The 71419-nt window shown below is 30.5% G+C and overlaps 9 protein-coding genes across 13 annotated transcripts; 8 read left to right on the forward strand and 1 right to left on the reverse strand.

The window, feature by feature from the left end:
• Positions 1–315: 315 nt before the first annotated feature.
• Positions 316–6604, forward strand: LOC143264374 (piggyBac transposable element-derived protein 4). The gene is given in 2 exon segments (XM_076531243.1): positions 316–807; positions 851–6604. Coding segments are annotated over 2 exon segments (1401 nt in total). The 3' UTR covers positions 1760–6604.
• A 1022-nt stretch (positions 6605–7626) lies between these two features.
• Positions 7627–13010, forward strand: LOC100883491 (uncharacterized). The gene is made up of 7 exons (XM_076531288.1): positions 7627–7651; positions 7707–7791; positions 8525–8689; positions 9513–9687; positions 10222–10381; positions 10455–10658; positions 11894–13010. The coding sequence occupies exons 6-7, from the start codon at positions 10628–10630 to the stop codon at positions 12874–12876; spliced, it is 1014 nt and encodes a 337-aa protein (XP_076387403.1). The 5' UTR covers positions 7627–7651; positions 7707–7791; positions 8525–8689; positions 9513–9687; positions 10222–10381; positions 10455–10627; the 3' UTR covers positions 12877–13010.
• Positions 12987–16850, reverse strand: LOC100876669 (uncharacterized). Its single transcript, XM_003707194.3, has 8 exons — positions 16364–16850; positions 15283–15442; positions 15095–15207; positions 14876–15007; positions 14594–14801; positions 14366–14510; positions 14172–14286; positions 12987–14100 (listed from the first exon to the last, which is right to left on the reverse strand). The coding sequence occupies exons 1-8, from the start codon at positions 16553–16555 to the stop codon at positions 13945–13947; spliced, it is 1221 nt and encodes a 406-aa protein (XP_003707242.1). The 5' UTR covers positions 16556–16850; the 3' UTR covers positions 12987–13944.
• Positions 16851–18933: 2083 nt separating this feature from the next.
• On the forward strand, positions 18934–25156 carry Etf-QO (electron transfer flavoprotein-ubiquinone oxidoreductase). 4 transcript variants are annotated; one of them, XM_003707195.3, is made up of 8 exons: positions 18934–19136; positions 19916–20023; positions 20127–20475; positions 20543–20849; positions 20918–21159; positions 21230–21624; positions 21689–21910; positions 24180–25156. In XM_003707195.3, exons 1-8 carry the CDS (start codon positions 19103–19105, stop codon positions 24341–24343), a joined length of 1821 nt encoding a protein of 606 aa, XP_003707243.2. In that variant the 5' UTR covers positions 18934–19102; the 3' UTR covers positions 24344–25156. The 4 variants fall into 4 exon arrangements, with proteins under 4 accessions (XP_003707243.2, XP_012149823.2, XP_076387401.1 ...); XM_012294433.2 differs by having other exon boundaries at positions 18935–19136; positions 19921–20023; XM_076531286.1 differs by lacking the exon at positions 18934–19136 and adding an exon at positions 19505–19643 and having other exon boundaries at positions 19921–20023.
• Positions 25157–28916: 3760 nt separating this feature from the next.
• LOC100883604 (Odorant receptor 19a) lies at positions 28917–35234 on the forward strand. Of its 2 annotated transcripts, XM_076530701.1 has the most exons (6): positions 28917–29035; positions 32256–32657; positions 33458–33688; positions 33760–33873; positions 33943–34098; positions 35073–35234. In XM_076530701.1, the coding sequence occupies exons 2-6, from the start codon at positions 32283–32285 to the stop codon at positions 35121–35123; spliced, it is 927 nt and encodes a 308-aa protein (XP_076386816.1). In that variant the 5' UTR covers positions 28917–29035; positions 32256–32282; the 3' UTR covers positions 35124–35234. The 2 variants fall into 2 exon arrangements, with proteins under 2 accessions (XP_076386816.1, XP_012149880.2); XM_012294490.2 differs by lacking the exon at positions 28917–29035 and having other exon boundaries at positions 32038–32657.
• Positions 35235–36099: 865 nt separating this feature from the next.
• On the forward strand, positions 36100–40576 carry LOC100883714 (odorant receptor 82a-like). Its single transcript, XM_076530702.1, has 5 exons — positions 36100–36442; positions 36659–36992; positions 37440–37652; positions 39381–39494; positions 40268–40576. The coding sequence occupies exons 1-5, from the start codon at positions 36186–36188 to the stop codon at positions 40547–40549; spliced, it is 1200 nt and encodes a 399-aa protein (XP_076386817.1). The 5' UTR covers positions 36100–36185; the 3' UTR covers positions 40550–40576.
• A 2716-nt stretch (positions 40577–43292) lies between these two features.
• On the forward strand, positions 43293–47801 carry LOC100883826 (odorant receptor 4-like). The gene is made up of 6 exons (XM_003707174.3): positions 43293–43692; positions 43959–44295; positions 45338–45550; positions 45626–45739; positions 45899–46054; positions 47712–47801. Exons 1-6 carry the CDS (start codon positions 43436–43438, stop codon positions 47760–47762), a joined length of 1128 nt encoding a protein of 375 aa, XP_003707222.3. The 5' UTR covers positions 43293–43435; the 3' UTR covers positions 47763–47801.
• Positions 47802–52226: 4425 nt separating this feature from the next.
• On the forward strand, positions 52227–58959 carry LOC143264272 (odorant receptor 4-like). The gene is made up of 6 exons (XM_076530699.1): positions 52227–52602; positions 54409–54736; positions 56950–57162; positions 57242–57355; positions 57881–58036; positions 58258–58959. Exons 1-6 carry the CDS (start codon positions 52334–52336, stop codon positions 58306–58308), a joined length of 1131 nt encoding a protein of 376 aa, XP_076386814.1. The 5' UTR covers positions 52227–52333; the 3' UTR covers positions 58309–58959.
• A 3875-nt stretch (positions 58960–62834) lies between these two features.
• On the forward strand, positions 62835–67388 carry LOC100884046 (uncharacterized). The gene is made up of 7 exons (XM_076530700.1): positions 62835–63252; positions 63688–64018; positions 65422–65634; positions 65695–65808; positions 66731–66886; positions 67136–67235; positions 67299–67388. Exons 1-6 carry the CDS (start codon positions 62996–62998, stop codon positions 67184–67186), a joined length of 1122 nt encoding a protein of 373 aa, XP_076386815.1. The 5' UTR covers positions 62835–62995; the 3' UTR covers positions 67187–67235; positions 67299–67388.
• The last annotated feature ends 4031 nt before the right edge of the window (positions 67389–71419 follow it).

Genomic DNA, 71419 nt, shown 5'->3' on the forward strand with positions numbered 1-71419 from the left:
TTATAAACAATGAAGATCCCGACATTGATGTCGAATGATTGGAAGAAGTGGGAGAAGAACTTGTTGATTACGACCAGGAACAAAATTCACATACAGAAAAATGTTGGTGTTCCACTCACTGAAACACCAACCAATTTCGAATACAAAAGGAATGCTGTGGAGTATTGGATGAGCGGTAAGGTGAAACGACTAAAATTAGAAACTGTACAATCCAGATACAAATTGATTAAGTCTGTTCGGCAATTGCGTAGATGGGCTGCTTAAGTTGAAGCGGGTGGTACTCGTTTTGACAAATTACTGCGTATCACAGACTATATGTATCAAAATGTAATACGAGCTGTTCAAACAAATATAATTATTCATGATAGTGATATTCGTCGATGGGCAATGCAGGGAAAACTAACAGAAGACTTATTATCATTCACTGCTAGTACATGGTTATTAAAATTTAAAAAAGCTTATGATATCGTATCGCAGAAAGTGACCAAGTTTATTACAAGAACAAATAGTGATAGGGAAACAGAACTTATTTCAAATTCCCATAACTTTTTGGAACGGGTCAAATTGTATATCGAAGAAAACGGTTTTGATAATCTATACAACTCTGATCAAAGTGGATTTAATTTCAAATTACACTCTGGACGAACGTTAGCACTTAAAGGTACGAAAACAGTGGAAGCAGTAGTACAATCAATCCCGTCAACAATACACAGTTATACGATACAGCCTACTGTTTCTGCAAATGGAAAATTATTGTCTCCTCTTTTTGTCGTACTAAAAGAATCTTCTGGAGTATTTGGACCTCGAGTACAGCGGACCATGTTCAGGGCGACGAATATTTTTGTTACAGCATCGACATCCGGCATTATTACGAGAACATGTACTGATAGAGAAACAGAACTTATTTCAAGTTCCCGGCTCAACATCCGAGGTGCAAGCATTTTCTGCAAAATTGGGTAAAACTGGCAATATTATTGTAACATTGATGCAACCTTATTTAGGAAAAGGCCATCAATTATTCGTAGATAACTGATATTCGAGTCCTGCGCTGTTCGAATATTTGCACAGCTTTGCAACAAACGCATGTGGAACAGTGAGAAAGCGACGTGTAGGTATGCCGAAAATGCCAGAAAAATTACAGAGAGGAGAGTGTACTTTTAGATCATCAGGAAATCTGCTCGCACTGAAATGGCAAGACAAATGCGAAGTTTGGATGTTGTCCATTAGCCATTCAGTAAAGTATAAAGATTGTAAAAAGAAAAATTACCAAACGGGTGAACAGATTCAAAAGCCTTCATGTGTTGTAGATTACAGCAACTCAATGGGCACAGTTGACAAAAGCGACGCAATCATTAGTACGATTTCATACACAAGAAAAACGCTGAAATGGTACAAGAAATTCTTTTTTCATTTTCTCGATATTTCAATATGGAATGCGTATTGTTTATATAAATTTAATACGAAAAAGAATATATCAATGTCTAATTATCATTTAACGTTAATAACAGAACTTTTAAAAAAATATTCGGAATCGCGGGAATACAACTCTGGTACTCCGTCAGCATCTCTTATACGTTTCAAGGAAAGACATTTTCCAGCGCTGTACAGTAGTGATAAAACAAAAAGGCAAAATCCAATGAGAAGATGTATTATGTGTTCAATGAATAACAAAAGGCGTAGTACTAGATATTATTGTAAACAATGCAATGTTGGCTTACGTGTAGTCCCATGTTTCGAAATGTATCACACCAAACAATAACATTTATTCTGATATTTAAAAACTTACAATATAAATAAAATAAAACAATACTTTTAAGTTAAATTTTCTAATTTTTCATTTATCAAAATAAAATTGTCAACATTTAGAAATATCGTAATAAAAACATGCGATCTCTTGATTTACATTACATGCTGCCTGTAATGTAAAACAAGCTTTCAGTGTTTCAAAGCTTATCTCGTCACAAATCTGTCGATGAACGAGGCAGCGTGCGGACGGTGAGTGCCGGCTGTGGGCAAAGTTTCGTGGCCGATAGGCGCCGTACCGAAGTGGTTAAGGCATCGACATCCGGAAAACTTACAAAAGAACATTTTAAAACTTCATCATCATCGAGTTATCATGTGCACATTTCTACTTGCACCGAGCAAAATCGAACCCTTCTTGGTCCGGATGATATTTGGGGATAAAAAGTGGATTACTGACAAGGCGTCGATCTGCTTCAAATGCAGTCAAGAAAATCAATAAGGGGGTAAATAAAATTCTTGCCTATAGTGATGTCAGCAGATACTGAAGCATCTATAAAGCACTTTCCCATGCCAGAGTAAAAGTCAGTCTTAATAAGCAAGAAGCACCAAAACTCTCAATGCCTCTATATTCCCCTTCGTGCCAGAAAACAACAAAAACAGAATATGTTCTGCAAACTATCGTAGATATTCAAAGGGATAACAAAATTTAATTTCCGCAAAGGAAGATCAACCAAGGTTATCGTACTTGCCCTCACAAATCTCGTACAAATTAACAGACTTGATCGCTGCACAACTGCTGCAGTATTCATTGACATGGAATCTTCGACAGAGTTTTACTAGACTTACAGTCGGTGTGGAAAGTATTCATACAGCGACCAATTTTAAATAAAATGTTGTGCGTAAACGTCAGTTACAAATTTTAAGGGGAAAAAATGATGAATAAATATTCTTGGGTGTTTGTAGAAAAGATTTCGTGAAAACTAAATTTTATTTTCTTCAGGATTAACAAAAATACAGGTATACAATAAGAACAATTGAATGTAAGAAATCATCGCACAAAAAGTATTCGTACAGTTATGAATAATGAAAAATAAACTAATAATGTAAAACATAACGCGATCTTCGGAATGTGGCGAATAAAAACAAAAGTTATTAGTTTGTACAGAGCATTAATAGAAATAAGTTGGTTTATAATATACTCCAATATGGGTCGTAAAAGTCGCGAAACGACGGAAGAAGAGCGAAAAATTATTATTCGATTACACAATCAATGTAAATCACTTAGTGAAATTTCTTCCATAGTGAATAGAGCAAGATCTACCATTCAAAGCATAATTGATAGATTCGGAGAACGAAAAACTGTATCAAATAAAAGGAGAAATGGGCGTCCGCGTAAGATAAACGAGTATGATCGACGACTAATTTATTCGTAAAGTGAAACAAAACCCACGTATAACTGCCGTACAAATTGCAACGGAACTTAAAAACAACACTGGCATAGATGTGTCAGCTAGTACTGTGCGTGACTATTTGAGAAGTAGTGAATATCATGGTCGAATAGCACGAAAAAAGTATTTTGTAAATGAAACTAACCGTAAGAAAAGATTAGAATTCGCGAAACAACATATGTATTAATACTCCAATCGAATATTGGAATAAAGTAATTTTTACTGACGAAAACAAATTCGAAATATTTAACTCTAAAAAAAGATTTACCGTGTGATGGAAGAAAAATACACAGTTCAAAAAAGAAAATTTGCAACCGACGATAAAACATGGAGGAGGATCTGTATTAGTCTGGGGTTGTATGAGTGCAAATGGAGTGGGATCTCTACATTTTATTGACGGTATTATGAACCACACAGTTTATATTGATATTTTAAAAGAACATCTCCATGCTAGTGCAAATAAAATGGGTCTTAAAAACAATTTTATATTCACACACAACAATGATCCAAAGCATTCTGCATATAATACAAGGCAATGGGTATTATACAACACGCCAAAATATTTACAAACGCCGCCTCAATCGCCAGATATCAATCCCATAGAACATCTATGGGATTACCTCGAAAAAAAAATATGTAATCATAATATTTCGTCAAAAGAAAGTTTAAAAATCGCTTTGTTAGAGAAGTGGAACAAAATAGAACCGGCTGTAACATCCAATTTAGTAAATTCCATGCCAAGAAGACTCAATGCTATTATAAAATCCAAAGGCAATCCTACAAATTATTAAAATATAAAAAATATATTGTTCTTTTATAGTTCATTTTTCATTATTCATAACTGTACAAATACTTTCTGTGCGACGATTTCTTACATTCAATTGTTCTTATTGTATATTTTTGTTAATCCTGAAGAAAATAAAATTTAGTTTTCACGAAATCTTTTCTACAAACACCCAAGAATATTTATTCATCATTTTTTCCCCTTAAAATTTGTAACTGACGTTTACGCACAACATTTTATTTAAAATTGGTCGCTGTACGAATACTTTCCACACCGACTGTATTTATTGCAAAACAAGAATCGCCCAGACTAGACGGTAAGCCATTACACTTCATAGTCAATCTATTCTCTAGTAGAAGTCCTCGTGATATCTTGTCACATATGAATATCAATGTTTCAAAGGAGGTATCCTCGTCTCTCTACTTTTTATCTTATATTTAACCAAAATCGAGAGCAGTACCTCTTGCAACATTCACATCTGCATGAATGCAGACAACATTGTCATATGTGCTACAGACGAAAATATAGACGGTGTCATTGCATCTCTCGAAAATTTAATTAACACAGTTAAAAAGAATTTAGAATCAATAGAACTAGTGTAACGGATCTCCGTCGAAAATTCCAGATGTCTAGACGCGCAAGAACATTCATAACGAAGCGTGATTTTGTCTCCGCGCACGTATTGGTCGGTGTTACTTGGAAGTGAAGATTCCACAGATTCCGAAGCAAACTATACACAACTGTGTCGCAATCAGCTGGCCATCAAATCGGTTACCATACTTTTCGTTTTTTGTCTAATATAGGCTTAGGTTGTCTTGTTTGTAAATTAATACGTAAGAGTAGTTTGAGTATAGTTGTAAGCCGATTTAGAATTAACATAGTTAAATGTAATGCATAATAAACTACAGTATTAATGAAATCGCGTTCGTGATCATTTACTCCACATGCGTTTCACTAGGAATCTCAGCGCACAAAACTAAACTATTAATATTCAATGACAAAAATAACCCTATTGGTACAGCATTAATTAAGGTAGGAGAAACAACATTTCTGAAATGCCATCAGTCTCCTCTTTCAAAATAACGCAACTAACCAGCTCCAAAAACGGGAAAAAGTAAAATTCCTGCAAATTATTCATGACCGAAAAATAACTTTCAACCATTATGTTAATGAACTGTGTGCCTATACTTGCAAAATCCTCAATGTCAAAATATCTTTGTTGGACCTCGTGGGGAACTTACCCCAACACTCTTCTAATCATCTACAAAAGCCTCATCTAGTTTAAAATAGAGTACTGCTCACATATCTTTTTTCTTCAACAACACCGTCTCCTCCAAAAATTGGAAAGAATTCAAACAGCAACAGCTAAACTGTCTATAGACCTGAGAAATTCCACTTGAATCAATGTCACATTTGCTGATGCCAAAATCCCACCGTTAGCTCTTCATGCTGAATATCTAGAGCAAAAGCGCATAATTAAAATACTTGCAAACTCTGATCATTTCCTCAATAGTTACTTTGAAAATTACCTGAACAGCATAAACAATCTGAAGCCATGAATGTAGCACCAAAACAACCTCCTAATCTGTATAATCCAGCAAAACTTTGAGACCTCTCCTTGATAAAAGTAAAGATTGCTGGAATAGATCATACAACTACTCTGTCTCACAATTCTGAGACACAATTTCGCAACTCACACTGAAACCAATAAACAATATCAATTCAAAGTTACAAGAAATCCCAGCCAATAAATACTCTAAATATATACCATTTTTTATGGAGAGATCAAAAATACCCACAGGCACCTTCATTGGAACAGTTTGGATCTATGCCAAGCTTGGTAGGGTAGAAATGTCGAGTATCAACATTCATGCTTCCATTTTTACTTTTTTTTTTATTGGAGAAAACCTTTATAGGCTTTCTCTATCCCTTGAGAAAAGGGCATGCAGGCATGTGAGATTCTATTTTACTAACAACCCTGTAGTAGTCAATCTCTAACATCTTCAGGGAAGGACTAGAACTTATCAGCTATTACTTTTTTGTCCTTCCTTTCCGCTTCAATTTCTATTAGATATGGTGAATAGATATCCAAAAAGAGACCTCATCTCTTCCTCCTAAATCCAAGTTCATCTGAATGCCAGGCCATAAAGGCCTAGCTGATAATGGAGGAGTTGATAAGCTGATCAAAAATGTCATTGAAGTTCATCACCCTTACTAGTAGCTCTCTCCTCAAGACCTGTACACAAATTTAACTAAATAAATTTGGAATAAAACAGACTCAACTTGGAAGAACAAAGGAAAGTACAAGTCATCCCACATCGACTGGTATAAAGTATTTTTAGACGTACTATCACAAAAAAAGAAAACCATGATTCACAGCCAAAAACTTACCAAAGCCATCACATCTTAGATTTGCCGTGTTCGCTCGAACCATAATAATCTAGGCGAGTTCTTTTACATGATTCGTCAAGTGAGCAGTTCTTTATGCTGCTACGGAACTTTGAAAGAAAATTTCAACCATTTACTCTGGCCATGCTGCCTTCTCATCTGCACCGGCACGAACTCAATGGCTTGCAATCCCCTTACCCCCTTTTTCGTGTAAGAGATAATTTTGTAGTGACAAATAAAAGCAGCGAGTCTTAAACGCCATCTTCCGTATCGAAAACTGAACTAAGATAATTTTGTGCTGGCAAAATGAGAGGAAATCCTAGTCAAGCGCCCTCTTTTTTGTAAGAGTACCAATAAAGTAAAGTAAAAGATATTTTTCCTTCAGCAGTACATATCTTGCAAAACATCGAAGAAATAAAAATCATCACTTGTTTCCTGCAGCAAAACATTTCCATCTAATGATAAGTGTACTATTTGAATTTCCTAATTTCTCAGCTTTCGCTTAGCATATTGTCAAATATGTACATTGTTGTATTCAGCTAATGAGCACACACCGAACACACGATCTTTTCTAATGAATTAAAATTCAAAAAGTTTTCAAATGTAAAGCTTCGAACTCGTTGTAAAGGAATCTATTTAACTTAATTGCGCTCATAGAATAATTTGCGATTGTCGACAAAACGTAGAAATGTCTTATTTTAAAAAAAAAAGCAATTTCTTGATTCGATAGTTCTGTATTTAACTTACAAGGCGCATGTTCTGTTTTCCGACAGTGCGCGCGAAAATATAAATTTTCAAATACATGTAAGAGTGAAGCTTCCAAAATATTTTCAATTATTTAAATTAACTAGTTTACAGTAAACTATTGTCCCTAGAGAAGCCAAGCTTTCACTCAAATGTATAACGATACAAAATTTGTAATCCATAAAAATATTTCAAAGAAATGTACATTTAAAACAGTTTCAGATAGTAATAATATTAATAATGGTTCGTAATAATTTATTGAATGATTAATAATGTGTAAAAGCATTGAGACAAGTATGAATTTGTTAGTCTACCTTGTAGAAATTATAATCGATCTAAGTATACTAGGGTGATATTATTTTATTTTGTTTTTGACAAACGTAACTTTCGATCAAATATTTCGCATAAGGTTATGGACACAGGACAAAGTTCCATTAAAAAATAACGATTTCCGGAGCTGGCGAATATCTTCGAAGGATTTCCAAGTTGTAATAAACCACATAACGCGCCGACATTTTTGTCGTTGTATCCGGAAATATCGAAGGTACACAATCGCGAAGAAATCAAACGCCTGAATGGATTGTCCGTGTTTATTGCAGGCATAGAGCAACGTGTACAGAACAAGGAGTATTCACATAAGACTGAGAAATTAAAAAATATAGGCACGTCGTCTCGATGCAATAGGTATAGTAAGATAATAGAAACTAAAATTATCGGAGTAAAATAATACGTATAATGAAATGGCGCTCATAGGCATTGATAGTCAATATTTCAGTATGGAAATTGAAATTTCTAAATTTCCAAGTTTTCGCGATTTTAGGTTTTCAAATTCCAAAATTTAAGAAATCAATAATATACAGTTCCTATATTTCTGAGTTTCTCGATTAGAAAATTTGAAATTTCGGAGGTAGAAAATTTAAAGTTCCTAAATAACTAAATTTAAAAATTTTTAATTCTAACATTTCTAAATTTGAGAATTTGAATATTTGAAGATCTTACATTTATAAAGTTATGTATTTGAAAATTTGAAATTACTGAATCTCTATATTTCTAAACTTTCAAATTTCGAAGTTTCCGAATTCCTAAAATCACAAATTTCGAAGTTGAACAACTCAAAGCTTAATGCTTATATATTTCTGTTTCGTTATACAAAAATTTGAAATTCTAAATGTTAAATATAAAAAATTTGTGATTTCTAAATTTAGAAATTTAAATGCAAGTAACAAAATAATAGAAAATTATAAAAACTGCGAACAACGTGTATGCACATTATATATAATGATTCAAAGTATAAATTACATAGAATAATTCAAAATATAAATTATATAGATAAAATAAAAATTACAAATTACTAAAAGAAATTAGGAAAGATTGCTAAGATAAAAAATGATTCAGACACAATAATATGTTTTAATAGTTACAAAAGTTGGGCCAAATCGATTTGGAGCTCGACCAAAAAAAAGCGCGTACGTTCAGGACCAATTTTTTCTAAGAAAGGAGAAAAGATCGTGTTCGACTTTCAGCATTTCGTAAAACCAGAACAAATCATCAAGGAATACATTCAAGTCAATATTTACAACAAGTAAAATTTAATTTATTCCTTTAACTCGTTAATTCCTTCGCTGCTAGTCAAATTTAGAGGACACCATGATTTTATTTTGAGAATATTTTTCACAAAATATGATAGTATTTGCAGATATAGTTCTAAAATGAATTTAATGTAATAAAAAAAAGATACTACGAAATATCTTGTAATTGGCAGTGAATGGATTAAAATAAGGTGAAGTGTGATATGTGCAGACTGGTTTTTGTAAAGTTGATATTTAAACGTAGGTGTTTTCAGTCTGCTCTATGTAAATACTTAACGCTGTCGATATCAAACGCTTTGCACAATTACTACTATTTAATTAATATTAACTAGGATCTTAATTTTCCTTGTACATTTTGATTTTGATAGGAAATTGTTTAAAATGTCAATTACTCTGGACTTCCCCCGAAAATGGGGTAAGAGCGTAACTTGAAATTAAATACTTTGAAACTTTATTTCATGTGCAATGGCGCAAGAGCAGAATTATTAACAAATCTGCTATAAAATGCTTTTTACTGCATTATGCAAGTACTCTATACTGCAAACAAGTACTCTTAGCTGAGATATAAAAGGAGATATAGTGAAACAAAACAAGGAAACAAACATACTAAATACAGAAATTTCGCTCATATTGTAATAAAAATAACCTGTATACGCACTTGCCCCGTTTACGAACTTACCCCTTATTCACCTTATATGCAAATATTAAAATTGCGAATACACCAAAGGAAAAAAAATTATTCTTTACGTATAAATAATGAAACACAAAGAGTATCAAATACATAACTTCGTAACCTTAAGTTATTGAATTTCGTAGATCAAGGTTGGTTAAAGTCGATAAAAAAGAATCTTCAAAATCTTCGTCGAGTGATAATCAAGCTATTGCGGAGGTGGATCTTCATTGTAAATCAAAAAGTCGTTTAAGACGCGAAAAATCGCAGAAAGACTGGAATATTAGTGAAAAGAAGATTTCCGAATGGAGGTTAAACAAAGTTAGACATTTGATATTAAAACCATATCAAAAAACAAAAATATCATAACTCGCTAAATATTTGTACTGTTATATTATCATCCTGAAAATAATTTTAATTATATTGCTTTCTGTGTGTTTCTATTCTCACATTAAAACTATATTAAGCTCTGTTATTAGAAACAATGTTATTACCAATAAAACCACCGATGCCGATTTATTTGATTAAATATCAGTGACTAAATGAAGAAAAATGATAAGTTTCTATGCTACTATGTTTATAGATACTGAAACAAATTTTAGTTTAATAGGCACTATTATTTATTACGAAATTAGATAAAACGTAAAGAAATACAAAATTAATAATTCCAAAAATCACCACTGTAAAATAAAAATTAAAAGATTATTTTAGCATAGAAACATGCATAGCATAGAATACGTGGAAATATAAGCAAAATAAATAATTTGAATTTATAGCGTTAATTCTCTCTATAACAAGAACTTATTTTTCTTCGAGTAATTTTTCTATTTAAAATTATTTATAAAACATCGATAGTTTACAGAAAGCACGAAGAAAGTCAGCAAAGTCGCAAAAAGAATTTCAGCAACTCATAATTTCGTATACGAGTTTAATCCTCTTGCGAAGTCCACGTCGACGTCCAATGATGCGACCAAAAAAAAGGGGGCGCAATATATTTCTAATATCGGTCAAGGAGGTACAAATGAAAATGTATAACATAATTTAAAAACGCATTCTAACAGAGTATTTATAATTTCATGTGTTTTCAGATTCACCTATAAGATCCACGAGCAATAAAAATGGTAACAATGAATCCCTTGCAGCTGCACTGCCAAAGTTGCATTCTCGCAATGACACTACGTTAGATAATTTAGGAAAGCAAAAAAGTATAACATCTAACAATAAAAACACCAATCTACCTCGTATAAAAGGACCGGAAGGAATGTCCGATCAGCGGTTGGTCAAAGATCGAGGTAAAAAATCTCAACAGTAATTATCCACCTATGTTCTTAATTAAATAAACATTGTAACCGCTCGTACGAGGTTACTCGCGTCGCGAACTGATCGCACGGATTTTTTAACTCCGTGCCACGAGGTCGTAAATCTCGTGACTCGTTTGGCTACGATCCTTCGCGACGCGCTGCTCTGCGGAATTAACTTTCGAGCAGTGATTCAAAGTGAGTCCGAACGATTGACTCCGGAAAATGGTTAAGTCCGTAACGTTGACTTATTGAAAATGATGTTCTCTTCGAATGTGCGAGATGTTCTGTACGAATGTTAGATATGTTCGGTTCGACTGATAGATAGGTTCTGTCGTACGATGCATTCTGTCCTTAGCTCTCGATCGCGCGAGCTAAGGAGCCCTGGCGAAAGTTTTGGAAACACGCTGATTGGTCATCATTCGATTTTTGATTTTCCAATCAACGTGTCCCTTGACTTTCTCCCACCCTTCCGTTACGCCCTTAGCGCGTTTCTTTAGGAGGGTGGGACGGTACCAGAGCGTACGTGAGAAATCTGCAAGTCCGACAACGCCGGGGTTTTTCCTCTGGGTCTCAGGCCCGATGGCCACAAAGTACCGTAACGAATGTACCGTCGAAATGACCCTTAAGAATTACCGAATTTATGACAGGAATTGGCTATCGAGGACGAAACGAAACTAAAAATTTAACGCTATTGTACGAAAAAAGGTAAATGAGTATTGCAGGAAGTAAGGAAAAAGTCTTTCTCAAAAATAGCCTTTGTCGCGGACCTATCATAAACTCTCCAAGCAGAATTCTCACGTACCGTGTTCCAACGGTTGGAACAAACATAGCTACACAAATGTGAACAATAAATTACATTAACAGTACCAGTCACGATCTAAATGTTTAAAGATAAAATCTAAAATCAGATCTAAAGATTTCTGTACTATTATAAATATTTGAAAAAGAATGCAACTCGAATGAAATCAAAAAACTAATATGGCGTCAGAAATAGAAGTATACTGCAAATGTTACACAAGTTGACACGAATTTTGAATTATCAAAACAATTATACTTAATGATAAAAAATATAGTATATTCAATATTGAATATTTATGTTAACAAAATAATTGAAAACTAGTTTTGCAAATAATTTCTTCTTAAATTTGCGATAGAATATCTTAAAGTCTACACAATCATTGTAAGTTCTTGTTCTACATAATCATAATAAGATTTTCATTTTTCAGGAAAACTTAACCCGGTTAGCGAAATCGATCGTGAGGTGGAAAAAGTGAAGTCGGATTGGCAAATATTACGATCCAACAACGAATGGATGCAAAGTAAATATTTGGCGAACCCTCGAACCAGAAAATTATACGATACCTTGGAGAAGATGACACGAGAAATAGATAAGATCCAAACCTCCTATTTAGACCCAAAATCAAATCACTATTTGCAGCGAGGAGCGGCTAAGACATTGGATGCTCCTGAAATATCATTTGAAAAGAAAGCTGGACAAATTAAAGACATGCTATTCCCCAAAGATAATAAGAAAACGATTAACGAAACAAGAAACACCATACAGGGTGAAATGCCATCAAAAGAAATATTTACGAACAAACTATCCAGAAGTAGGTCTCTTCTTTCAAGCAAGCGAAACAGTAGTAATAAATCAAATTTTAGCAAACAAAAGATTAATGCGACTGATCAAAAGAGTTTAAGAAAGATGGGTTCGGATATCCAGCAATATTTGGAGAATTACATTAGTGACACAGAAAAAAATTTTGTGAACCAACAAGAGTCGAATATCAAAGAGTATAATACATCCCAGGATGAAGTAGAGAAGATGTTAAAGAAATTAAATATTCAATCTTTCGATATGTATGATATCGCAGATTCTCATGATGAAGATGAAGATTCTCCTCTTCGAAATATAGAAAGAAAGAAAAATACAGGAACTTCTGCAAGATCGGCCGTGAATGAGAAAATTGAAAAATTGACAGCAAATGAAAACACAGTTGCAAAAAATTCATCATTAAAGGAAGATTCGATGAGATATATGTTAAATGCTAACACTTCGGTTCAAACAAGTAGCAAATCTAATTGTAATAACAATGCTTTCATCGAAATGGGGTTGAGCGCTTTGAACAATAATCTACCCCAAGATGCATTGTCGCGTATACTTCGGTCAGAATATTTGAAAAAAGATATGTCATTGAAACCTATGTAAAATTATGCACAATAAAAATGAATAAAATTCAAATATAAAATTTAAAACTGAATTTTGTACGTGCATTTTGGTACTGAAGGTAAAAGGAAATGTAAAGACTTAAAACGATATAAAAAACATATCTTTCTCATTTATTATAATATATATTGTTTACTTACTTGTAAATAATATTTTTTTATATTGCAGGTGCTTCGAAGACATTTAATCGTAGTACGTGTGTGAAAGTTAAATTTCTTTCTTTCTTTTATATACAGTCTTATGTTATACAGCAGTGATGGGCAGTTTAAGTGCCCGCCGAAAAGCTGACGGGCATCGTCGTGCATGGAAATCCACAAAAGTTTAAAATTTTTAAATTCAGAAATTTGGTAATTTGATAATTTGAAATTTGGTAATTTAAAAATTTAGAAATAAAAAATAATTGAACTTTGAAATGTAAAAATTTGATAGTTTGAAAAATTTAGAAATATAGAAATACCAAATCTTCAAATTTTCAAATTGAGAAATTGACTACCCTCAGCGTTCCACAAGTAGACCTCACTTGCACGGTAATGCACCGCGCTCTCGCGGGCGTAACTGCCCATCGATGTTATACAGAATATACAATTATTCTCTATTAAAAAGAATGAGAATATCTTGTTTACATATTCAAACATATCACAAAGTATTTTTAACAAACTATCATTAAAACATGTACAAACTGAAAGGAAAGCTATATATTACACTCGGTAATAAAACTGTTTAACCAATTCCACTGTACGCACAAAATTATGGCACTATCCACATAACAGGGGATTCATGTTAAGTTGACATAACTATAAACTGAATGATAAGAATGTCAAATTTTTTTCCAGTACATAAGTCCAATATATTTTGATATGTCTTCAACTAACCAATGTGTGACGTATAAATGTGCCATATTGGTGCCTTACAGAGGATTAAAATTTTCTTGAGAAATCGTGTATAATAAACACGATCGAAGGTACATGGTCGTAGCAAGTTTTTATTCATCATGCTACTTCGTTGATTTCGTTGATAATCAGTTGCAAGCTCACTTTCAATCACAACATGTCACAACACTGGAAGCGCAGAACTGTGACTTTGGTATATGATAGCCCCCGTAAAATTAATTGCTGCAGCTAAAACAAAGACAGGCATCCAACGACCATGGGATGCGGTAACTAATTCTGCCGTCAATGGACCACATAAAATGCCCGGTATAGTAGCCTAAAAAAAAAACAATTATTTTATCATCTCCACAATATTAACTTGTTAAAATTCGAAAAATTGAAACATACAATAGTATTAGAAACTGCAAATGTGATTCCTGCATGATTTGGTGCAATATCAGCATGATTGCTGAGATGGCCAGCCGAATTACACGCACAAAGTCCCATAGATATTGAAACAAAGCTGCAAAAAAAAAAAGTATAACATAAATTGAATAATATAAAAATATTCATTTTTTAAAGATTAATTAGTTGATGCTAACATTACTGCAGCAAGTAAATTATCCACGGCACAGAATGCTAATAGAAATGCACCAGGACCCACTAGACCTATGTTTGTCATTAACCTTCTCACAGATAAAACGGACCATCTCCTTTGTATAAGATTGTCAGCACTGTGTCCAGCAACTACAGTAATGATAAACTATTTTATTTACCGTTTTAAGAATCGTTTGATCATATTTTTTGTTAATTAGTTGAATGATATGTACCAATACCAACAAGAGAGTTCACAATATATGGAAGTGCTGTCAAACTAATACTTTCTTTATTAGCAGAAAGATTTCTTGCCAAATAAGTTGGCAACCATTGCATTATTATGTAATTGCTCCAATTCATTGCAAAATGTGCTATGTACAGTGCCCATAAAGGCCAATGCGAAATAAATTCAGTCCAACGCAAACTCCTGTTTTGCGTTACCTATAGAAAAAAAATATTATTTTGTTTCCAAAGACTAAATTTGTGTCTAACAGTAATTTTAAAACAATGAATACCTTAGGTACAAATAATGGAATCTCATCCTGAGAATTAGTTTCATGGTACAGTACTAGCCACAAAAGTGTCCATACGATACCAATTGTTCCAAATAGATAAAATCCTGTTTGCCATAACAAATGTGAGCACAACTGTAAATGTTTTGTACAGTTTAAGAAAAGATGCCGAATAATAGTTTTAAAATGAATATTATATTACTAAACAAATGTAAAGCTTACAATAGATGCAACTACTTGTCCAACAGAGCCAGCAGCTACCAGATATCCAAATGCACGAGAACGTTCCTCAACAGGAACACTATGTGCAAACAGGTGAAAAATAACTGGTAAACCTAAAAGCAACATAATTACAAATCATCTAAGAGCATAGGGCTGCAAAATGATTTGTTTTGTAAGTAATATTTTACCTAGGCCTTCTCCAAGTCCCAAAACCACTCTACAGATTATGAGCAATGGAACAGATTGAGCCAAGATTGGAGTTATAACTGTACTAATAGACCATAACAGAACTGCTAACATTAGTACCGTTTTACATCCAAACCGACTTGCTGTATTTGCACCAATGATCTAATGTAGTAAAAAATTGAATTATGTAAGCAAATATATTGAAAATATCAATTATACTTGTCTATATTATGATTGAATACTATTTAATGTTTACACTTGTATTTAGCATAAATAAAACTTATTTTTATTCCAATGAAGGCTATAAACAAATTATTTACTATTTTTTTCATTTTTAGGCATCAAAGATAGAAAATACATAGTGTTCTAAACGTAGTGGTTATTTTTTTACTACTGGTCAATTTAAATTAGTTGCACTCAATGGGGAAAATAGTAGACAAGTTAAATATAATCCAATCTATTATTTCAGATATCTATTATTTGAATATTCATTAATTTGAGAATATAGGTTCATCATGAATTTACTGAAAGAAATTGAGCAGGCCATATATTAATCTTTATACAACCCGAAAGTTTGGAACTTAATTGCTTAAGTTTATCATATTTACCACATTATTATTCATTACTGTTTCATGTACTACAAAATGAATTGAATGGAACAAATTTATAAATGATAAACATATGCAATAATTTGGTTGCAATACAACTAATTAAGTTTTGTGCGCCAAAGAATTGAAAAATTACCAAATAAGTAGAAAAGGATTGTTTATAATGAGAGTTTAAAGATAAAGGAAATGACCAAAAATATCAGAAAGACATGTTTCATAAAGAAAATGACTGAACCTAATATGTAAGTTGTTCTTTAAATATGTATTTGAAATTTATCTAAATACTACTTATAAATATCTTTATTTAAGTAACTGCTATTTTAAGGGATATTTTATTTACACTATTTTGCATATTATTCGAGTCTGTATTGCAAAGTATTTATTCATAATAGTCCTTCAAACATCTATTTACTTCATTAGCTCTGCATAAATAATAGATAATTAAAATTACAAATATATGAATAATTCATTATACCTGACTAGTAAAATAACCAAAGGCAAAAGCAGAAAGTATCCAACCTTGCCAATGCAAATTCCATTTAAATTCATCAGTCATTCGAACAATTGCTATGGGCATTATAACTCGATCCGCCGCATTTATAAAATTCGCAGCGGAACATAATATTACAATCCGCGAAGTACGCGGAAGCATTCGAAATTTCGGCATGTTTAATTAATTTGAATCAGTTACATGGCACAAGAATTCCAGATGTTTCTAACCTCAATCGACGGGTAAAAATAAAAAATTTAATGCAATCCTACGTCACTTAAAATTGTACCAACGTCGGTAGGGTACATTATGATCGTATGTTTAATTTTTGCACTTTGAAAGAGTTTACTACAGTTAATAAATACAATAAAAATAACCGTAAAAAATATTCACATTGTAACGTACGTATGTACGAAACATACGAAATTTGACGTGTCAAATACCACGATTGCGCGACAACGTGTACAAATTTACTTTCTACTAACATTTATAGATGGTGCTTGAACGTAGTTACATTATTTACCAAATCTGTTACCGAGTTTGATTTTCGCGAAAGTCAACTAATCTTATTTTAAATATTTATTTTTAGTATCAATAAGTCTAAATTTAAAGTCGTTAAATAATGATTACTCAAATAACTTGTCTGTTTTGGGCATCGATAATTTCTTACTCGAGTAACATAAAAATGTATGGATCTGTACGATATATGTATAATATTGTATATAAATAAAATTGGGATGTCACTTTGTTAATTTCAAGTAAATGCATTTTTTCTCAGCTTTTTATTATATCTGTAGATAAAAAGCAGTTTACAAAATTGTTATCTATCTGTATATGTAATATTGAATTTTAATGTAACTTATACTGATTGCGAACAATAAAATGGTCATAAAATGTTTTTTATTACCATCAAATACTTCATGTTTCACAAAAGATGATACCAGGAACTATACCAGAATATAAGCGAACATTTTCTACTATTAAATTCTATATTTATAATGGAAGTACCTCGACGGTTTTATATGTAAAAAAGAAATAAAAAACATTATTGTAAAATAATTAATTAAAAAAATTAAAAGCATTTTGAAAGTCTCATTTTTACATATATTTAAAATTTATATTTTCACGTGAACTGCCTGAAAACGGCAATTATTATAAACTAATGAAACTAAATTTTAAAAATAATTATTCTTCTTATTTATTGTTTCCGACTTTTCTAAGTATGTAAAATATTCTGAAGCCATTTAATATAGCTATTTGAAGCATGTCACTTATTCCAATTATTCATAAGGTAATACATTTCGGCGGGACTTCGGGAAACCGTCGTGCTCTGATATCGACCAAATCTTCCAGATAAACTCTTTTTTGCAAAAGAAGACATCTGTGAAAATGATTTTTGGCGATTCGAAAGAAAATTTTTTCTATTCTTATGTCATTCCCTATATTATCGACGAATATAGTGTGCGAATTGTTCTGAACGTACAATCCGCATTTTGGGACCCACGAAATATATTGAAAACGATATAAAATCAATAAAAATAAATATATAATAAATATATAGCATATTAATCAATAAAATCAGTATTAATTAAATTTTTTACGAAAATGTAGAGTTCTGCTTCAGTAAATAGGAAACTCTACTTTACCGACGTGAGAAAAGGGGTAAATAAGTCCACTGAATTCAAACTGGATAACCATATTTTACAGATATATTTAACAACAACTAATTACAACAAAACTGTGCGGGTTAAATAGTTCGTATATATACTCCGCGCACTACTATGAAAATCGCAAGGTTTACGTAAAACTCAATAATTATAAAACACGTCACGTCGCCTGAGCGTTTCACGAGAGAATGTGACTACGTACGGAAATGCACTCTCCGCTGCGCTTTTACGCCGGAAGTAGATGTCGCCACAAAAATGGAACAAGTGGCGCCATCTCTCTGACAAACAGGATGAACATGTGGTTTTATTGAATACTGTTAACGAAACATACTTTACTTAACTAGAAAAACGCAATTAGGTTGACAGTTCCTCGCTTGGCCGCTAAATGGCGATAGCAGTATTTTTTCAGATAGTACACACGAAATTATAAATTTTAAATTATTAATAAGAGTTCGTCTTACATAATACTTTGAAGTATTTGAATTAATTACTCTGCAGTAAACAATTTGTTTTCTATACATTCTTCACATAGTAAATTGCCGCGGTATTTCTGTTGATAAATATAAATTAAAATATAAAGTTGAATAACAAAGTTTCATTAATTTTAAACAGAAATAAAGTAATTTGCTAATGGACCTCCTAGAATCATTTTCCTGAACGATCATTGTTACTATCATTACAGTTAATTATTATTACTATCATTAATTACGAATCCCGAAAATGTTTACACCTCGAGACACCCAATTTCCATAGTCAAAGAAGATTTATTCGAATGTGCATATTTAATTAATTAATATGTAAGAAAATGTATTCTTTACTCGGTAAAAAATGTTTCTATTACAATACAGTACAGACAATTTTCAGTAGATGGCAATAGCGTATTTAACAGTGAGATAATCCTTTTTTTCTAATTGATAAAAAGAGGACACAGTAATGATCTCAATTTTGACGGATCATTTTGGAATACACTTGCAGCTACAGCTGGTCACTATTGCTATAATATAGATGGATAATATCGAGATCATAGTTCAAACACTGTGATGTGCAAGGTGCAACTATGGCTCGAGTGATATTTAATACGTCAAGCAGTCGTAAGTTCGTTGATAATATTTTACTATGGTTTGTTAAAAATGATTAGAAATCTTTAATATAATAATAAATGGTGGTTAAAGAAATATTAAATAAATAAATAATTTAATAATAATATTGACATTTTCATCGAATGAACTGCAAAATGCTTTTTATAATTTGTAACAGATTAGAATATGTTATGTATTAAAAGTTTATATTGCTTTATTAATTAAATAATTTAAATAAATGTTATGATTTGTGTTTGCTTATTTTTAATCTACATTTTACTTAAAAACTGAGAGTTTATTGAACATTTCCAAAATTAAAAAATACTTTCATAAATTTCGATTTTGTAATGACTATATATTATATTAAGATATCAATTGCAACATCACCTTTGTGCGTAAATGAACTTTACTCTCTCAATACAATACATGCGTGACGTATAGATATAAATAAACTTTATTTGGAAGACTAATTATCGACTTGTGATATGCAACAGATTTTGAAGCAAAACATCTGAAAATGCAAGTAGAATTGTACTGCTTTGGTTAGACAATTTTGTAAGAATTGTGTTGTCAGGTTAGATTCATTTGTTTATTGGTGTCTTTGAATCATTATTCACTGTATGCACACGTCATGTATAAGTTACATTTATATTTACAATTATTTAATATTTATGTGAAATACTATACACTTCAAAATGTTGTTATATATGAGAAGGCTTTATGTTAATTATGAATTGCATGAAATTGTATTTCAAATACTAATATTTTCCTTTAATCATGTTTCTTGATAGTACAGACATTCAAATGGATTTTTCAAAGAGCCTATTCACAAGAAAAGTTCCCAAAAATCACAACACATTACACTGTTGTTCCCAGGGAAACAGATCCACGATGGAAAGGTACGTAATTTGCAAGTATAAAAACTATGTATAAATATATTAACAAATTGAGTTAATATATTCATTAATTTCATTTATATAAAAAATTAAACTTATGTTACAGACGTAAACATGGAAAGATATGTAGATGAAACTGATATTTTAATTGTGGGAGCTGGTCCAGCTGGATTAAGTGCTGCAATTCAGGCGCGTAGATTAGCAGAGAAACATGGAAAAGAGCTTAGAGTTACGGTTGTTGAGAAAGCTGCAACTATTGGAGGACATATTCTTAGTGGAGCTTGTATAGACCCAATCGCTTTAAACGAATTGTTTCCAAATTGGAAAGAATTGGGTGCACCATTAAATACTCCTGTGACAAAAGACAAATTTGCACTTCTCACTGAGAAAGGCAGGATATCAATACCTATTCTTAAAGGAATGCCAATGTATAATCATGGGAACTATATAGTCAGGTAATATATTAGAAGCTAATTAATTGTACACACTTTTGTTTGCATAATTAAATATTCCTTTTTGCAGATTAGGTCATGTCGTAGCTTGGCTTGGGGAACAAGCAGAAGCTGCTGGAGTAGAGTTATATCCTGGTTATGCCGCTTCAGAAATACTTTACCACGAAGATGGATCTGTTAAAGGAATAGCCACAAACGATGTTGGTATTGCTAAAGATGGTTCTCCTAAGGATAACTTTGAACGTGGAATGGAATTGCATGCAAAATGTACAATTTTTGCAGAAGGTTGTCATGGTCACCTTACAAAACAAGTTACAAAGAAGTTAAATCTTAGAAAGGATTGTGAACCTCAAACTTATGGTATAGGATTGAAAGAGGTAATTAATATAAAATTATGCGTATACAATTTGCGTGATAAATATGAGATAAAAAACACTGTTAATAGATCTGGGAAATTAAACCAGAGAAACATGAACCTGGAACTATTGAACATACTGTTGGCTGGCCATTGAAAAAAGATACCTACGGTGGTTCCTTTTTATATCATCTGAATGAGGATACACCTCTTATTGCCATTGGTTTTGTCGTTGGCTTAGATTATACTAATCCTTACTTACATCCGTTTAAAGAATTCCAAAGATTCAAACAGCATCCAAGTATCAGGTCCATACTTGAAGGAGGAAAGAGGTAAATTTTAATATCAGCAATTTTACTTCTCAATAATGGAAGTCAATCATCTCTCTAATTGCTATTTTAGAATTTCATACGGAGCACGAGCTTTAGTGGAAGGAGGTTTCCAATCTATTCCCAAACTCCAGTTTCCTGGTGGTTGCCTTATTGGTTGTACAGCAGGATTTCTTAATGTTCCTAAAATTAAAGGAACACATAACGCTATGAAAAGCGGAATGCTTGCAGCGGAAAGTGTGATCGAAGCTATAATAGACGCAGAAGCTAACCCGTCACCAACAAAGGGTTTAGAACCAAAAACTTACACTGACAAAATAAAAAATAGTTGGATTTATAAGGAATTAAAAGCTGTGAGAAATATGAGACCAAGTTTTCACACGAGTCTTGGTCTTTACGGTGGTTTATTATACTCTGGATTTTCAATGTTAATTGGTGGAAGAGAACCATGGACTTTGTCCCATGGAGGTAAATACAACTTATTAATTAAATATTATGAAAGATTTATTTAATGGCAATGGTAATTTATCAGGCCCTGATTCCAAAAGACTGAAACCAGCTTCTGAATGCACACCAATTGAGTATCCAAAACCGGATAATGAAATATCTTTTGATTTGTTATCTTCCGTGGCTCTTACTGGCACAAATCATGAAGGTAATCAGCCTCCTCATCTTACTTTGGCTGACGATACTATACCAGTGAAGAGAAATTTAGCAGTATTTGCTGGGCCGGAGGGACGATTTTGTCCGGCAGGTATGTTTAATACTTACATATGTCATTAATTAATTAGTTAGTTAAATATGTCTAAAATATATGCAGAATGTTTTAAAATTATGTGTATGATCAATACATACTTTAGAAGTGTAACTTTCGTATTTATTGTGCACAGAAATTGGGGAATTTGGGAATTCGGGGATTTGATGATTTGGATATTGAAAAAATTAGAAATTTTAAATTTCACTTGAAAATTTTGAATATATTTTTTCAGCTACGTAGTTTTGTTTATTTGTTTTCTATGAAAATCAATTCTTTCCAATTCTGCAGTGCAGAATCAATTGTTATGATTCTCAACGTTTTAAACGTGCTTATGCATTTACGTTTTCATAAGAATCTCCTCCCCTCCACGTTTTCTCTCTTCTTTTTCTTCCGTTTCCAATCTTTCATCTCTCTTTCCTCCCACTCTGAGTTTCGTCTGGGTTTATCGAGCGATGTGTCCTTGAACTTGGGCCATCCGAGCACCCCTCACGGCTAGACTACCCTCAACCAAGCTCGCTTCTCGAATTCAAAGTGCTGCGGCCAACAACCCTACCATAGAATACCATTTTGTTCGTGCCTAGAAACGCAGACATTGACTTCGATACGTATATGTTACAGTAAATGTATTCGCAAGCAATGAAACTTGAAACTTTTATTAATAGAAGCGTATTTCCACACCTGCTCAGACGAAAATGCATCGGTTTAAACCAACACTTCCGCTAGCAAGTGTGCATACTAACCAGTCTATTATATGTATTTAATCGTACTATGTGTATATATTGAACATTCTTTTAGAAGGATGAACTTCACTCTTATACTTGCAAATATTTTATTATTATTTTCATGGTTTACTGTTATGCTATTTTGTTATCTTATTAATTCAGTAATCGATCAGACTATAGTTCTACTTTTCCATTTCATTATTAAGCTACTATATCACTGTTTTAATATTTTACTAATTCACTAATTCTACTATACATATGACCATACTAATATACTGCTATTATATGATACTACTGTCGTTTATTATTTCACTTCTACTTTACTCATTGTACTGTTTTATTATCGTACTACCGTTTTACTATTCTGGTTTCTGTCACTTTCCAATATATTGTGTTACCATTTTATTAGTTTACTACTTTACCATCTTACTACTCTACTATTTTATTATTTCACTATGTTATTATTATAATATTATTACCTAATTATATCACTACATTATTATAATATTATACTATTGTTCTCAATCACTTCAGTGCTGTTCAACCACTTTACCATTTTATTATACTATTTAAGCAAATGGACTTTTGAATTTTTAATCTATAAATTTGATACGAATATATTATACAGTAAAGCTTTTATTAATATTCCCGAAAATTGGAAACTATTTTAATACTAAATATGTAAGATTTAGTTAACAGTTTTATTCTAACATTTAAATTTTGGTTTATAATGAGTAACAAATATTTGATGACAGAATAAAGGAAGTGGAATTCAATAATGTCAAACAAAGGAATTTATCATCAAGCACGCGATATTGCTTTTAAATAAAATTATTAGGGTGCTAAAGTAACGGAAATATAAATGTTTCCCTCGTCATTCTCAATATTATTTTTCTTCCGCTATGAAGCGAGCTTTTCGCTCCCTCAGACTCGTCGTCGGGGAAAGAGGGAGGAGTCTGATAGGGAGTTGTATTCCTACAGGATAACTCGACTCGAACGTCTGGATTCTGGTGGGGGACAGTTTATCGACTGTCTGGCTCAGGGTAGGGATTTGACCTTCGAAACGAAACTTAGTGTATTTTTTTTTCAATTCAAATCGATCTAGAATTTTGTTAAAAATGAGACAATAATGTAGCGTACATTCGGGTATAACATTCCTAAGCATTCAATTTTGAGGGATCATATATGTAACTCGAAATCTTTTATATTTTCAAATTTATGATTTAAAAAAATTGTACATACTTAAGTGTCTTATGACCCAATTTTCCAAATTACTGAAAACCCAAACTTCCGAAGTCCTAATACTATGTTCATTAATAATTTTTCAATTTCATTCTTGCAAAAGTTTATTAACCTTGCTATAATATATTGCAAGCTAAAAACATAAATAGTAATCAGTAAAATATTACAAGGTAAGAAACGTAGCCAGGCAGTGGAAAGTTATTTTTAGAGAGATAACGATCAAATACACTATAATGTCTTGCAAGCGTTTGCTTGCATAATAATTCCTTGTTTTCAATCCATATTTACTGCTTCTTTTCCAGGTGTATATGAATTTGTACCACTAGAATCTGGAGATGGCGAGAGACTACAAATCAACGCTCAAAATTGTATTCATTGCAAAACTTGTGACATTAAGGACCCAAGTCAGAACATTAACTGGGTTGTTCCAGAAGGTGGAGGTGGTCCAGCATACAATGGAATGTAAATTACAATCGTATAGTCAATTGTTAAAGTTTGCATGATCTGATAGCAAACTATATTTTTTTACAATAAATAACTGAATTTAAACTAAAATGTGAAAAGTACAGTAACGAAATCTATAACTTGTAAAGTCTATTTTTATACTTTCCAATATACCAGATTATTTAATTAGAATCATGGAACTGAGAAACAAGGTGTTTAGATTTTTTTGTGCTATAATAAAATATTAAAAGTGTAAATTTTTAACAGTATTGAAAATAATTTGAAAATAACTATTTGTTCATAATTTGCTGTGGGTCATCAGTGACCCAGTTTCAAACATAATATTATCGCATAATTAATAAAAAGGAAGGACACAAATTTTAAATAACATGGCTGAAGGTATACATTTGAAAATTACCTGTAAAATTTATTTATTAAATTACCTATTTAATTTAAAATATATAAAAATGATTCTTCCTTAAGCAAATAAACATAGAAAGTGTAAATTATTTTTTTTACGGAAATAAAACACACAACTTAATTATTGATAATAATTAACTGCGTTCACTGCCACAATTTAATTTACATTATTTGTTATCTCATTCATTCAATTGAGTGAGAAATTTAATACGATGAGAAAGTCTATTTTTAAAAACCATGTATTTTTTATACATCTTTACTAAATCGAAAAAGTTTATAAATGTAATATACATGAATTAATAATATAACTTATAAATTTATAAGAATGTGATTTGAAATTTAAGATTTTTGTATGTGCATTATAACTGAAGTTTATGTAACAATACTAAATAATAAATAAATGATATTTCTGTTATTTCTATGATGTTTAATGTTGCACCTTTTCAGTAAATATATTTATTGTTATTTTTAATAAAAATGCTTTGTAGTGGTAATCTCCTGCGTTCGTTTTATCAATAGGAAGCTCTAAATAACTGCAGTCTCAACTATTGATTGGCGATTTATCAATCCTTATCACGTGCCAATAATTTAATACTACATTCATAGTGGTTGCGTCTCACGTACGTTACCTTATTCAATTCGCAAGTTCAACGGATTAGATTTGAAATTTTTCTTAGTTTTTCTGGAACACTTTTCAATATTCATTTTTTTGTTAATATAGAACGGTTATTGCTGCTATTGAGAATTACGATCGTTATAAACATGGTCCATTAACTTTTACTTTCAACGTTGAAAAGCAGGATAAATTGAAAGAGATTTATTAATAATCGTTTACTTATATTATAACTTGTTTTAACTTGTTGCACCCGTTAAATCCGCCATTTTTAAATATTTAATTTCATTTCTTTTTCTTAAGCTTCTTATCACAATTATATGTGATGAATACGTTGCTTTTGAGAAAGCTTTTTATAAATTTTTTACAAAATATTTCTACTTATATATATGTATTTTCTCTAAAAACATCTTTCTTTTGCAAACTATTTTTTTTTCTAAATGGTTTATATTTCGTCTGGTTTATCCCAAACGATTTCTTTTGTCTCTCTATTTCGCTTTGTTTGCCATTTGTCTTACGTCCTCAATATTTTTCCGAACGCTTTTCTTTTCCTTTTGAAATCTCTCAATTCCCAGCTTTTTTCGTATATTTTTTTTTCTTTGAAGTTTCTTTGTTCCCAACTTCCCGTTCTCTTTTCGGCAATATGCTTTTCTTTGCTTTTTTGTATCCATTATTTTCAACCGCTTTAAATGCAGAAACATTTCGAATTCTTTATAAGTATTTATTTTATCTACGTTATTACATTATTTGTTAAAATTTTGTCTAAATCATTTTTTTTAGTTATACTCATATTTTACCAATGTTTATTTATATCTCTTCTTGCTGTTTCCATTTCTATTCAGACCTGGCATTACTTCAAACAATCTCGCGCTTCAAATTTCGAATAAAAAGATATTTATGAAGGAATAAATGTCGCATGAAAATTTATTCGAATAATTAAAATAACGAGCAATTCAAAGTTCTAAAATAACACACGTAATTTCTAGTGCAAATAAAATCTTTTCTCTTCAAAAACTTTTATTATAAAACCTATGAATAAATTTTCATTTAAAGAAGAAATTATTCTTGATGCTCAAGTGTCTTCATTTTATTCGAAACTTTTATTTTAAATTTCCAATTCCGCTGTTGTTATAGTTATATTCACGCTATTGACGTCAGAGTTTAGTTTGTCAGGTTGGTCGTCCACGAAGCACCATATGATAGACGCGTACACGTAGCGTATACTATACCTTTCCTTTTCTTTTGTTACCTCTCTCTCTTTCTCTTTATGTCTCTCACAATTACGTGAACGGACGTCCATTGTTTTGGATGACGCGTGTATGACGCTTCGTGGACGAACAACCTCAGGCTTATCCCTTGGCACCGTTTTACCGATAGAGTTTGCTAAGCTCCGTCGATTGACCTCTCAACTTGTGAGAGGTGGACAGGTAGACAATGAGATGGATCAAGATGGACAAACCACTGTACATTAGTAGCATAAAATTAAATTATATTCAGGCTAAACGATTTACAAGTGATTTTCGATATATGGGGTGTTAAATGAAATGGGGTGTGCTTTTGCGTTATTTCAAGGGTGGACTAGAAGGGTAGGTTAAAAGAAGTTCTAGTAATTAGGACTACACACCTGATAAGCAACTTGAAGATTTAAGAAACATAATTCAAAATTATAAGCAAACTTTTATTTAAGTTACTCAACTTGCTTTTAATTATTCGTGCTGTATAATTAACATGTCTAATTTTAATATTTTCTCAACTGTAATATGAGATTTTCGTACACGTTTCGTAACAAAGAATGATCACACTTTTGTAGAAGAATGTTTCATATGATCAGTAAATATTTAGCACTTGAATCTATATTAAAATTATTATCTTTATTTAAATTAATTCAGATCCATTGTACCTTAATCACACTAGTTTCGAATTATCAACATTCCAAAATTTCGTCGACAGCCACAAAATAAAGTTTCCACTGTACAGACATTAATCACATGACAGAACTCTAATGAAAATTATTCATAGTTTTATAAAGTAAAATTGCAACAACTGTTTCGTGGAAGAATAGAATCATGGTGATCTATATTACTGTTCGAAGGGAAGTCTTGAAATGGAGCAGTATTGCGCCCTTACAATGATGGACGCAAGAAGTTGTGCTAGTTGTTTCCTTAATTATACACAAGACTTCTTGTCAGTTTGAAAAAGCGTCTTTCCGAAGGGAGCAAATGAACGTGCACTTTCGTTGCAACCTACCAATTTGCATTTTTAATGTAAATGGTACGTAATACATTTCTAGGGAAGTCTACAATGTTACCTTCGTTTCTTCTTTTTCGATTTTTTTTTCGTTAGCAATGTAATTGCTAAGATTACCACAGATTGTATGAGCATTAGAATTTTTATGATGCAGTGCAGATAATTGTATTCGATCGATAAGCAATTCGAAAGAACGTTTTAGTTCAGTTTCTATTTCCAGCAAAATGGTGTTCAGTGCGCGGTGGTCGTTCGAGCATGATTCATTACAACTAAAGAGACTTAAGCGTAAGTTGGCTCGTAAATTAACACGTTCATACAGTGAAAACGACCGTTTGTAATCTTAATTAATTGGAATAATATTTCTAATATTTGTTGTGACTTTAAATTGAAAAATGTAACTATGGAGCAATGGTAATAGATCTATTAGAGCTGATGCATAATTTTACCCTGATTAATATATGATTAATACAACGTAGTTTAATAATTATGTTAGGAACAAAAATAAATAATAAATAATATTTATACTGATTTTATATTTATACTAAACAATTTTAATATTTATACTAAATTACAATGGTGTTTAGTACAGATGTTATTATTAGTAATCTATAATAACTCGGTAACTAAGACAATTTATTTATAACCTCAAATATTAATGAAGCATATTCTGATAAATATTAATTATACGGAATAGATTAAAAAAGAAAAAGTTGTATTGATTTTTGTAGCCAATAGTGTGTATATTTTCTAATTTGCCACAATTCTCGAAAAGCAAATGTGATTTAATTTCTTTAACGAAACTGTCTATTTTTTATGTATATCAATTCTTTGAAATATTCTGTGTAAAAAATATTAGAACATTCAAAGTAACAATAAAATCAATTTTTGAAATATTGCACTATTTTGTAATCAATAACTATTGATTGAAATGTCTGTACCTTTGATATTGACATCTACGTTAAATATTTCGTTTAACGCCATTTAATTTTACCTAATTTTTTTTTACAAATTTAGAGTTATATTTTACAATTAGTTTGAATAAAATACAATATATAATAAACGTTATTATTTTTTTTGAATGATTTTATGTGGCCCAATTTTATCTTTTACCATTTTATAAATCAGTCGATTATTATGAAACACTTATATATATAAATAAGATTATTCCTTTTTAATGTGTGTACCTTATATTTATATCTTTTGTAATTCAAAAATATATTAAATTTTATACATTTTTATGAAATTTCATAAATATTAAATTTAACAAAATTTTGCTTCCTATAAGGATTACTAAACCTTTTAAGTGGTCCTGCAGGATTAGAAAGAACCATTAATGACGCCAAAAAGTATCATCAGTCACCCGGTTGAGATCAGCCTACGTCTGATTGGTGCATGGCCAACTTCTTCCTATCGGATTTTGAAATACATCGTTTGGTCAGTAATAATGTCTACGACCCTGATATTTCAATATTGGTACTGCATTAATCATATTAAAACAGATTCCTTACCGGATTTGTTAGACGGCTTATGCATTACTTGTTCGAATACTCTTCTTCTTGTGAAATTTCTTATTATTTGGTCTCGCAGGCGGTAAGATATACACTTTCATTTCTTCTTGAATTACTTTCGTTGAAATTATACCAATTTATATTTATATGTATTAAAATTTTCATCATTATTCACATCATCAGATAAATATTTTCTACATTCTTTACTATTTTTGTTTTGTGCATGTCATTTAATTTTATGTTATTTTATATATAAATTTTGTATGCACTTGATTAACTTGTTTGCTATCAAAAAGATGTAGGGCGTATTTGATCCATATTAATAAATTCGTCGTAATTAATGTATTAAGGTCGTGATACTTCAAATTGCATAATATCCACTTTCATAGACATGGAATTGTTATAAATATTCATTAGTTAATATAATACAATATTCATTAGTAGCAATGAAAACGTAATTAGGATTAAATTTTAATTCTCTAGAAAAACTGACTAAGCTTGTTAAAAGTATCATAAAATATGATATCTGTAATATCTGAGTTTATAAAACATTTTATTGTAGTCGTTATTATAGCATAAGATCACTGTTTATTTTATAGTGTCATAAACGTCACTTCTCTTGAAGTGTTTATTACGTTGTAATAAAAAACGGTTGTTACACTTTAGAATGACTATTCATATGATTCAGTATCTTAATTTATGACGACAATAATGAGAATAAAATGGTATAGTTATATAATTTCTGTACAGATTGTTCATAAAAACGGTATAATGCTTATAGGATACATACGATACACTATAATACGTAGTTAAAAGGTTTTAATTAATGGTAATTAATGGTAAGTTAATTGTTTTCGAGATAAAATTATTTTCGCATAGCATTTTCAATAATTATAAAAGATGTTTCACATGTTATCCTTCCCTTTCCATACAAGGTTTAGTATTTTCTTGCAAATGCCGCAAACTGCCGAAAATTCCATATCTCTATTGAACTGTTTGACAAACACGATTAGCTTATGTAAGTCTTCTAAGCTATTTATTGGCGAAATATATACTTTATTTTTCAAATACTCCCATCAAAAGAAGTCCAAAGGGTTTGAATCGTAGGGTCAAGAGGGCCATTCAACTGGTTCACCACATCCAATTTACCTTTGACCGAACACTGTTTTCAAGTGCTTTATCGCATTACAAATAAAATAAGGTCGGGCCATCTCATGTACCACATCGATAATTCTTCTCCAAAAAGTATGTCGTTTAAATACTGAAATAATGTATTTACCAAGGAAGTGAAATAAGCAGCACCGGAAAGCCGATTTGGGAGTATTACAAAGTCAATGAAATAATCTTCCATAATACCCGTTCAAACATTTAACGAAAAATGGTTTTGGTGATTCGTTTGAATAAATACGCGAGGATCCTCTTCTGTCCATACGAGATCATTATGAAAATTTGTAAATTCTTTCTACATTAATACAGCTTTACCAGTTAACAAAATGCAGGATACGAAATTCGGATTCGAAGCATATTTTACGAGTAGCTATTGTGAAAATTTTATTCTTGCTTGACAATCCGGTGGAGTAAGTGCTCGCATTCGTTGAATATGAATAAAGTAACTGCTCATGAAACATCTCCGAACAAGAATAATACCAATTCTTACGGTATCGGATATTCTTTTTACGTTTGTTCCGGGATTTTCTTCTACAATTATTAAAATGCGATTCTCCCTATTAGCAGTCAATACAGATCTAGGTTTATTAGAGTTTCAATAGCAAGTTTCAGAAGCGCCTGATTCGAAAGGGTGTTGGTAAAGAAATCGAAACAGCGTGTGAGAGAGACCTCTCGATTAGGAAACTTTTCCGTGCAAAGGCGTCGTGCAGCTAAAGCACTCCCATTAGCACGATCACACGTAAAATGCTCTGCCATTTCTTTATTACAGTAATACGCTGACATTTTCAGCACGGTGCTTTGCAACTGTGTAATACTAAATAGATCCACAATCACCGGTTACCGACAACTGACTGATTGCTGATGAAATCTTTTGTCACGAAGTATGTATGGAAATTGAATAAGGACATTCAGAATGCAGTTTATAAACACCGAGGTAACATCGCACGCGATAATAGAAGCTAGTGTGTCAATCGCACTGCGGTTGTACAAGAGTATTTGTATATCAGAAACTGTTAACCTTTTGATCTACATGTTTTACTCAACATTGTTTCTTTTTTTATGCGCAATGTTCTATGTACCACATAAGTGTGAAACAATTTTTGTAATTTCTATGTAATCGCAATATAATTCTTTCAATTTTAAGTTTCTATGCAGAGCAAAGAAATATTAGTTGTATACATTATTAACAATTTTTATGTTTCTCAATTGAATTATATCAAATAATACATTAAATAAATTAAATCGAGTTAAATAGAATCGCGTCAAATATAATCTTGACGAATTGAATCGTGCCAAGTCGAAAGACATCAATTTAAATTACAACAAATCACATCGCGGTGAATCGTGGTGATTTGAGTCGCATTGATTCGGATCAGGTTCTATTAAAATGGACTGAATCGTGTCGATTTGAATTGGGCTAATTCCAGTCGTGTTGAATTGAATCGCGTTCACGTTGATCTCCAATCGTCTTCGCCCTCCTTTGGAGATGTGCGACTGAGAGAATTATTACTGGGCTATTTGTGTCCTTTAGTGTCAGTTTCAACTTCGCGTCAATTTCTGTTAAATGCTTTGGTGTATGCTCTACAATGCCTCTCCACCATTGCTAGAAGAGTAGACTCAAGTTTCGGAAACACCCCGACATCGGAATCCCTCTTTGAGTGATTTTGTGCTCACGCTACAAATTATGTATGTCAGCATCAACTTGATATTCACTTGATCTAGAAAACTAAAATTTAATCTCGATTAGCTTGTCATTATCAATTAAAAATTATCACAAACTCAGAAATACTACTGTAAAATTCAATATTATGCAATTTGTAATGCACAACTTACTAACAAATAGACTTATTTCATTTCTCGAAATAATTAAGGTAAGGTATCGTGGAAATAGAAAAGTATGCAAGATATGATTACTATTAACAATGAAACGATGATAATTGAAAGCAGATACTGATTCGAGTTTAATGTCCTCTTCACAGATTATAAGTGCACGAAAACTATAGCATATGACCGTGGACATTGTTTTACGCAGAGTTGTTTCGGAAATTTTGGCAATAATGGCGGAAGATTGGACTAATTGTAAATCCGAATGGAATCTGGAAGCTATGATAGATAAAGCTACGTTGTCGTATCGTATTACGAGGATTATGCTTGTATCGTTCTTAAGCAGTTCAATTCTATACACATTGGGTGTATTTTTCGGTTCTGATAATGACAATGGAACATCGAATCCCAATGAAAGGAAATTTGTATTGAGAATGGAATTTCCATTCGAAGCGACAATTTCGCCTATTTACGAAGTTATTGTAATTGTTCAAATCATTGCCCAAGCAACATTTGCTGTGATGGCAGGAATGTTAATGACACTTAATGCAACGTTTGTGAGTTAATTTTTATTTTCTGGGATTATGTTAATTTTATGTCGTGAACATTGCAAATTTTTCATGTTAAAAGAAGGCAAAAATGTTGTTATTAGATTGTAATTTACAGTTGTAGGAAAAAAAGTGGTTTGAGATATGCGGCCTTAAGCCGTTGTCATGGTAATTGAATTGCTTTCAAATAGTTAATAAACAGGTGTGTTACATTAGAAAACGCCAAGAAGATGGTTATTCATTTTTAATTTGTAATCTTGAGTAAAGAAACCGGTGTGAGACGTGATATACGGCCTTAAGCCGCTGTTACGTTGATTGATTTGTCTTAAATAAACAGGTGCGCCATATTAGAAAATCTCGAAAGGACATTTATCAGTTTGTAGTTGAATATATAATTCTGGGCAAAAAAACTGATTTGTGACGTAATTTCTCCTTAAATCGTTGCCACTCACATTAATTATTTTGTATAATATTAAAAAGCTAATTCCTCGTACAGATATTGTTGTTTGCGCCATAACATCTCAGTAGATTATTCTAACGTCATTTTTTGAAGCAAAGTGTCATTCACACAGACATTTGTTGCGCACAAGATGGCGTCAGTGAGCGGAAATACTTATAATTGATCAGCTGTTTGTAACAAATGGCGTCCAGAAGTCAGACGCTCAATTATCGTACATACCTTTAAAACAATATTTCAGTTTGCACAACATTCAATTTCTATTTATATGGACAATTTGAAATATTTTAAAGTGTATATCATATCTTTAATCCTATTATTCAATTTTGAAATTATGTTTTGCTGATTTTAGGTACTTCATTTAGTCAGTCAAGTCGACATTATATGCGAAAGATTAACGCAAATATTAAACGACAACAACGAAGAAAAATCACGTGTTGGCATTATAAAAAAAATCATTTTAAAACATCAGAGGATTTTAGATTTGTGTAATAATGTCGATTATGTGTTAACATTCATATCACTGATACAATTTTTCCTTAATACCGTGGTCATTTGTTTTCTGAGCTTCATTCTAGTAACTGTGAGTAATTTAATTTTTGTTTATGTCGTTTAATACCATCAACGATCATATTTGTACATCATTTGTTTTAGTCATTAAACACTGACGAAGCAGCAATAATCATATCAAAATGTTTTCCTTATTTCGTCGTCATTCATTTGGAGGCGCTTATACTCTGTTACACGGGCGAATATCTCACCACGAAAGTAAGATAGAAATTTTATTATTTACAAAAAGAATTTTTTATGTTTATTATTGATTGGTCTTTTTCGTAGAGTAAAAGCATCAGCTGGGCGGCGTACAACTCTAATTGGTATCAATTAAGCATTCGTGAATGCCGCGCTCTTTTGCTGTTAATATTACGTTCTCAAAGGCCTATGACACTAACAATTGGAAAATATATTAACCTTTCATTAGAGACTTTTGCTAACGTAAGAATATCTCCTTTATATAAGATATTAAAAATATCTTTTTAATTTTTATTTTTATTTTTCTTTAGAATTATTTATTAAAATTTAATATATAACAATTCTCAATTGAAGTTAGTATCATTTGACTCAATAACAATTTACTATACTTTGATTATTTTTTTCAAATTTAGGTACCATCTTATTTTAATTGAAACATGAGTATTAATATATTTTATAGAATGATAAAAAGGAAACGTGGAAAATAATATTTAAAAGAATGTTGTGTCGAAAATGCAGGAGTGTCAAGCGTGGAAGCGGCTTAAGGTGGCATGTCACGTGTTTATCTTGATAACTTTGTTTTTATAACATGTTAATTTGGAAGATTACTTCAAAGACTATCGCCATTTTAATCCAAACAAATAACGAATGTAATAACTAACATATAAACAATATATTCAAAAATATAAACAAATATGTTGTTTAGATTACTCAAGCAATACAATGTGATAAATGTTGTATTTACATAGTTCTCTTAATGTTAAAATCTGAGAATTCAACTGTAAATGCATAATATTCAAATGTAAAGATATACAAGATGCAAATTATGTTAAACAATAACGTTTATTGTATCAGCAGCGATAATATAAAAAATCAAGATATTTAAAACTTTTCAAAATAATATAAGAAGATAATAAAAAGGAAAAAGAGGTTACACATACATATATTAATTGCAATCTTACACATTAGAAGTACTAAGTGTGGCAACGGCTTAACGTGGCATGTCACCTTAATTTTTATACATATCACGCTGTAACTTTCATATTTTTAAAAAAAATTTCATTATTTTGAAGGTGAAACACTTTTCTTTTTTAAATGTAGATTTAAAATTTTTCTTTCACACATAATGCCGCATCCACGCTAGTTTTTACGAACATTACAGTGTAGAGGCAGCTTCAGATTTGATCTGTTGTTAAACACTACATTTTGTTTTATAGATGTTAAAAACTTCGGCTTCATACGTTTCGGTACTGTATGCAATGGAGTAAGGTGCGAAGAAGAAACTACTTTTATAGTCGTAACGATGAACGTAACACAAATGTGAATAGACTTGATAATAGTGTAAATAAAATACAACAAGCAGTGATTCACTTTTTAAATTTTCCATCACTTTTCCTAAAAAAATACAAATATTTTTAGAAGCATGCATTTGTTTAATTTCAGAACCTTCCTTTAATATCCTTAAAATAATTATTTTCTTGTAAGATTTTTTTGAGACATCAATTGTTGTTTAATTAATTTATGTGAGTTAGTAATAAACTAACAATCATTTTTATTCTCAAAATTATACTGTTTTTTTAGATATTATTTTTCCACTATTATATTATCTTTTGTTTTAAAATTTGAATGTCGAATGGTGATTGATTTCAGAATTAAAAAATGAAGCGTAAAAATTTACCATAAATATCAATTAAAAAATTCTTTACCTTTTACATAATTAGTCAATTTTTAATTTCACTAGCTACAATTTTAATTTACTCTGATTTTATATTAATCTTGCCACAATGTACAACTACTCGAAATAATTTTTAAGATCCTTAAACCTATTAAAATCACAATGAAACTTTTCAAATATGCAACCAACGTTCTTATAATTTTATTGTACCTTCAGTGCAAATTGTTAGCACTCTGGCTATGTAAGAAATGTACTTTTTTTAACCCAACATTATATTCTCCCTTCACGAACCACACATTTGTGGAACAATTTTTCCTGCACTCTTCAAACTTCGAAATCTTCCCTAACCTATCATTCCAGTAATTTATTATGCATTCGCGTGTCGTACGTGTATCCATATATTTTTAATGCACTTCGTCCATTGATCCTCGAATTTGCAACAGTACTTTCTTCGAGTATTTTTATTCCAAGCAAGCTTACGATTATTGTACAATATTATTTGCCGTATCTGGTCTTGCATTAGGGACAATTGTTCCGCGAAGTTTAGTCTATGACAAGATATTGTACAAATACGTCGTTCTGTGACAGGGGCGAAGGAATCGATAGGATAATTTATATGTAACACAATTTTGTTAAACAAAGTATTTTGTACCAAATGAAATTATCGACCACACTTAGCCCATCAGTTAGGTATGGCCTCCACTTTGTTGGCATTTGGCCAGGAACACCATTACCAGGGTTGCATAAAGTTTGTTGGGTAATAGCTATGGTGTTTTTTCAAACTTATCAGTATAAATACATTATACAACATTTTAAAACTGACAGTCTTTTGGACATGATAGACAATTTGAGTATCGCTATGCCCTTCAGTCTTGTGTGTATTAAATTGATCGTTGTTTGGACAAATCATGGGTGAGTGGCAAATATGTCATATAATATAATACTCCATTTAATTCAATTTAGAAAAAACCTCAATAGATTTTTCTATTTTTTTCTTTTAAAGATAAAATATTCTATTTAATTCAATTCAGAAAAATCTCGTTTTCCTATTACTATATTTTTTACTTTCTTATTGTGACTCGTAAAAAATATTAGGAAAATAATACTTAACTTATTTATTGTTTCAAGTGTACTCCGTGACATTTTATCAACAGTAGAGGAAGATTGCAAGAAGTACGCAGTCATCGATACAAATAATCTGATACCAAAAACTGCAAGTCTTTCTGTGTATTTTACAATCATGGTTATGTCCAGTTACGTAGTGTCGGCAGTTTTCTATCTGACGGGTACATTGACACAGGACACCAATAACAATTCAACAAGGCGGCTTCTTCTTCAGATGGATTTGCCTTTTGATACCAGCGAATCACCCACTTACGAACTCGTCCTATCCGCACAATTTCTTCATTTGGTTACATCCGCTCTTACGTTTGGTGTGTTCAGTGCTCTTCTCGTAATGGTGGTGGGTATGAATATTGTATGGGTCCATTTCCCATCGTGGTTCTTGTTTAAAAAGAAAATGAAAGCTCTTAAAAGAAATATAATCTTGTAGACATATACATGTAATCTTATAGAAATGTAATCTTACAGATATGTAGATATTAGGCTGGCTCATATTCTTTTTTCCTTCTTAACTCCCTAAAAGTACACAAGGTAGCACAAATCCTTACTTATGTCGGTAGTAAACTGCTTTGAGCGACCTCTTTAAATTTTTTAATGACCGCGAACTTTGAGCGATCTCAAATTTTTAGATGATTTTTTTACAACATATGTTAACTTTTCAGAGGGCGACAGCGAACAGAAAAAATTTGTTTCAGCTACTCTAATAGATATAATCTTATATTTATTGTTAATTTTTAATTTCTTATTAATATTGCAATTATTTAAAAATCTAATTGGTTGTTCATAGATCATGCACGTGGGCTGTCATGTTGATGTGATGTGTCAGGCGATAACGGATGATCCTCTCAGAACCAAAGAACAATTAAACTTCTTTATTAATAGGCACAAAGAAATTATTCTGTTCGTAGACAAAATTGAGAAACTTTTTACTTATATGGCTCTTAGTCAACTTGTGTCGAACACTCTGATTACTTGTTGCGTGGGATATCTTATTGTAATGGTAATATCCGTTTATAATTATATTTGTTATGTTTACATGTAGACGGTGTCCCATTTAAGTTGACATTGTCAAAAATCTCGAAGATGTGTGATTTAAAAAACAATTTAACAGGTTTCTTTTAATATTTCAAGTGGGAGTCAAATTGCATTACTAATTTTTTAATGCACGGGTGTCTTCGAGGTTATTTCAAGGTCACCTTGCGTTTTTTCTATCATGAACACATATTTTTTATTCCAGAATCATATGCTACGTGAAAAAGATGTACGATTTTTTCGAACTTTGTTTGATACATTTTATTGTAAGTTCCATATTGAACTAAGTGCTAAGTGTTATTATTTCTTTAATTATACTATTTTATAAACTTGATAGACGTTTCCTATAAATTTGTATGCATTAAAAGATAAAGATTGTTTTTCGCCAATGGATTTAGTTTTTATGCAATATAGTTTACAAAAGGAATAGTAATAGTTATTTGATTGTGCTTTGCGTCAAATTATTCTATGAACTTTACCGAAACAGTAATGTAAATTGATAATATATTATAAACATTTGAATATGTTTAAAGAACGTTTAAATGAAATAGAACACTTTAAACACACGAATTATTGCAGGTGTTTATCAGTTTGTTAACAAATTTGCATGTTTAACAGAAAATCTGATTATGACAAAAATTAATTTGACTTTTAAAATTTTATAAGGAAGACACTTTTATGTACCTTCTTGTTTTATAAAATAACAATCATCGAGTTTATAAAATTTTTAAATTTAAATTGAAAAATTGAGCTTTGCATCGCAATGTGCATTTAAACAGAGAGTATTTTTGAGAAGAAATATGAGAAAGTATAACTTTGTTCGTCTCAAAATTATTGAATAACAAATATTTTTATACTGTCGTAGTTATTATCATTGTCTCTTCTGTACGAAGCAATATAAGAGAGATAAGGATGGTTTATATTTGTGCAAAGTTTCTTAGTTTTCCCACATGAGGTCGCCAAGAGCAATTTGAAATCGCTTCATAACTTCTGTTGTTTTTTACTATTTACAAAATATATTTTAATCACTGCAAAGTTAAAATTCAGCTGACTTCAAAATGAAAAAAATTCTAGAAAATTGTAATTGCTCGAGAACCGAGTTTTTATATAAAACAAAATTATAACTTCTTCAACTTTTTGTACCTTTAACTGAATATGTACATGATTACTTTCATACAAGATGTACACATTATGTGTATAATCGTCGATATATGTATACGTTCACTGACCTAATTAGATTTATTTAATCCAAGGTTAAATATTAAATAGAATATTTAAATGTTTACAACATGTTAATTACAATATTATTTTATTTGGGAGAGGGCATAGAATCATCTTATATAAAATACAATATAAAAATCTATCACTGTTTCAGCACAAGATATTTTAAAATTGAAAATTTGTATTTTTTATCCAAACTCACACTTCTTAAAAAAGAAATTGATAATAAGAAATGTTGTTGAGAATTAAAAACTGTAAGAAAGGTCTATGAGTAATATAAATTCAAAATGTCTGTTAAATAATATAATATCGAAATAACAGAAAAGAAGTATTCACACGAATGTAATTTAAACTGACAAAGAAATGATAATAAAACGTTTGAATTAACCCGTTTAGTGTTTTCAAAATATAATTTACAATATGAAGATAATTACGTTACTTCCCTGTCATAATTTATATAAAATTCATGTTACAGTCGATACACACCGCGAATGGACCTGCTCTACTGATCAAATCCGTTCTGTTCTACATTGCTATTTGCTTAGAAGCATTCATATATTGTTTCGCTGGAGAATATCTCAGTATCAAGGTAATTCACTTATTCGTTCACTCAGCGCTTCTTGTGTTGTTGATTGCCCGCGTTCAATGGCGCACACAAATATAACTCAATCCTTCTCAAACATAATTTGTATACTTGTATTTGTATATTTCATTCTTTTCCAAAATCTGAAAGATTGATAACCATATAATTACGAATAATTTAATTATTCTCGTTGGTCAAAGTTTTACATATAAACAATTCGTGGATATTTAGGTACAGATACATCTTCTGCACCTTCGTCAGACTCGGTCCTTTATAATAGACATAGATTCGTCGTGTATAAAAGGGCTTAGATGCAAGAAATCTTTTAGGGTCCAAAACAATTTATTAACAATAAAATAATATATAAAAATATTATAAAAAGGAAGAAAAAATAAAATATAAAAATAAATGAAATGAACGAACATTAAGATGTTTACATATACAACCCCTTTCCGGGACAATTCCTCACACTAGTTGTGAACCTCCCTGTATAATTTTTTTTATGTGTTTCTATAAATTTTTTTTACTCCGTTTTCTCTTTGTGTTTTTCTTTTTTCCCTGATTCACAACAGTTAGATGAACTGATGATGCACAAAACTGCATTTATATTTATAGAAAAATAAGGTATACACCTGACTAACCAGATTAACCTAAATATACTTTTTTCTTCATTTTATTAAACCGATTTTTCTGTGAAAAGCGTGTAAAGTGAATTCCGGTTAGTATGATTTTCCAATACATATTTGGAGTGTCGAGAAAAAATTTGTTTTCTTTTTTAGAGTAAATTGATTGGTGATACGGCATATGAGTCTGCCTGGTATGATTTGCGTCCGAGTGAAAATCGACTCCTAATACTCTTGATTTTAAGATCTCAAAAAGGATTTACGTTTACTTTTGGAAAATTTTCGAGCCCTTCGTTGGAGAGCTTTACCAGCGTAAGCCACTTATATTTTCATTTAATAATTATAATCATTTATGTTCATAACACATTTTCACAAGTTACTGTTTCGTGCGTTAATGAAATATTTTGGGAATTGCTTTTGTGTTTTCAGAAAGTATAGTATACTTTGTTCATCTTTTGTATTTGATAATATTGTATAGAATTTTTAAGTATGTAATATTAGAGGAGAATGGAGTATTTTATTATTTTATTATCTTTTGCATTTGATAAAATATAAGATTTCGGAGTAAGTAATATTACAGGAAAATAGAGTACATTCTATTTTAATATTATTTACATTTTATTTTAAAGTAATAACTTTATTATCTTTTTTATCTGATAAAATGTAAAATTTTCGACTATGTAACATTAGAGGAAAGTACCAAATATGAAGATTACACATATAATATTTTTATGAAAAAAAAAAGCAAAAGATGATATTTATCTTTCTGATTAAGACTTTCTATTAATTATTAAAAGCGGTTTCTACTACTTTCTATTAATTCGTACGTTTTGTAATATAATCGTACTTTCTACAAATTGAATGAAAAGATAGTTACAAATAAAAAAAGTGGAAGACATTGATTTATTTGTCTTTCTTATTTAAATGAATATTCATTTTTTACAATAAAAATTAAGTTTACTTTAAAAGTTTCCTAAGTGTTCTATACTACTATTTGTAACTTTCGACTATTTTCATGTTTTATTATAATTTCAAGGCATTTAAATTTTATCTTTATGTTTTTAAATAAAGTTTTTATAATTAGATATTTCATATTAAGCATAGTTATTCTATTTCACATTTGGTTATTTTCTTGGATAATATTAATTCTTTGTTGCTATGCAAATATTGATAATATTAATTACTGTTGCAAATATACCGCATAAATTCTTCTATGATGTCAAACGAATACTAAACTCAATAATAATGAATTATCGTTATGAGAAATAAATGTTGTTATTAAAAGAATTATTGAATACATTTCCTATCTTTGGTTACTGTTTTTTATTATGCCTGTTTACTGTTTGTGATATTATATCATTTTTCTGTAAGAAAGTTGTAGTAGTAGGTAAAGTTTATTGTTATTTTTTACTAACGTTACTTATAAATGTTTAAAAATGCATTCTGTCTAAAATTGAAAGAAAGAGGCAACAAAGGGTTACCTACATGCCGCACATACTTCATATCATTAATACAAATTTTTTTGAATTTAGAAGTTTCATAACTATTCTATTATAAATTAATAATTAATTATATGTTACTACACTTACATAGGGTAAATGTATCAATTACGGAGCGTTTGTATTAGTTTCCTCATTCAAAATTACACGTCAATAAACATAAACAAAATTCTATAAATTAATTGTAATTATTAATAAATAAGATTAAAAATAATTTCAGTACGTTTCAATGATATAAATATTTATCAAAAATGCACATTACTATTTTAATGATTTTGACAGAAATTTTTATTTAAAACCTTAAGAAATTCGTACTGAAATATTTCATACAAAATGGTTATAAACGCTGACTTCGTACGAAATACATATTATACATATGTATCTTAAAATCGTCAAGTCTAGTAACAAATAAGTGAATTTAACATATACAACCTATTTTATTTCTATTTTTGAGTAAATTCTGTAATATCGCGAGATTTTCACGCTTGCCCTTAATAGGAAGCCCCCAAGCGCAGCTATTTGCCATAATCTCACGTTCATTCCAAGCTCCAAAAGTGAAACGTGTGCTATGTGTTATCAGCCAAATAATGTATTTTATTTTTATTAAATTATTTACCGCGAGACAACAACATTTAAAACAAAATCGTCATATTTCACAAAAGCTAGATTAGGGAGCGACATTTAAAGACGCCATAATAAGAGATACCGAAATGTAGACAGACTCCGAAATTGGGGCACCAAAATACATCTGCCGCAACTGGAAGTCCATAATACAGACAAAAACATCTGCTTCTATTTCATTAAATACACCATGAAAATTTAATTTGTTTTGCTTAAAAAGTTTTTTTACAAAATGGAATTGTTTAATAACGGATATCGATTTTAAGAATATGACATTCATGCAGTAGTGCTTTTCAATTAGTATATGATTGCGCGAACTGGATTAAAGTCTCCGTAACTGGAACACATACCCTACATAAATTAAAATAAATAATAGTATCATTCCTTTGTTTATAGATTATGAAAGTTTCGGCATCCTATATATCAGTTCTTCTGGCAATGTCCTGAAACATGTTATTCACAAACGTTATATTCGTTTACTTCTATTCAGCTGATCTACGTACTCTTAACTACATAAATTTCGTTTAGCAAACATTTACCATGATGTAAAAAATAAATGTTTATATACAAATAAAAAGTTTGCGATCTGTAGTTTTAAAAATCCCAGGGAAACAATCTTTGCAAACTCCTCTATAGATCACCGTTTTCATAACTTTTTTCTTACGGAAATAAAATCGAACAGGAGAAAGTTGCAACTACGTTCGCTGTAGCAAATGATACCGAGGTATTCCAGGCTTTAGCGCAATGCATCGATCAGATTAGCAGTGCAAAAAGTGTGTGATTTGCCTGATTTAGTATGCACCCGCGAGTCGTATCACCGCTCACTCTATATTTTTAATGAAGACAATCCGCCATTGCAACAAAGTTTTGATTACGATTTCAACAACGCTACCCTCTGCTCCTACAGCCAGACAAACTGCGTAATTACTTCATTATTTGTAATATTAATGCGGGCAACGCGAACGGCGATGCTGATTGCACCCGCCATTGTTCAACCGCTATAAGCTTCGCGTAATAATTTCTTCGAAGTTTTCAGTTTATCGTAGATCATTGTCCAAGCACAGTGACCTTCCGGGAATTGATGGTAACAGTTGTGGTAGCAGTGCACAATAAACGAAAGATGGTTCGCTTTTAACGCGATCGTGCGAATTTAAAAGGCATATGCGAGAAAATAAAGGCAATATATGATCGATTGCTACATAAAATGAAATCAACGAGTACAATTAGCCCCTCCGTTAAATATGGTCTTCACTTCATTGGTCTCTGGCCAGGAACACCGTTTCCAGCGCTGCATAAATTTTATTGGATAACGTCTATGGCTACAATTCAAATTTATCAATACAGATACATCATCCAGCATTTCCAATCTGATAGCCTCATGCAAACGATAGACAACTTCTGTATCGCCCTCGTGTTCACTCTGATGAGTATCAAATTAATTATCACGTGGGTAAATCATGGGTGAGATATTCTAGTTTTGTTGTGAATATTCTCAATTTTCATTGTTCGTAATTTACTTTGAATTATTACAGCATTTTGTGTTATTTCATTCTTGTATTTGAAATGCATTAATGTTTTGATGGCAATGCTTTTTTGGTTCCTTCATTGCTATTTTATTAAGTATTTTTTAATTACTTAGTTCATTATTGTTTCGTTGATTATTTTTTAATTATTCAGTTGATTATAAGTATTTTATTAACTATTCCTATTTAAACAAAATATTTCAGTGTATTATGTGACATATTATCAACGATGGAAGATGAATGTCGAAAGTACGCAGCTATCGACATGGATAATTCGATATTTAAAACAGCTCATCTCTCTCAGTGGTTAACAACAACAATCATTTTCTCCTATGTAATATCCGTATTCTTTTACGTTATCGGATTTTTTGTGTCTGAATACAATAACGATACGTTATCCCGAAGTTTTCACTTGAAAATGGATCTACCTGTTGCAACGAAAGAAACACCTGTGTACGAGCTAGTATTAACTGCACAGTTTCTTCATCAAACGTCAACTGCTTTTTCGTTTGGCACTTTTAGTGCTCTTCTTTTAATGGTGGTAAGCGTTCGATATTCGCCATTTTTAATATTTACAGGGCCATTGCGGAAATTATGTATCACTCTTTGGAGAGAATAGTTTTGTTTGAGGAAGTGTGAATATTGTTATATGGGGAAGTTAAGTTTTAGGAAGAGTCTTGGGGAATAGAGAGAGTCTAGGGAGTATAGAGAGAAATTAGAATGAGAGTAAGGAGAACTAAGGAAGCTATGAAAATTTCTAGGGAGTAACCAAATTTAGGAAAAACCTATAGACAGTTTAAAGATAGTACTAGATAATATTCTCAAATTTTTTAAACTCACCAATTTTTAAATATATGTATTATTAAGTTCTACAATTATTAAATTGAAATTATTAATCCTAAATTCTTAAAACTCAAAATTTAGAATTGTTTTAATTTTAAAACTTCAAGTTGTCAAATTATCAAATTCTCAAATCCTCAAATTCTAGGACTCATAAAATTTCCAAATTTCTAAGTCCTAAACTTACAAAATATTCAAATTTCTAAATATTCAAATTCCCAAATCTTCAAATTCTAAAATTTCTAAATATTCAAATTCCCAAATCTTCAAATTCTAAAATTTCTAAATCCCTAAATTCATAGATCTCTAAATTTCCAAACCCTTAAATTTCTAAATCTCTAAATTTCCAAGTCCTTAAACTTTCAAAACCCTAGATTCCCAAATTCTCAAACTCCCAAAATCTTCAAATTTTAAAATTAACAACATTTCCAAAAACGAAAATCCCCAAATTTAAAAACTCTCAGAATATACAAATTATCAGATTCCCAAATTCTCTAATCTCCAAATTTTGAAATTTTTAAATCTTTAAATTTCCAAATCCCTTAATTTCTAAATCTCTAAATTTCTAAATCACCAGATTTCCAAATCATCAAATGTCAAAATCTCCTCAGGTCTACAGCTCCAAAATTCTAAATATTAAAAATTTCAAATAAAAGTGAAGACTTACTACAATTATGAATAGTAGCAATCCTGTCAAATATTAATAATACATTAAAAATTTCTAAAATTTCGTGTGCTTGTAGGTACTTCACGTAGGGTGTCAGGTTGACATTATGTGTCAAACAATAACAGAAGATCGACTCAAGAATAAAGAACAATTAAAGTTTTTTATTAATCGACACCAGGATATCATCTTACTTACAGAAAGAATTGAAAAATTATTTACATATGCGGCACTTAGTCAACTTTTATCAAATACTCTAAATACGTGTTGTTTAGGATTCCTTATCGTAATTGTAAGTAAACCATGATTCGTTTATAAACAATTTATTATCGAGTGATTCGCTTATGTCAATAATTTGATGTTACAGGCGTTCAATATCGATAATGGACTACCTATTTTAATCAAATCTATTTTATTCTATGTTGTTGTCTGGTTAGACGCGTATTTATATTGCTTCGCGGGAGAATATCTCAGTACCAAGGTTATCAAATGACACATAATACAAAAAGATTTATGCTGCAATAAACTCGTTTCAAAAATTTTTGAAATATAAGTTTAAAACTTTAGGATTATAAACTTAACATCACGAAATATCGACATTTTTACATTATATTTCGCCAAAATATCACATATTTTTTAGAGTAAATTGATTTGCGAAACAGCATACAAGTGCCTTTGGTACGATTTGCATCCGAATGAGAGTCAACTTCTAGTACTTCCGATACTCAGATCGCAAAAAGGACTTAAGCTCACTTTTGGAAAATTTTCAAGTCTCTCTTTGGAAAGTTTTATGTCTGTAAGTTTTCCATCTTTTATTTTACCATAAATAATATGTATAGGTATGAACAAAAAAATATTCAATATTTATATGGTATGCAGGACATTTTGTAGAAAGTACAAGGAACTTAATAAATCATAGGTAGTGACATCAATCGTTCCTGAGACAATATTATTTTTAGTGTATTAACATGACTGACTTATTGTGTAATGCCTTCTAAATAATTGTAGAAAACGTTTAACACGTCCTTCTTCCTTTTTCACGTATGGTTCAGTATATTCAAACAAAGCTACTCTGTCGAAAATTCCGTATATCTATTGAATTATTTGACAGATACGATTAATTCTTCCACGTTCTGTATTGACGAAGATTGCATTTTGTTTTTCAAATACTTTCATCAAAAGAAGTTCAAAGGGTTTAAATCGGGATTTCGAGAGGCTCATTCAACTCATCAAGATCAATTCATCTTTGACCGAAAACTGTGTTCAAGTGCTCTATCTCATTACACACAAAATGAGATCAAGTCATATCATGTACCACATCCATAACCTTCCTTCCAAAGGCATGTCTCCCAAGTACCGAGGTAATGTATTCACCAAGAAAGTGAAATAAGCAGCACCTGAAAGCCGATTTGAGAGTATTATAGGATCAATGAGGTAATCTTCCATAATACCTATTCAAACATTTAACGAAAAGCGGTGTTGGTGATTTACTTGAATAAATGCACGAGGATTCTCATCTGTCCATACGAGATCATTAAGAAAATTTGTAAATTCTTTCTACATTAATACAGCTTTACCAGTTAACAAAATGCAGGATACGAAATTCGGATTCGAAGCATATTTTACGAGTAGCTATTGTGAAAATTTTATTCTTGCTTGACAATCCGGTGGAGTAAGTGCTCGCATTCGTTGAATATGAATAAAGTAACTGCTCATGAAACAACATCTCCGAACAAGAATAATACAAATTATTACGATATCGGATATTCTTCTTACGTTTGTTCCGGGATTTTCTTCTACAATTATTAAAATGCGATTCTCCCTATTAGCAGTCAATACAGATCTAGGTTTACCAGAATTTCAATAGCAAGTTTCAGATGCGCCTGATTCGAAAGGGTGTTGGTAAAGATATCGAAACAGCGTGTGAGAGAGACCTCTCGATTAGGAAACTTTTCCGTGCAAAGGCGTCATGCAGCTAAAGCACTCCCATTAGCACGATCACACATAAAATGCTCTGCCATTTCTTTATTACAGTAATACGCTGACATTTTCAGCACGATGCTTTGCAACTGTGTAATACTAAATAGATCCACAATCACCGGTTACGGACAATTGACTGATTGGCGATGAAATCTTTTGTCATAAAGTATGTATGGGAATTGAATAAGGACATTCAATGCAGTTTATAAACACTGAGGTAACATCGCACGCGATAATAGAAGCCAGTGTGTCAATCGCATTGCGGACGTACAAGAGTATTTGTATATCAGAAACTGTTATTTTTTTTTACTCAAGTTTCTTGTTAGTCAGTACATCCAGTTCTATCTACCATATAAATATTGCATTATTGAAACAAAACTATTTATTAGGATTGTTATTTGTAAATCTTGTGTATTAATATTATTATTACTTTTGTAATATGGGTGACAATAATTTTATTATTATGTTTGTAGATGATGAAGGCCTCAGCTTCGTATATGTCGGTACTGCTTGCAATGTCTTGAGAAATAAATATTGTTAACAATAAAACATAGTCTGTTATAATTTAAACAGTCTTGTGTTTAGTTTCAATTATGAGATATTCTTGAATATTTATTTATTTTCCGAGTATTAAAAACTTCGTGTGTATTTTTGTTTCTTAAATAAAATGGAGTTAAGCGTTGTAAATTCGTTCAAATCAGGTAAGTAGACCTATTAGGTTGGGGAATAAGTTCGTGGCGTTTTGATATTTTCTTTTTTTTTACAGCGACATTTTGCAATTTGCAAGAAGTTATAATATTCATTCGATAGAGCTCTTTCTGCTCTACAAAACTGTGTTAATCGTTTTTTTCAATAGATTCATTCGTCATTACTATTGAGGCTCAGAAATGGAATATCCAGGAGGTAAAAATTAGCATTTTGGACACCTGCTTTTCTTCGCTTTCGATATTTGCAATGTATACGGAAAAAGTGTCATAGGTGAGTCGACAGCACGGAAATGGTTTGCAAAATTCAAAAATGGCGATTTTAACGTCAAAAACCCACCCCGCAGCGGAAGACCTTCTGAGTTCGACGAAGACCGTCTCCGAGCACGTGTGAAGCAGGATGGTCCTCAAATTAGTCGTAAATTGGTCGAAAATATGAACTGTGACCACAAAACTATTCTCAATCATCTCCATTCAATGGGATTTGTTGAAAAATTGGGAGCCTGGGTGCCTCACGAAGTGAACGCTACGAACTTATTGCCCAACCTTGGGTTGAATTTTGCAAACCATTTCCGTGCTGTCGACTCACCTATGATACCTTTTCCGTATATATTGCAAATATCCCGGTCTGTTTCAGCAGGTGTCGAAAATGCTGCTTTTTACCTTCTTGATATTCCATTTCTAAGCTTCAATAGTAATGACGAATGAATCTACTGAAAAAAACGATTAACACAGTTTTGTAGAGCAGAAAGAGCTCTATCGAATGAATATTATAACTTCTTGCAAATTGCAAAATGTCGCTGTAAAAAAAAAGAAAATGTCAAAACGCCACGAACTTATTCCCCAACCTAATACTAGTGTACTATTACGTTATCAAAAATGATAAATAAGTATATTGATATAATTAAACATTAATCTTTAATTGTAAAAAGAATGTACGTTACAAGTATCATGCACTTTAAATGCTTGCAATTCACAAAGAGGCGATCAGATGTTGATATTTTTGTTTCATTTTCATTTTTTATAGTTTGTGGATTTATTCGACCGAACGAGGAGAGTTTACGTTTTATACAATTATAGAAAAAACGGCTTTTAAAAATTTTAAATAAAATGAAAGCAATTTCCGTATCATGTATCAGTGATATTTGAAATTGTTATGATCTGAAAGTTGCGGGATCAAATCTCGCAGCAATTTCGTTTTTATAGTTTTTCACGTAGTTAAATACTTATTTATTAAATTTTACTTTAAAATTTATTAAAATTACTCGAATTAATAAATACTTAATATTTCACACTAAATTTTACCAATGAATTTAGTTATAAAAGAGAATTTTTCATTGCGATTAACTACTACATATTTTGTAATTTCCACAATTTTCATTAACCGAGGAGCATATTACAGAACAATGAGGTTACACGACCTTTGAAACATCTATCACAGTTAAACTTTGTTATAATTACAGAGGACACCAAAGGCAGTAATTTTGCACAAGCATAATACGCAACTTTAGAAAATAAGGGAGAATTTACATTTGAGGTTGTTGTAATTTGTATTTCGCTGTTGTAAAGTGATACGAAATCAAGAATGTGCTGTAAACTGACGGAATTCAAATCTCTACGCTTATTAAACTGCGAAAAGTGAGTTCGAATCATGGTAGAAATTATGAAAATTTTCTTTTCAATTTTTTACTAACACCAAAAAAATATTTTTAAGCAATGGCAGAAAAAATTAAATAAAAGAAATTGATTTGCTTAAATATTATATTAAGTTAAACGAAACTTATTTTCTTAATTTCATCATTTTTAAATGAACAAACGAGATATTCTATGAAGGAATATGTTGGAGTACGGCCTAATTTATGGCAGGGACTAAGGGTTTTGAGGGGTGACGGAAAGCAGTTTTCTTGGGACTCTTGGTTTTTCCTTGAGTCCAACTTTCGCCCACTCTGGCTTTCGTTTTCCCTTTCGACAGGGAAGCGCGCTAAGGGCGCACTGGAAGGGAAGGTTACGAAAAAGCGAATATTTTCCAATCAGTCAGTTCAGTAAAAATCATCGATCAGATTAGTTGGTCAAAAATCAGTCAGTCAACCGGATAAGTCGGTTGAGTCATTTAGTTTTTCAGTCAGTCAACTGGATCAGTCAGTTAAAATTACTTAGATCAGCCTACACATATTAATACTTCACACACACACAGCTACGCACGTATACACGACACCACACACTAAATACGAATAAATCGTTATCTAAGAATTAGCTTGGATATCATTTGTTCCCAATTTAGTCATTGGGTGGTTCTTCAAGCTTTAGACGGCACTACTGTGCATATAATTTTTAGGAGTGATTAGCCCACTCCTTTCCAGAATAGAATTACTGTATAATTATTTATAATACAATTATTTAATTATTTACAATAATTACAATTTTTAAAACACTGGTATTAATAGCAATTTAAACCTTAATTAAATTAAAATCATTTATTCCTGCTTTATACAAGACTTAAATACAGTATTAAAATATCAAACAAAATAATTCGTAATTAAATTAAATGTGTCTTACGTTCTTATTTTTAAAAACAAAATGGATAGCAATAAAATAAAACTCAATGTTTGAAGTAACAGCTTTTGTTTTATTAAACGATGGTTAAACGATTATTTCCCACCCCTTGAAAAATCTAAGTTTGGACTGCGCTTAAAACTTTATATTGAAAAACGGCAAATAAATAATGGGCAAAGTTTAAACTTTAACCTGAGTTATAAAATTTAAGTTTAAACGAAGTTTAAACTGTTATTACAACATTGGTTCTTACGATGTCACGTATTATAAAAGCATTCAGAATATAAAGTATTGCTACATTGTATATTTAAAATTAAATATAGGTTTGTATAATTTATTATTGTTCGCGAATATTTGTTTATCAGAATAACAAGACCTCATTAACGTTTAAAAAGGTTTTCCTGTTTTTCATCGATCTTGATGTGAGATATGCAGATTCGTTTAAAAATTGGGGCACTCAATTCATGATGAATTAATTACTCGTTTTTTAATTAGTTCCATTATGGAGTCAGAGGAGATAAAAAATAATTTTAAAAATTATTATTATTATTATTATTAATACATCGATTTAATAAATCTACTGTCTTTTTATCATGCTTCATTTTATGTTACTCGAAAATACTAGATTTAAGACTGAAAAAATTACTATATTAAATTTTATATTAAAAAAATTACTATATTAAATGTTATATTAAAAAAATTACTATATTAAAAATTATTTTAAATGAAAAATGTGTAAGTTAAAATTAATATTGTTTTAAAAATTATGTTATATGAGCGATAGTTTCGAAATCGCTATTTTGTAATAAATTCTTATAATTAAGTTTACTATTATTACTAATAAGTAATATGTAAAAATGCACAGTGTACCATTATAAAAAATAAACAGAAGTGTGTAGGGTACTTCTATTATTACTTTTAAGTAATGTACACAAATTGTACTACTAATATTATTTATAAATAATACAGGGAAATGTAAACTGTACATATATAAAAATAGCTAAATTGAATGCCTTATGAAGTTTAATTAATTATACTAATTCGCAGAAAATAAAATTATTTATGGTAAACAAATAATTTGTCAATTTATCTTCTTCCTAGTGTGATTAAATTAATTAATTATGTCTTTTCCTCCTCTTAATCAATTAGCTTTGCTCAAAATTAAAAAAAAATGTGTTTCTTGAAATTAAATGAAAAGTGAATTTTACTCATCATTTGTATTCGAAGAAATCCACTAATTCTATAGAAAAATATGAATCGAAATATGTCAACGTCTCAAAACAAAACAGAACATTCTCAACAAAACCAACCACTATTTGCACCACTTCTTTTTTCTTAGACCCCAAACACATGCATCAAACCAAAAATAGTCGCACTACTTTCAGTTTAGTAAAATATTAAACGACACTTAGGTATTCAAGCTCAGTTTCCCATTTGCAACCAAAAAAATTTGTTATTCGTGTGATTTAGTATGCACCCCCATGAATGCACTGCACATCCTCCATTTTTCATGGGAATCATTCGCTATTGCAACAAAGTTTCGAACACGATTTGAGAAACGCCACTCTTAGCTCTTCCTCCAGGCACAGTATCGGTAATAACTTTATTATCTGCAATATTAATGTGCGCAATGCGAAAGACGATGCTGATGGCATTCATCGTCGGACAACTGCCATAAGCTTGTGCTATAATTTCTTCGAAGTTTTCAGTTCACCGTAAATCGTTCTCCAAGTACGTCGTCAAGAACTGATGGTGACAACAGAGGTACCAGATAAACGAAAGATGATTCGTTAATGCGAACACGTTGATCGGAATTTTGAAAGATAGAATACGATTAAATGTTACGAAAAATGGAATTACCGAATACAATTAGTTCGTCCGTTAAAATCGGTCTTCATTTTATCGGTATCTGGCCGGGAACGCCATTTCCAACGTTGCACAAAATTTATTGGATAGTAGTCTCGGGTTTATTTCAAGTTTTTCAGTACAGATATGTCGTTCAGCACTATGGACTCGAGGCATTTAGGGAATCTGTTGATAATTTCTGTGTTGCATTGGCATTCACTCAGCTCAATGTCAAATTAATTATTTCTTGGATTTATTATAGGTAAGTATTCGCATTTTTATTGTGCATTAATGCATTTTTATTTTTGCATTAACTCTTTATTGGACTGTCTACGCAGTCAAATATCGTCAGGACCTGGTAATGTTTTCGAAGAATTAATTTGATAATTTATGTAAATTCACAAAATAATCCAACGTGTACAAACGTACACATGAAACAAACGAAAACTATTACGAAACTTTTAATACAACAAGTTTAATATTGGCCCTTATGTGGTAATTATTGAGGCAATCGCTTACGTTTATCAATCATCACACACATGTTCTGTGAGCGGCCATTAAAGTGTTAAGGGCAACACGTATCTGTTGATTCAATACTACACTTCTTCTTACATGCATTTGATTATGATTCGATAAAAATAAGTCTGCATGATTCTGAAAAAACAACAGGAATCATATAAATAGTCTGCGTTTAATTTCTTTCATAATTTTAAAATTGTGAAATTGTGTAGATTCTGAATTATGTAATTTGATAAGGTTTTCGAATTAAGCATCTGAATTTGTTTCAGTAGTACAAAAGGGGATTAATCTACATGAGAAAATAAAGAATACTCAAGAGTATAGAATCTAATTTTTTTGCACGTGAATTGAGTTTCGAGGATACAGAATTTGAATATTTTTCAAGTTTTGCATAAAAATTTATTCGCGATACAGAAAGTGACAATTTCAAAAAATGTTAATTTAATAATTAGAGAATATGAAGTATTAAATATTATTATATTAATATTACGAAAATTTGTTTATCCGTGTAATTTATAATACAAATTGTTGTTTATGTCTATTCTTATCGTGGACTAAATTCACCATACTATATCAATACTTATGTTAATACTTAGTTTTATAACTCACTGTATTAAGGTTTAAATGTATTAATCACTATATACATCATTATTCATTGAATTATTAGAAAATCTATTGCATTTTTCATTTTTGTGCCGTACAAGTGTTCGAAAAATTTTCTTACAAAAACTTGAAAAATCTTCAAATTCAATTTTTTTGTAACATAATTTGATGTCGTATAGGGAAATACTTTATTCGGTATTTTTGTAGATTCACCTCCTTTGTGGTTGTATTATCAGATTGTAAATGCTCTGTATAATTGCTTTTATGTCAACACTTTATAAAGTGTGTATAATTATCTTCTGAAATAATATTATAACGTACCTTGTAATGAAATTAATTAAAATTTTATATAAAGTGGCGAACACCCCGGGCTCTTACAGGGAAGTGGTGATGTAACAAACTCGAGGTTTAATTGGTATATTTTTAAATCTAGGAATTTCTCGAGATTTTTAAGTTCATGGACTTTGAAATTTATGAATGTAAAACTTAGCAATTTTGGAATTCGGAAATTTAAAAATTTGGAAAGATTTGGAAATAGGAAGATATGAAGAAATTAGATCTTTTAAGAGAAAAGAAATTTATAAATTTAAGAACCTGCAAATGAAACGATTCGAAAATTTAGGAAATTAGTAATTTGAAGACTCGAAGATTTAACAATTGTAAAATTTTTTAATTTCAAAATCTGAATTAACCGATTTATGAGTTGACAAATTCAGAAATTCGAGAGTTTGGGATTTTTAAATTGGATATCAAATTTATTTGTTAAATAAAAGTTTGTCAAGTATAATTAATCAAAATTAATGTCGTCTTGTATTAGTATACTCTCTAGTATATTGTATATACTTGTATTAGTATAGTCTGTAGTATATGTATACTTGCATTAATATAGTCTCTAGTAGTAAATTTATCTATATTTGATAAATTTATTTATGGAAATATTTCATAGCGTACTCTGCGACATTCTATCAACGATGGAAGAGGAATGCAAGAAATATGCTGCTATGGATACGGACAAATTGATACTCAAGACCGCTCGTCTTTCTTATGTTTTAACAACCACAATTCTCACTATGTACGTGATAGGTCCAGTTACTCATATTGCTGGCACTGCAGCAACTGCACCCAGGAATTCATCGCCACTGTTCTTAAAAATGGATCTCCCTTTCGACATGGACAGTTCATCTACTTATGGACTCGTATTAGCTGGACAATTCTTTTATCAAACATCAGGTGCTTATGCGTTCGGCGTCTTCAGTGCCCTTATTTTAATGGTGGTAAGTAATGGTACATTTTTTTAATTATGGTTTTTATTTGTACCGTTTCATCCGGTATAACTAATTATTTGTAATTTATAATTATTCAAAATCAAGTACATTTCATTGAGTTCGTTTCATGAATTCATTGTCATTCATTTCGTTGAGATAGCTTTTAAGTATTTTTTCAAGGTTGAAATTTAAAAATTTTAAAGATTAAGTCTTGTGCCCGAGTATTTTTGTGGAAAATTGATAAGTTCTGACCGATACTCGTTCATCTTATAGCATATTAGTCAAGAGAAACAAAGACAGTATTTTGTTTTTAAAATTGTGGAAAAGTGTAACTTGTTAGTAATTCCAAGATTTAAAAATCAAGATTCTTGTATAACATCAGTAGTGTATAGAGCCGGATTTTGCAATTTTGTTTTTAAAATTTCATAACGCAGGACAGCATATTCTTTCTGAAGTATAGTATAAAGAATATTTCTTTATATCATAAAAATTTGCAAAAAGCTACTACATATTTAAACAATCGTTTATATAATTATTTACTCGTTATTTTTATACGAACGAACCGTTATTAGAACAATTTTTCAACACTATCCTACAGTCCCTAGCCATCGAAGTAGGACCATTATAAATTTTCATAACTACTAACAGCTACTAACGTAACTACTATTGTACATAACATTATTAACATATGTTAACATCTTGTATTTCCACCCTTTGCTTTGGTGACAGCTTGTACGCGCATGCTTCGTATACATTGATGCTATGCTTTACATTTTCATTATTTTTCCAAATATTTGTAATTCAACTTAGATAATGTGGTTAGAGAGTTAATAAATTAGTCTTTAGAGTAGGCAGACATTTTCTATAGCATTTAAATTTCATCTAACGCGCTATCGGTACTCGAGTCTAACGTAAACGCTTGCACTGCCCTTAATCGCTCATCACCCACACAATTTATCATCAGGATAGTAACAAATTGCTATGTGTATACCGTTATCAACGTATTTAGTAATAATTTTGCATGACCTAAGACAATTTTTCATACATGTCATAATATTATAGTTATAAAAGTGAAATTTTCGTACATGATCCTATTTCGATGGCTGGGGATGGTACATCTTATAATTTCATATTTGTATGTTTGAACGAATTTACGAGCTCTTAACAATGCTTTTGCGAGATGTGTTGTAGAATAAATTTAGTACTGGAGCTGTTAAACAAGTAACACGTCACTCAATAAGTCTCCGGTCTAACTAAGAAAAACAAATTTTTTTTTAGAAATTCCACTTTAATCATCAATATACATTCCTTCCAATGTGATACATTGATTCCAACGCACCTCTAACTTTTCAATTCCCTTTATATTAAACGATTTGTCTTTGCCCCCAAAATAAGCTTCAGTTTCCGCAATCACTTCTTCATTTGAGCCAAATTTCTTTCCCTGGAGCATTTTTTTCATATCTGCAAAGAATCAGTAGCCGCTGGGGTCCAAATCTGGGGAGTACGGTGTGTGGGAAAACAATTCAAAACGTAATTCATTCAATTGAACTATCGTGTTCATCGACTTGTGACACGGCGCATTGCCTTCGTGAAACAGCAAATGCAGCACCCATTTTGAAAGCAATTTGCACATGCCCAAATTTTCATGCAAAATTGTGAAGACACTACCTTCTGATATCTTCAAGGCATCTGCTATCTCACACAACTTAAGTTTACGGCCCTTTAAAACTATTTTGTGGATATTTTTTATGTTTTCCGGAACGACTGCTGATTTTGGGCAACCAGAGCGTTCAGCATCATCGGCGCTTGTATGACCACGTTTAAATTGAGCATACCAGTCAATGATAGTTGATTTCCCTGGTGCAGAGTCCCTATAATGTTTATGAAGTCACTTTTTGGCTTCAACAGTATTTTTTCCGATTAAAAAACAGTGTTTAATCAACACACGAAATTCCTTTCTATCCATTGTCTTCAAAATTACGAAACTGGGGGTACTAAAATGACTGTAACTTCTAAACTATTGGTCAGAATACCCTGAAATTTTGACACGTACTGTTAGAAGGTTAGTATTATTCTTAGTTAGAAGGTTAGTATCGCCATATATGTGTCAGACCGGAGACTTATTGAGTGACGTGTTATAAAATTATTATTTCATAAATAGTTGAGGCTATATAATATCATTTGTTTTTAACATTTTCTAATATTCAAATAACAATATGCAGGTACTTCACGTGGGTTATCAAATCGACATTATGTGTCAGACAGTAACGGATATGCCTATCGTAGATAAAGAACAATTAAGATTCTTCATTAAACGTCATCAGGATATCATAATATTTACAGAAAAGATCGAAAAATACTTTACGTATATCGCACTGAGTCAACTTTTCACGAATACACTGGTTACCTGTTGTTTGGGTGTTATGATCGTCATTGTAAGCATAAATGTTATTGTTATTGATCAGTTTAATTATGTAACAATAATTTAATTGTATAAACAATTTAATATTACAGGTGTTTACTACTGGTGGAGGAGCTATTTTAGTCATGAAATACCTTATGTTTTTCGTTAACATTTGGGTAGAAGCGTATATATATTGCTTTTCCGGAGAATACCTCAGCACCAAGGTTGTTAAATAATTTATTATATCAAAGAGTTTATTACTTTTAATGCATTTCTTACAAATTTACTTAATGAAAACTGTTAATTCAATATGTGTTACCTATTCAGATATTTAATTTTATTCAAACATTGTGTCAATTTAGTTCCCGTCTGTTTTTTGGAAATTTTATAATGTATTCTTCCTTTTTAACCAGTTAAGTGTGTTTGACGACTATGTCCGTCATGGAGATGTGGCAGAATTTTGTGTCATGACGACTATATCCGTCATGCGTAAAATTTTGCTACAATTTGATATAAAATTGTAATTTTGACGAGAACTAAATTATATTCGTAAATTTTAATATGTTTAAAATGTTTAGAGGTCAACACGAAATGAAATAAACAAATAAAAAGTGTAAGTAATTTGAGGTGGATTCATAAATTCTTGAGAGCTAACTCGTTATCGCTTGATTATCGCGACACACACTGGTGCGCAATTTGCAAAAAGATCGCCGCAGTTAACTGGTTAAAATATATCTTTCTGTTTTTAGAGTAAATTAATTTGTGAATCAGCGTATAGATGTCTTTGGTATGATTTACGTCGGAATGAGAGCCAGCTTTTAATAATTGTAATATTACGATCGCAAAAGGGGTTCAAGTTTACTTTTGGAAAATTTTCGAGTCTGTCTTTGGAAAATTTTACGAGTGTAAGTACTTTATATTTTGTTATTTGCATAGTTCGTGTATGCCTACATACAGACAGCTTTTTCGTAGATAGTATTATATTTAACAATGACGATAATATATTAACGATGATACATTTATTTATCAATACAATTTTCGAAGCATGAAATTTAATGAATTTGTTATATTAGTATTATCATAACATTTTCATAATTTAGTAATAATATTATCGTTATATTTGTAGATCTTAAAAGCATCGGGCTCATACATGTCCGTACTTCTCGCAATGTCTTAAAAATCAAAAACTGTGAACACTGAAGTATGATTTATTTAATCAGCCTCGAAGATGTTGGAAAATAATGAACGATTTCGTCTTTTAATAACTTTCTAAAAAAAATTGCGAATGAAATTATTCCAGAATAATTTTTATATTATTCGAACAGTAAACTATTTTTTATCAGTAAAGTTCGTTTTATCCGTAAATCTCATTTGCGACTTATTCCAACAATTCTTTGCTCAAATAAAGAATTATTTGATATTCGTAAATATATCCAGTTATAACTGTAAAACCATATATATTTTATACACTATCACATCCATAACTTTTAAGACAAAGATCACAACTTACAATTGTACAAATAGTCAACAAAGGTAAAAAACATTTGCACATCAGATAATAAAATGATCATACAAAAAGTTTGAGCAAATTTTCTGCGGTGTATAATGCATTGAATGAACTATTATTTAATCTGAAGAACATACAGCTAGCGCTGGTGCCAGATTATTTTACCCCCATAGATTAAGCTAATTAAAATGCACCGTTTCTTACAAATTATCTACAATTTTTTATTACTTGAAATTATGACATGAAAAGAAGTAATAAAAATCGTTATATTTACTCTCAAATGCATTTATTATTAATTATATAAGAAATGGTTAAACTTCATCTTGGTACATCATTTTTTTTTTAACTTCTTTTACATAATCGATAGTATTCAATATAGTTGAATTATAATAATCTCGTATTTTGGAATTCCTTGATTCACAAAATATAATTCTGAATATCGAAATGCATTGGTTCATAAGTTATATGTTATTAAAGTTAATATTAAAATATTAAAGTTTGGTATTTTAAGCTTTAAGAGTTTATAGTTTTCTTTAATGTGATAATTATAACATACACTAAATATACCATTAGATCAGTATTATTTCGGCGATTGTTGAATACGTAAGGAAAAATAACAGATGGTTTGGGATTAATTAATTATTTATTAAAGAAAACGAAAATATACTACTCGTTATACACTGGCGACGACGATAATTAACAATAATAATTGACGATATACAATATAAACGATTACAATACATATTTACAATAATACAACAATTAAGCAATAATACAGTAATAGACAAATATTTAATAATATGCAATAATTGTGGAATAATCAATAATTGTCAAATAAAGAACGCAACATTTCAGAAACAATAATTGTGAAAATTGAAGAAAGAAAACGAAATTTGTATTGCTTTGTATACAACGGGTTCGAGACGCGTAAGGACGGAACGATCTATGACCGAATCGAGCGGCGATTATCGAAAGAGTGATAACGGGTCCCCGCAGAGTCACGTGGTCCTTCCCCCACTCCGGATAATACAGACTCGAAAACCTGGTAACTTTGCTCTTGGGTTAGCCTGAACGTCTCAGAAAATTATCGAAGTAATTTCCGTCCGTGGACCCTCAGAACAAGAGATGCCTTGCATCTCCCTATCGGGGTTTAATGGAGGTCTCAGAGGGACGTTGTGAACGCCCTCCCTAACCACGGCTTGCTGGTCCCCGGTTCGCACAAAGCGCTCCCGTGCTCGCAAAGAGATCGCCACCCAGTCCATCAATTAACAATAAACCATTAACAACTAATAATTTAAATGCCTGTCGTTTCGACTCGTTATTCCTCCATATCCTTCACAAGCGTCCCCACAACTCAAATCATTATATGTGTATAAACACGTAAGACGTTCTAAACAAATAACTAAATACCAAAATCGCAACAAACTTTATTCGAGCGTTCCTGTATTCAACAGCGATAAAATTATAAACATAAATATTAGCACAATCAAATTACAAATTCATTATCGTGAAAATGTCCTCTTCCTCTCAACCATTTTTGCAGACTGTATGGTTCCATTTTTTGAGTACGCGCACCGTCGCTAACATTTATTAAATTTCATTTAGTTAAAGTTTAATCGAAATTTGACCGTAATCTAACTGAAATTCAAAGTAAATTACACTTGCCTACGAACTCTACGGTGATTAACACTCTTATGTATATAGCCTTCTGCATTGAGTCCTGTGTAATTTATGAAATAGTTTGTGCGAACTTTACGACCGATATTAATGCGTTCCTTTGTAACCTCTGGTATATAGTAGATTCACGATTTTCGATTACAACCATACAGTTGCTTGTGTTAGTGTTGATCATCCTAACAATTAATGATATTTTTCTGACATTATTATGTTTTCTTTTACCAAATTTCGCTGTGTCGATGTAAAAATAAAAATTTTAAAATGTAGGACTTTTTCCATCAATGCAACCGTTACTGTAGGTTTTTTCCATAAGTAACCGTTACCATCGGTTTTTTTCTATAAAGGAAATAGTCTTTTATCGACGACGAGTTGCGATTTACAAAATTCTGAGAGTCAGTTATATTTTTCTGCTCCTGGAGGAAAAAGTCGCGGATAGCAGTACCGCTCGAAGTATTGTTCTCCTTTGTGTGTGTGTTTATTCTTAAATAAATTGTTAATTTTACCGTTAAGTATATTTTTGTTTCTCTCTTCACCATCATATCCTACAGAAATATTATCGGCACAATTGAGTATTTAGCCCAACTACAAATATTTTTCTATATTTAAAATATGTATCTGTATAAAGATTGATGAACCAAATTCTACCAGTAAATTTCGACACTCAAAATCGTTATATTTCGTTTATATTCAAAGAGTACTTTAATTATAAGAAAGATAAACAAGGCACCCCAAAACAAAGTTCAGCCCCTTAAGTGCTACTATATTTATACTAAAAAGGGATTTTACTTCACATGTAATTTATTCATAACTTTAAATAAAATGCTATGGTTATTACATCTGCTGCACCATTCAATAAAGGTGGGTGAATATTTGCACCCCTTCATAGTTTCCACCCTAAACGGTTGCCCTATAAAATTGTCTAATATGATGAGGGCTTTTTTAATATGACGTTGAACTGTTTTGTTGCTTTTTACGGAGATGTTTGATTACAAATCTTAACCTTGTATAAATTATGTGTGAAAATTATTATTGATCAGTATCTTCATTTGATACTGCAACTATCAAAGTGATCAAAATGGCCGTTTTAAGTTACATAAGTTTAAGTTAGTTTGTTTTTAATTTTACAAGTTTTAAGTTACACAGTTTAAGGTGGTTTTCTGATATCTGTGTTAATTTTCGTCAAGATACTGAATTAATGTGTACATTAATTTATGTTTTATCGTTCGTTTCAATTTTATTCTTAATTTTAAAGTAAGTGTGTGTTGTACGTTGGTAGGTTCAGCGTTAATCATCACTGGCCATCTCTATCCTTGCTCTTTTAGAACATGAATCATTTATAAGACTATTTTCAACCAAAATTTCCGTAAAACGAAACTGACACGCAATCATATTTATAATGTAACCTCGTTGTGTCACTTTAGAGTTTAAACAACGATCTTATCTTTAAGAAAATATAACATAACATTACCTAAATCAATCTTTGTATCTTCATTTTTAATCATTTATTATGGATGAAAAGGTCCATTAAAAATAAACTTAACATTTTTTTTAAATTATATAGGAATGTAAGTTATAATGTACGCCTTTGTCGAAGAAAAAGAAAGTGTAGACATATTCAAGTATTCAATTTAGTTTATCAAAGTCTTGTGATCAGAGTGTAATTCGTGAAAATATAATGTGTAATTATACAATGCATAGTGATATAACTCGAGAGTATAATGCTTGACGATATAACGCGAGGCAGTACAATACGTTGCTACAAAACGCATAAATCATAATGCAATACATGATTCAATAGCCAATAACTACTGCACTCCACCGAAAAAAAACACAATTAAATATTATATTATTCTTTAAATTACTAGTAATTCAGATGACATCTCAATAAATCACCCCATATAAAGATTTATCTTTACTGAAACTTGATTTAAATTATTATTGGATACTTAAAGAACGTATCACTACTGTATAAACCATTTGAATTACATTACTGAAACACATTACCGAACTCCAATTAATCACTGAACTCTATTTCTACGAATGTACACACGTAGAACAAGTATTCACCGAAACGGACACTGTGCTTTCACAATCTTCTTTACAGAACCTGCTACTACCTTCATTATTTCGTTCTCCTAACACAAAATCAAACTACACACACATACTAAATCGAACAAAGTTTCGCTACTTTCAATCTACTGAAGTATTAAATGACACTTAGGTATTCAAGCTTTAGTGCCCTAACGCATCGTTCCTGCTCGCGGTCTAAAACATTTTTGATTCCCGTGATTACCCACATGTCGCATGCACCGCATACCTTGTATTTTTAATGCAAATCATTGTCTTCTGCAACAAAGTTTTGATCACAATTGCAGTAATGCTTCGGTTACTATGTCCAAACCGTGGGTAGTTGCATTATTATTTGCAACATTTATGTGGACAACACGAACGGCGATGTGGACGGCACCTGTTATGCAATTGCTATAAGCTTGTGCCTCGTGAAATAATTTTTTCCAAGTTTCAGTTTATCGTAGATCATTGTCCAGGCACATTGGTCGTCCTGGAACTGATGGTGACAGTTGTGATACCAGTGCAAGATAAATGAAAGGTTCGTGTTTATCGTAATCGAGTAAGCTGTAAAAGAAGATTTGAAAGGATACATGATTGATTATTACGTAAAATGAAGACGCTAAGTACTCTTAGCCCCACTGTTAAGTATGGTCTTCACTGCATCGGTATCTGGCCAGGAATACCGTTTCCTATGCTGTATAAATTTTATTGGATAGTGTCTACGATTATATTTCAAGGCTTTCAATACAGTTATATCATCCAGCATTTCAAATCACAGAGCTTTGTGGAATTGGTTGATAATTTGAGTATCGGTGTTGCGATCACTCAGACTAATATCAATGTGCTTGTTTCTTGGATAAATCATAGGTGAGTTTCGATCACAGTATAATTATATGGAAAATGTACGAATAGCATTACTTATTAGTATTATTTTATACAATATCATTATGTACAGTATTTTTTCGGTATTAATAATTATAAGAATAGTGAATAATAATACAGATTTGAAAATGAAATGAATTAAATAAAATTCGAATTTACAAACTCTAATTATAAAAAATGCAAACAATTGATTTTGTTTTACAATTATATCTTAATGTCATAATTAGGAAACAGATATTTATGTGTTTATGATATGTTATAGTATAACATATTATTATAACATATAGTATAACATATAATAAATGCATAAATATCTGCAACCTAATCATAATAGACTATAAACTCTATTTATAACATATTAAGTAATTCACGCAAAAGTTTGTTAGAGATACTGATATTATTATAAACAATATTTTATAGAATCCTCTGTGATATGTTATCAACAATAGAAGAAGAATGTAAGAAGTATGCTTTTATCGACAAGACTGGTTTGATATTAAAAACAATTCATGTTTCTTACCGTTTAACAACTTCAATTATTCTTCTCTACGTGATGGTGGCAATTATTCACATTATTGGTAATGCAACATCTGCACACAGCAATGAAACATATTCTTTGATCTTAAAAATGGACTTGCCCTTTGAAATCAACAAATCGCCTAATTATGAGCTCGTGTTAACTGCACAAATATTTCATCAAACATATACTGCTTTTACATTTAGCGTCTATAGTGCTCTCATCCTAATGGTGGTAAGTGCCAAGGATAAATTTTCATTTAACAATTATTTCAATTACAATAATTACACTTTCTGAATAAATGTTTCAAATATTTCAATAGATAATTTTATATCATTATTCAACAATAATTATAACTATTCAAATAACAATTCCATTAAATAGTAAATGTTGGATTATATGTATAATGCTAAATTACTTGAGTATAAACACTATTTATTTAATACTTTAACTACAAAAAAAATCTACAGTATTTAATTGAAAGATTGAATAATTTTAAGTTGAATTAATATTATATTAATACTAGTCAGTTGCAAATTTAAATTAAGCAAATTAGCATGTAGTAAAGTTATGCTAAAAAGTAAAACGGTTGTATTTTGAATAACAAATCTGAGAGTATTGCGTGACTTACTACACACGGCCATTTTTATTATGGCAGACAACACCGTTGTGTTCTCTGTGTACATATATTAACCCAAAGCGGTCACGTTGGGGTGAAAATTACCCCACCGGTTTTTATAACACTGTCACATAAATATGGATTAGTTGAAAGCTTTTCTTCTCTTCAGCATCTCTGAGGAACATCCGTTATTCCATATATTGATAATATTTTTAGTTATCTATTCTAATACGTTTACTATATTATGTTCAGCAGCATTTTATTATTTTTTATTAATAATTTGTTATTTTTGTATTATTTTCTATTTTTATTATTTATTATTTTTGTAATATTTTGTGTCATTTTTGTGTTGAACTTCAATGTGTTTTATTATTATTTTCTGTTTACATTTTTTACTATTAATTTCGTACTTTATTATTATTATTTTTAGTTTTTATTATTTATTATGCACTATTTAGTACTATTTAGTTTCTTTTGTTATAAGGTTACTGAGCTTCATATGCTTTATTATTACTTTTTGTTTATATTTTTATTATTAATTTCTTATTTTACTATTACTGTTACTTTCCGTTTTTATCATTTATCACTTTATTATACTTTTAATTTTAATATTTAGTATTTAATCTTAACATTTTGTTTGTTTCTAATACTCAGTTGTTTACTAGTTTTGTTTTTAATACTAATTTATTATTTCTTAGTCTTAATAATTTTAGTTATGACAATAATAACATAAACTACTCTAACACTACTTACTGGCACTTATATACGAAAAATAAGTTTTATAATATTCTATAAATGTTACTGAACTAGTTTTTATAACATCACTTTATTAGGATAAAATAATGAAAATAATTACGAAATATTTAAAATTTTATTGATTTCATTCCACACGAGTATAAAATCTCAATTTTATTTACGTTTAAAATTTTAATTTTACAAACTCTGTAAAATTGACTAAAATTACAATTCAAAGTATCGTTTGTTTATAACATTCTACTAATAAAATTACGATCTGCAGGTACTTCACGTGGGTTGTCAAATAGATATTCTGTGTCAAACAATAATTGATGTTCCTCTCAGAGACAAGAAACAATTAGAATTCTTTATCAGCCGTCATCAGGATATCATCGTATTTACAGAAAAAATTGAACAGTTCTTTACTTACATGGCACTTAGCCAACTCTTATCAAATATACTGATTACTTGCTGTCTAGGATTTCTCATCATAATGGTGAGCACAAATATGTTTCTCATTAATTAGAATTGTTTTATAAATAGTTTGATATTACAGTCGATAAGTGGCGATGCAGGACTTTCTGTATTCTTCAAATCTGTTTTGTTCTACGTTGCTCTTTGGATAGAAGCATACGTATATTGTTTCGCTGGAGAATACCTCAATACCAAGGTTGTTAAATAACATATTAAATAAATTTATTTATAATTACACCGATTCGTTTAAAAATGACTATACATTTTTTATTATACAAGTGGTTTCTTTTACGTAATCTTTTCACAATATTTATTTCGTATTTTAATACTCTTTTATACTTTTTGATGTTAAATAACATATTATGCAAATTAATTAATTTATAATTACGCCAGCTCGTTTCATAAATTGCTGCACATCTTTTATTCTACGAATAGTTTTTTTTACATAATCTTTCTACGATATTTACTTTATATATTAATCAATATTTTAATACATTTTCATACTTATTAAGAAACTTGTATAAAGTTTAACATTTGATTTAAATTTAATTTAAAAATTGGGTCGGTAAGTTTTAACAAGCTAGATCTTGGAACAACAGCCATCTTGTGCTAACTACGAATCTTACCAAGATGGTCGTCTTTTTGAAACGAGTACAGTTACTTTTGCGGAATCGAGCGTGTTACAAAGCTTTGAATAATTATTAACGCGATTTTTGTTAAAATCATTTTTATCTATACCAACCCTTCGTTGCATTATGTCGCAAATACGCTAAATAAACAAACAAATAAAAGAATAAATAAGCAATATGAAAATCTTATATTTTGTAAAACATAAATAAGTTGCAGATATCATAAATAATAAAATTGCTGACAACTTTTGCCTTTTCACAACGTTGCAATTTATAGTTTTTCATAAATATAAATTTTGTTTGTATAAGAGTATTTGTCTACTGTCATTTATGTTTCTTTATTTATTACAATACAATTATTTTTACTCGGAAGAATTCAATACATATATTTTTCTTTTAAAAAATTAAGCAACAAAGGGTTAATATGTATTAATTTGGTTCTCATTTTTATAGGCACTTTGTATACTGTACTTTATTTTTTATTTTTAGAGTAAGCTGATTTGCGAAACGGCGTACAAATGTCTTTGGTATAATTTATATCCAAGCGAGAGTAAACTTTTAATAATTGTGATACTAAGAGCTCAAAAAGGATTTACGCTTACTTTCGGAAAATTTTCGAACCTGTCTCTGGAAAATTTTACAGAAGTAAGTTTTCTTTTTCCACGTAATTCTCTGCGTTATTTACACCTATAATAGCTCTCTTTAATCCATAACACGGTTTTCAAAGCACAAAGCTTGAGAAGCTGTATCAATGTCATCATAAGTTGCTTGTAGTTAATTTTGTAATTACAATTAATTTTATAATATGTAATTAATGTTTAAATACATATATAATTAATGCTGCTAATATACACGTAGTTAATGTTGTTAATAATATTATCGTTATGTTTGTAGATCTTGAAAGCTTCAGCATCATATATGTCGGTACTGCTTGCAATGTCTTAACAGTATTAACTGTGACTTAATTATCTGTGCACTCGGTTTTAATTATTAGGTAGGTGCCAAAAAAAATTCACTCGACTTTCGAACGTTAAAAATAATTTTAATCGAATTTTAGGTACATAACCTTAAAATAAAACAAAGTTTTTTTACCAACAAATGAATAATTCTTTCTTTATTAACCTTCGGATAATTTTTTACACTATTCAAACAAGTTTTTATCGAAATAATACCTTATTCATTATCCGAACATATTGAAAGTAAGTTTGATAATTTTATTTTTATACACGCATTTATGCATTTAGATATGTATAAATCTACATTATTATTTGAAAATGTAACTATAAAAATAGGCGATGTACCAAATGATGAATCTTTAAAAAAGATTCAACAAACTTTCTAAGATATTTAATAAATTAATCAAATTGTTATTCAATAATAAATTGTTGCAATATGGAAGAAATGTATCTCTGTAATAAAAATAACGTGTACGTATACATTGACAAATATACAGTTATATTTATCTACAATCGATGATATTGTAATCAACATATTTAACCAGTTAAGCGTGTTTGATGACTATATCCGTCATGGAGATGTGGCAGAATTTTGTGTCATGACGACTATATCCGTCATGCGTAAAATTTTGCTACAATTTGATATAAAATTGTAATTTTGGCGAGAACTAAATTATATTCGTAAATTTTAGTATGTTTAAAATGTTTAGAGGTCAACACGAAATGAAATAAACAAATAAAATGTGTAAATGATTTGAGATGGATTCATAAATTCGTGGGAGCTAACTCGTCATCGCTTGATTATCGCGACACACACTAGTGTGCGTTTTGCAAAAAGATCGCCACAGTTAACTGGTTAAAAATGTTTGTTATCTTCCTTGCTTTAATATTACTTGCTACATATTTTGCATAATTTGTTATACCATTATTACATAAATATTTGCAGTCTATAATGAATTCTAATTAGATGCATATTAGCTACGTTAATTATTATGTGTACTGGACGAAAGTATTAACACAGGCCATATTTTAGCGTGGAATTGCTTATAAATTCAGAACAAAATAACCTCACTTTATATGATCTTTTCGTGGAACGTAATATGGAGTTTACCAATTAAATATACAGTAAACCATGAATATAAAATGGCTGTGTAATTGCAAAGAAAAAAATGGAAATGTACAGGGTAAATATACTCTTTTTCTTCGTATGTATGTATATGTATACAAATTTCATTGGGACGAAATTATTAGTATGTTTTAGACAAGTTTTTATTATGAAATTTTCTATTAAATATGTACAATATCATTTTGTCTGAAATTTACTAATTTCCAAATTCCCAAATTTTCACATTCTCAAGTTCCAAATTCTCAAATATCCAAATTCTCAAATTCCAAATTCTCAAATTCCAAATTCTCAAATTCCAAATTCCCAAATTTCCACATTCTGAAATTCCAAATTCTCAAATTCCAAATTCTCAAATTCTCAAATTCCAGATTCTCAAATTCCAAATTCTCAAATTCCAAATTCTCAAATTCCAAATTCTCAAATTCCAAATTCTCAAATTCCAAATTCTCAAATTCCAAATTCTCAAATTCCAAATTCTCAAATTCCAAATTCTCAAATTCCAAATTCTCAAATTCCAAATTCTCAAATTTCTAAATTTTCAACTTTATAAATTTACTAATTTCCAAATTCCCAAATTTCCACATTCTCAAATTCCAAATTCTCACATTTCCAAATTCTTAAATTTCTAAATTTTCAAATTTGTAAACTTTTAAATTTCCAAATTCTCAAATTTCCAAATACTCAAATTTCCATGTTCTCAAATTTCTAAATTCTCCATTTTCCAAATTCACAAATTTCTGAATTTATAAAATTAATAATCTTCCCAAATCTTCAAATTTCCAAATTTCAATACTCTTTTTTACTTCAATATTTCAAAACATCTTTAAAACAAAAAGTACACCTAGAAAGTACCTTAGCAATTTTGTCAGTTTTTGAATAACAAAGGTTTTGTAAGCGACTCCACCTTAGTATGCAAAAGGTTAAGTAACATTATTCGTTCTCTGCCCTAAAAATTGTAATTATGCCAATGCCTTTGTCCCTCTGAAAACTTGCTCACAATACTCTTTTGTAATAGTACACGTTTTATATTCATAGCTTGTAATACGTTTAATTTACAGATTTCAAGCTACATTTTAGGAAAAACTGAGATAAACCGTGCTATGTACCAAATTGCACACGATTTCATACTGAAATATTGCCTGTGCTAATAATTTGTCCAGCAATGTATATGATCACAAACATGTACTCCAGTAATAGCCTCCGAGGCAATCTGTTGGAATAACGTAACAATTATAATACATTGCAATTCAAATAAACCTGTGCCTTCGGTACATACGTGGATGTAATACGTTGTTTTCAGGTTATGTTCTATCATAAAGCTTTACAAACATTAACTTTTTACTGCATTTTGTTAGCACACCCAGTTTTGAAAGTGGTTCTGTTGTGTAGTTAAATTATTGGAGCATACAAGTTGCTTTAAAGTTTATATTTGTACAAAGTGCATGAAATTATAGATCGTAGGTAGAATTCACATAGTTTTCGAATTTGGGACTTTGTTGTAATTCAACGTGTACCATATTTTGGCCCAGAAAAAATTATAGATGAAATAAATTAAAATAAGACTGCACATAATTTTTGAACTTGGGGCTGCATTTTGTTATAACTGAACCTGTACCATCTTTTGGCCCAGAAAGAATTATAGATGAAATAAATTAGAACAATAATTCACATAGTTTTTGAATTTGGGATTGCATTTTGTTATAACTCAACGTGTACCATATTTTGACCCAGAAAAAATTATAGATGAAATAAATCGGAACAAGACTGCACATAATTTTCGAACGTGGGGCTGCATTTTGATATAACTGAACCTGTACCATATTTGGGTACAAATAGGATACGTCAGAACAAGAATTCTCAAAATTTTTAATTTGGAATTGCATTTTCTTATAATTCAGTGTGTGCTATCTTTTGCTCCAGAAACAATTTGCAATAAATATTTTTGAAAATTAAAAATAATGGAGATATAGACCTTTTATTTTTGAGGATATTCTTTTTCTAAAATGCAATTATCTTCAAATGTAGTCAATATAATTTCATGAAATTTAAATATAAATCAATTTTAATGAAGTACATTGTATATACCAACCCCTTATATTTTCAGTTATCTACATTTTATTGTAAGAAATTATAATCAGTTAAATATTAATACAGTTAAGTTAAATACTAATTATTTGTACAAATACTAATACTGTCTATAAAGTACATTGTACAAAATAAAATTAATGTATTAGCTTCGAAATTAATATTTCTCTTGGCACAAACTAATGAAAATAAAGGGGGTTTATATTTGTGTAATGCTTCTGTTACAATAGTAACAGAGTATATTTCAATAATTGGAAACATTGAAAAAAACAAACGTTCCGATGTTTCTTTGATAAATGAAACTGATAAAATGCAATTCAATTTCATTTTACATTTTTTTATTAGAGCAAGGTTTGAACGTGCTTTATAAACCCTGTAAGCTTTATAGCGGAACAGCCGGTGGTTTACGAGAAAAACATAAAACGAACGTCCTGTATGACGAATTGTCGTGTCGCACAGTGAGTGAAATTGAGCAATGTTGTTCAAAATACTCTGTAGCCGTTATCCCTTAGTAGCTGGTACCGCAGGGTGACTCATGTTGTGCGAATTGAAAACATCGTGCACGCTATTTAGCAACTTTTTCACAAACCTTTAAACGGAAAAGGTTAAATCCATATTTTTTATTCGTGTGATAACTGCTCTTAATGTAGAACATTTGATGTTCAAAGTTTGCTAAGAATAGAGACATGTTTCTTTTTGTACAAAATTATCGTTGAAACGTTACAGAGTTACTAATTACTTGTATGTTAATGGTTAACTAATAATTAGATAATAACTAATAATAATGGTTAGGTAATAAATAGAATTTAAAATTACAGTAAAACGTAAGTTTGTAGTAAAAACGTGTCTTAGAATTGTAATAAAAAAGACGTATAAAATATCAAAAGTACTAAGCTTAAAGATGGTGCCCAATATAAATCACGTAGTAAAGTAAAAAAGCTGAGAAAACCTCATTTTCAAAAATAAGTATTTATGTAACTAAGAAAGACAAATTTGTACATATTCAGTTTA

This window comes from Megachile rotundata, chromosome 4 (genome assembly GCF_050947335.1).
Source record: "Megachile rotundata isolate GNS110a chromosome 4, iyMegRotu1, whole genome shotgun sequence".
NCBI classification, from domain to species: domain Eukaryota; kingdom Metazoa; phylum Arthropoda; class Insecta; order Hymenoptera; family Megachilidae; genus Megachile; species Megachile rotundata.

Excerpts from the sequence above, each read along its gene's own strand:
- LOC100883491 (XM_076531288.1), top strand. The coding sequence starts at position 10,628 with ATGTCCGATCAGCGGTTGGTCAAAGATCGAG. Across the intron at positions 10,659-11,893 it reads GCGGTTGGTCAAAGATCGAG|GAAAACTTAACCCGGTTAGC; the intron begins GTAAAAAATCTC and ends TTCATTTTTCAG.
- LOC100876669 (XM_003707194.3), bottom strand. The coding sequence starts at position 16,555 with ATGCCGAAATTTCGAATGCTTCCGCGTACTTCGCGGATTGTAATATTA. Across the intron at positions 15,443-16,363 it reads TTGGTTATTTTACTAGTCAG|ATCATTGGTGCAAATACAGC; the intron begins GTATAATGAATT and ends TTACTACATTAG. Across the intron at positions 15,008-15,094 it reads GACAAGTAGTTGCATCTATT|TTGTGCTCACATTTGTTATG; the intron begins GTAAGCTTTACA and ends AAACATTTACAG.
- Etf-QO (XM_003707195.3), top strand. The coding sequence starts at position 19,103 with ATGGCTCGAGTGATATTTAATACGTCAAGCAGTC. Across the intron at positions 20,476-20,542 it reads CATGGGAACTATATAGTCAG|ATTAGGTCATGTCGTAGCTT; the intron begins GTAATATATTAG and ends TCCTTTTTGCAG. Across the intron at positions 21,625-21,688 it reads ATGGACTTTGTCCCATGGAG|GCCCTGATTCCAAAAGACTG; the intron begins GTAAATACAACT and ends GTAATTTATCAG.
- LOC100883604 (XM_076530701.1), top strand. The coding sequence starts at position 32,283 with ATGACCGTGGACATTGTTTTACGCAGAGTTGTTTCGGAAATTTTGGCA. Across the intron at positions 33,689-33,759 it reads TGAGCTTCATTCTAGTAACT|TCATTAAACACTGACGAAGC; the intron begins GTGAGTAATTTA and ends CATTTGTTTTAG. Across the intron at positions 33,874-33,942 it reads GCGAATATCTCACCACGAAA|AGTAAAAGCATCAGCTGGGC; the intron begins GTAAGATAGAAA and ends TCTTTTTCGTAG.
- LOC100883714 (XM_076530702.1), top strand. The coding sequence starts at position 36,186 with ATGAAATTATCGACCACACTTAGCCCATCAGTTAGGTATGGCCTCCAC. Across the intron at positions 37,653-39,380 it reads TGGGATATCTTATTGTAATG|TCGATACACACCGCGAATGG; the intron begins GTAATATCCGTT and ends TTCATGTTACAG. Across the intron at positions 39,495-40,267 it reads GAGAATATCTCAGTATCAAG|AGTAAATTGATTGGTGATAC; the intron begins GTAATTCACTTA and ends TTTCTTTTTTAG.
- LOC100883826 (XM_003707174.3), top strand. The coding sequence starts at position 43,436 with ATGAAATCAACGAGTACAATTAGCCCCTCCGTTAAATATGGTCTTCAC. Across the intron at positions 43,693-43,958 it reads ATCACGTGGGTAAATCATGG|TGTATTATGTGACATATTAT; the intron begins GTGAGATATTCT and ends AAAATATTTCAG. Across the intron at positions 45,740-45,898 it reads GAGAATATCTCAGTACCAAG|AGTAAATTGATTTGCGAAAC; the intron begins GTTATCAAATGA and ends CATATTTTTTAG.
- LOC143264272 (XM_076530699.1), top strand. The coding sequence starts at position 52,334 with ATGTTACGAAAAATGGAATTACCGAATACAATTAGTTCGTCCGTTAAA. Across the intron at positions 52,603-54,408 it reads ATTTCTTGGATTTATTATAG|CGTACTCTGCGACATTCTAT; the intron begins GTAAGTATTCGC and ends AATATTTCATAG. Across the intron at positions 58,037-58,257 it reads CTTTGGAAAATTTTACGAGT|ATCTTAAAAGCATCGGGCTC; the intron begins GTAAGTACTTTA and ends TTATATTTGTAG.
- LOC100884046 (XM_076530700.1), top strand. The coding sequence starts at position 62,996 with ATGAAGACGCTAAGTACTCTTAGCCCCACTGTTAAGTATGGTCTTCAC. Across the intron at positions 65,635-65,694 it reads TAGGATTTCTCATCATAATG|TCGATAAGTGGCGATGCAGG; the intron begins GTGAGCACAAAT and ends TTGATATTACAG. Across the intron at positions 66,887-67,135 it reads CTCTGGAAAATTTTACAGAA|ATCTTGAAAGCTTCAGCATC; the intron begins GTAAGTTTTCTT and ends TTATGTTTGTAG.